Source organism: Copidosoma floridanum, unplaced genomic scaffold (assembly GCF_036245765.1).
Source record: "Copidosoma floridanum isolate Cflo_tuat_1 unplaced genomic scaffold, Cflo_Japanese_pri ptg000001l, whole genome shotgun sequence".
NCBI lineage: Eukaryota > Metazoa > Arthropoda > Insecta > Hymenoptera > Encyrtidae > Copidosoma > Copidosoma floridanum.
In genome coordinates, this window is record NW_028321878.1 from 16845700 (window position 1) to 16917788 (window position 72089).

Below are 72089 nucleotides of genomic sequence, written 5' to 3' on the forward strand. Positions count from 1 at the left end.
CGACCACCACCTCTCACCAATGATTTAAAAAAAAAGAAACAAAAAATTGATTCAAGAACAAGCTCAACTGAAACAGCAGCTCAATACAAAAGCTACACCAAACTTTTATATGCATCCGAAATCGAAATCCTTTACACGGCACTTGGCTCAAGCAATTATAGTTACAGCATCGAAAACTGAATACAGAGCCTCGGTGAACCTGGCACAGCATTTCCGCTGACAGATTTACAATGGCAGTACTTTTTTTATACGAAAACGAGAAAAATAAAGATAAAAAAAGACACAAATAAAAAAAGGCTAGCTGTGGATTGAATGGAAAAAAAAAGCTCAACCTGTTAAAATGAATCACCGTGCTTTTCACGTGTCAACACGTGAAAGTATGCACGCAATGGTGTTTGCTTGCGTGTTACGCATATACATAAATACGTATAAAACTTGAATCCATCGACGGTATGCACTCCACTACTACAATAACTCGAAACTGTTTTTCGCGGTAAAAGCTTTTGTGTTGAAGGCAACGGAAAAAGAGAAATGATAGGGTCACGACACGACGGCCTCGTCGTACAAAAGAAACGAGGGGTGCGAACGGGTGGTGAGGCAGAGCTTTTTTTCCCGTTTTCCCGGTGCTATTTTTTTCAATTTTAAAAGAATTGCCGTGACAGCTAGGATTGACAAGACCAATCAGTTGGCCGTGCTTCCGTGGCTCCCTGACCCCCCAGCCAGAGCGTGGATCGTGAATAATAGGCGCATTAAAATAATAATCAACGCTAACATTCTTTTGTCTCCAGTTTTATCTGCCATGCATATATTATTTGTGGCTGTTTGAAAAAATATTATTTTCTCTTTGCATCAGTTGACATGTCAATCGAATAAATTATAGGCAAAAAGTATACTCTTGTTCTGATCCTCGATGGACGTAAGGAACAAATTGGAGAAACCCGTTTAATTTTACAATATTATAAGACAATCAAAAATTTGAAGCGCTTGCTGAAAAAAATATTCACCATGACTGATATTCATTATTCTGCATTAAACTATTTTGAGTGCTTTCTGACAAAATTTTTTTTTTTTTAATGATTCCTTAAATGTGAATAAAGAAGTTTCTTTCTTTTTTTTTCTTTTTTATTGGAGACTTAAGTCTAGGAACCATATACCTCTATTAACGTTTGGAAAAATAAGTGCCACTATCAATACACTTTTAGTGGTACTTTTTTTAATATGTCAGACTTAGTAATAGAGTGTAGTATGTTCAGTATTAATTGCATCAATTGCAATTCAATGGATCCGAATTAGTGCATGTGTTCAGAGGTGTCGAATTAGTTTCCATATCATATCCATACAAATTAACATAGTCAAATCTCGAGTCAAATAAATGGTTATTAAAAATGGTTATCAAAAAGTATTTTTGAAATAGCAATCATGTTACCAGAAATCAATAAAATTATTGACCTTTTTATTTCAATAAGAATCTGATGGTTACATGAATAAGTAAGGTGATATTTTTTGTACACATATGTGTAACATTTTTTACATCCCACTTTATCCAGACATTGGACTAATAAATAATTAAATTCAGTCAAAACCTTATAAATGCATGGTAAATCATACAAATTGTGTGTATAAATATACCTTTTATACTATTTTTTCATAAAGATCCCAGTTCATCATCCAACCTAAGTCACATCCTTATGCGTAACTTATTAGACTAAGCCAAGTTAAATACGGTTGGTGTTCTATCACAAAGTAGAGTAGATTCCTGGTAGAGGGCGAAGTTTTTTTTTCTTTTACAAGTGGAACTCGCTCATAACTCAATAGTAACACTTGACTTTTTGAAATTTGTACCTCTCCACCTTAATGTTAACAAACTCGTAGCTCCTGCTACACGGAGTCTCTCTTGCATTGGGGCTTATGCCACTCCCAGCTCCACTTCCTCATAAAGAAAGAGCAAGGAACGGCAGCAGTACGCCCCTACACGAAAATCTCTTTAATTCGTTCGATTAACGGCAATTTATAGCGGCCATCCGTACCAAGAGCTGACCTACATACCAATACCGCTATACGACCAACCATCCCTTCCAACCGGTCCTCTTCCCTTCCTTCCCCTTCAGAGCTACCAGAACCAGAAGCAGGAAGCTATCTGACCTCTGCCCACAGCAGCGGACCTTTTTTTTATTTTGCGCGTGTTTTTTTTTCTCGCCTCCCTTGTGCTCTGCCCATTCGTCGATTTTCCATGCCCGATTATTTGTTTCTGATCCGTTTCTTTTCTTTCGTTTGCTCCACAGACTCTCCTTTTTCTCCTACGTTTCATCCTTCTCGTTATCTCAATTCTCTATTTCACTTCTACTACATGTCTTTGCGTACGTCTCTGCTGGCTAGGTGGTCTTCAGCATCCAAAAAAAAAAAAAAAAAAAAGAGGAAGAGAAAAAGAAACGGGCTGGGTAGTAGTTGGTTTCTTTTGTTATTTTCTTTTGTCAGACAACCAGTGATAAGGCTGACCATAGCACTACCACTGTTCTTTATCCGTTTACATCGATTCTTTTATATGTATTCAGCATAGAACCTTTTCAACCACAACTTTTAATCGACAATCCTGACATTTTTTTTTTTTTTGTTACCCTTGTCTTAATTTTATTTGACTAGTTTTATGAACTCTAGTTTCCCTATAACATACTTCACTGTCCTGATCAGGGATGTTATTATAAAGCAATGCTCTAGCTTTTATTAATTGATTTATACAAATATTCAACGTGGCAGAACAATAAACGATGTTTCGTTTTTTATCAATGAGATTATAACTGCAACAATAAAAAAAAGTAGAAATAATCGAAAATTTTCGTAGAAATGGTACTGAGATAAAGTTGAGGAAATACACAGCTGGACAACAAAGTGGAGGAGGAGAAGAAGACGAGGCATGTTTTAATGATTTTTGTGAGATGTGTAGCCCATAGTTTGGGGTGGTTGTTCAGGGATCTACTGATAAAAAGATTCATCTGCACCAGACAGAACTGTTTTGCGAAATGAGCTCTGCATCACATGTACAGTAGGAGTGGGAGAAAGAGAGAGAGGGAGGGTCATGTCAAAAGTGGTACGTGTCTGTCGAATAGTAGGCCAACTGCGCTTTCAAACGTAAATTACCGTCAAACACAGAGTTTGCCAGCCAATTTTTTTTTCCAGTTAAGCCTCTAACACGGGATAGTAAGAGTGATTAGAAAATTCTTTAAAAATTTAAATTTAAATTAAACTCAGAGAATGTTTGTGTCTCTCATCCTAGCGTAAAAGTTGGGAAATAATTTTTTCTTACCTTCAACTGCGAGAGTTATTCAGTGGTTAGTTCATATCAAGATACACTCTAGTTTTTATTATTAAACCATCATTGACATAAATAATCACTAAGATAATCATAACAAGAGTAAAAATAATCTATAATGTACCTTTCAGCTCACTTACTGTATAAATCAGTCCTACTTCAATTTCAGAGCCTCAGTTATTGCAGATTTGAAAATTTAATTTCTTAAAACTGGCTTGACATGATAAAAGGAACTTTTTGTGAAAACTCGTTTTCGACGAATTGTGCTCCGCATCAAATTCTTTGTAATATTACAAATGCCTTTTCACGTTCACATGATCATATCCCTGACTATATTTCTCAATGTATTTCATCAATTCCTACCACAAATAGTCGAATAGTATACATTCAAATAGACTCTATGTGTCTGAACAGACAAGTGCACATATTCAGAACACATTTATTTCAATATATGTCATACTCGTTTGTCTATAGTTATGCCAATATTTTAGAAAAAGTTGCCAATCTCAAAATTGCAGTTTGTAGAAAAAAACCGAAAAACTTCTTCTAAAATCCTGCAATAATTATTTCAGACCAACAAGCTACTGAATCAAAAACACCAGTGTGGATTTAAAGATAAGCTCTGAGCTAAGAGTTGTCTGTTAAGTACACGCGTTGTCTCTTCCACTCGCTCGTACACTTAGTTACAAGATCGCGATCGAAACAAATGCTATACGAAAAGTACCAAAGAGGGAGGTAGATCAGACAAAGCAAAGCCAACACAGAGAGTGCCTCTACGGAGCTTGGGTCTATTATACGCGCGAGCAGCTTGGCTTGTCAGGATAATAACTGCTACGTGACACGCGCGCAAAGGGATCCCTCCTTAGCTGCGACGCACCCCCCCTCGTACTTTTAACCAAACCTCCCTTCCTTTCTTGCGAGTACTCAAGCGCCTGCTGCCTTTCCCTTCATGCGCTGTCTCCCTTGTGGAAATCGCGAGACTTATTGTCTTCCTTGCGCGAGATAAACTCTGCTGATGTTGTGCGATTATGCGCCATCATGATGGTAAAGTAGATACTGTGCGTAAGGCCTTACGACTTATATTGTTACCCACATCACAGGTTTTTTTGCATGAAAAACATACATACGCCTGTATCTATAAATGTATACCTTCATCCTGTTCGTGAGGTTTATTGTGGCCAAGACAGAAGGTATTGCTTGAGAATATGCTCGTAGGTTACGGTATAAAGGATGAATGATTTTCTTTGTACAAGTTTCCAATAAGATCTTTTCATGCATAGCATATGTTACGTAAAATGTGCACCATTAACAACATGGCAACGTCACGTAGTGCTTGAAATCATATAGTGGAATACGTTTGAAATCCCTACTAATCGAATGGCCCTAGGTGTATTATTATAACAAAATTATTTTAAATCAATCTCATTACTCAGTATTAACTCCCAGTTTCCAAATTCGTTGATACAATGTATGTACATAACCATCCAGCTTTCCTACGCGTTGAAACTGTAATTATGCATTACGCAGGATACCTCGTTTGTGGTACTATAAAAGCCGTTTTTGTTTTTTTAACGGTTCTTTTTTCTTGTGATAGCACCAAAAGATCATTAAAATCTCCGGTCACTTGTTCCCAGGTAGGATGGATAGCATGAAACAACTTTGATGAAACCAGAGCTCTAAAAAAATAGCCCCACGTCAATCTTTTTTCCAGCAAACTGCTGTAAACAAAACAAAAAGCAAAAAAAAAAAAAAACGGTAGCAGCCACTGTTACGGAAGAATCTACGCCGTCAATCCAAACCCGGAAAATGAAAAGTTTGATGTCCAACCAGTATCTCTAAAGCTTACCACACCCCCATCCCCAGAAACGTAAACTAAGAGCGAGACACAAGCGGAAACACATACTTATGCCCCCACACCCACTACTCACAGGTTTATCGACGTGTGCGAGTCTACTCGGCAGTTTCGCTGTTTCGTTTATCGATTCACCAAGAGAAGCGCTTTCCCTACCCACTCCCACCTTTTGGCTCTTGCCTGTGCTTGCAAGCTCGCCCCCTCCCCTTATTGGTACACAGCTTTAGAAAACAATCATTCAACAGTTTATGAATCGATGATATGAGTGATGGCAGCGCCGATAAATCGATACCCGATATCCTCCGCCTCTTTCTTTATATTACCGCAGCTGAACTTTTTTGTAAGTATTAATGTAATCGTCTATATTTAAGTTCAAAGAGTAATTGGATTTCTTGCCCGATGTGTCATCGAGACGACACTGCTGGGGCTTGAAAAAAATTTGGCGTCAAATTGATTCACGGTTCTTTGATTGGGCATTGAGATATGCAAATTTTTTTAAATTTTCCTGTAAAAACAAACGAAACAAATTTTATGATTATTAGGAGGCCAAAGGATCTCATAGCAAGATCTTCTTTCCACAGTTTCACTGTAACCGCTCAGCCCCGGGGGTACAATAATTTTGATACCCAATGCGGAACAGCATGATATTTTCATGCCTAGCCCCATGAATCATCCTCGCACCAAACGTATTTCAGAAACGGAATCACACCGATGTAAAAAAGTTCATAAATGCTCTGGGAGAGACTCAGAGGACCATACTGTTCGTAAAGCGATAATTGAAAGTTGCAATTGTTTTTTCGCTCTTTTACTCAGTACGAACACTCGCATGGATGCTTGTATAAAAAAAAAAAAAAACGCATACCGGATACTGTCAGCCTTTCCTTCGAACGAAGACGAGAGCTGCGGACGGAGCCTCTGCCGTACGATGCTACTGCTCCAACTTCCCTCCGGCTAGTCCCTACAACTACCGGCCCATAAATCAACAGCCAGCATCATCCACGTGAAATTCGGCTGGCCGGCTCGTTTTCCATTCTCCGTGTCTTGCTCGGGAACTCGGGGTCATGTATGCAAATTTGAAAAATGTCACGCGTGACCTCGCCCAAGGCTCCTCCTCGTATGCGATCAAGTTTATAAGGAACAAAAGTAATGATGCATCAGTTGCTGTTACTCCTCTTGTTGTTTATACCTAGGTTGGGCCAAATGCGTTCGTTATCGGTACAGGCAAGCTCGTAAAAATGCTACGGGTGTGCTCTGCACAAGTCCATTAGTGCAGGCACGAGAGTATATTCCACCTTTGGGAAGCGAAAAATGTAAACACGGCTATTTTTCGGCATTACGATTCGTGTACGGCCAGCTATCAATGTCTCGTAAAATTCAATGCCGAAAACGTTTTTTTGGACTCGTTGATGTATGGCTCGCGTGTTAATGTTACGCCAACTACTTTAGGGTGGATACAGGCAAGTTTCGTGGGACGAGGGTTTCTACCCCTCATTAATTTTTTTCGTTGTGTGGTAACTTCCAGAAATCGCGGAAATAAGAGAGGATCGCATTGTAAGTGGTGAGAAATGAGTTGCAAATTTGAATAAATTTTTTTCGACAATCAGAATTAAAGAGTTGTCGGTATTCATCCTCCAAAGTGGGTTTTTGTTATGAATAAAATTTTTTTTTTTCATTTTTCTGTTTCCACGATTCAACTCTCGTTAATGAATAATTGATGGTATGACCATGATTCCATGAAATAAATAAAAAAAAAAAACAATTTCGTTGATAATCGAGTATTTTAACTTTTTTTTATTTAACGAATAACAAGTGAAATACGAAGAAAAAATACGGTAATATTTCTGATAAAATCTTGTTTTATTTTGCACTTTTAAAAACTAAGAGGAATTTCATCGGCTTCCAATGAACTAAAAAAAGTTTTCGTACAATAATAAACCGAAGCCCGAACCAGTGACCAGAAAATACCCTTACACGTCGCCATCTACTTGTTATCTTTGCATCTGTATATTCATGAATCCCCCACAGAACCTCGGCTATTCGCTCTGGCAAGCGATTTTCGTGTACGTGCGGTCTTTTGGTAACAGTTGGATTTAACTGAATTTAAAGGGAATAACCATATTTACCGACAACAGCTGTCGAACATGTAAAAACATTCATTCGATCGGGGAGGGTATATTTTACGGCCTACGCATCGTGAAAAAAAGCTTATAAACGAATGATGGACAATGCACGCACACCGAGACACAACAAATTTCAGTGCGATGGGTTTCTGACATCTCACGATTTCTGGCTTATCATTTTTTTTTCTTTTTGTTGTTGTGTGCAGCTTTTTGTATGCACATCTGAATGGGAGTGGTTTTCGTACCTAGAAATCGATCTCTTGTGAAAGTTTTGTTGTACAATACAGATAAAGAATGGAGGATGCAGCGCAAAAAAATTCTACGTACAACCATTTTACTTTTTTTTTCTATCAAAATATTGAATGGCAAAAGCTTATTTCTCGACTATTATAGCATGAACTAAAGTTAATTACGTAGTGCACGAGTTACAACTGTACCAATCTGGCAAATCCTTTTGATACTTTCTTCCTTTACCGTTTTTTCATTTATTGTTGAATTTGCTTGTTACGTAAGTCTTTTATTATTATGCCCACATGCGCGTTAGTTTACGTAACTCTCAACTGATTGGCTAAAAATCTAGCAACAACAAATATAAATCAATAATCAGTTTAGTATTTACATAAACCAATTACTTTTGTACGTGTTACTTATGTCCCATTACTTTTTACTGAATTAATTTTCATGTAATTATCCTTAAGCGAGGTAAGTGTAACAGAGGAAATAATATTAAGGTTACAAGCACAAAAAAAGATAAGGAATTGCTTTCAGCATGATAATTCAAATCGAAATTCATAATGTTGTACGATAAAAAAGTCGTTTTTTTGTTACTAAAAATATACTGACTATTAACGTTACAAATTTTGTAAGAAAATTATTCCTAAGAGATAAAAGAAAAACAATGAAAAGCAATGATACAACTCAGAAGATACTTTACATGTTTCAAATTATATCTCTTCTAAATTTACAATTGTTTATAACTCGTAGTTACCTACCTACCTACGTTAATTTAAGTACTGTCATTTGATTTTTTGGGCTGTAATTCGTAACCTTTTTTTAACCCACATATTTTTTGGCATGTACCCCAGTAAGTACTTTAAAAACCCTAAAAATTTAAAAGCTTGCCTATGTACACGCGAAAACTACGATCATGCGAGCAACCACGCACTAAGCGAATATCGCAATCACGCATTCTAACACTACAGCATGTGTTACCACAAATAACACACAACTTTCTTACGTCTATTTGCTGGAAGTCTCTTTGATAGTTAGTGTATATTCGTAAGCAGCTGACTCAAAGAAAGCCAAATACACAACGAAAATGTAGAGCTCTGTCGATGTAATTAGCGTACTCTCCCGTATGGATGCCTTTTTTTTAATGTGTGGGTGCAAAGATCTATTAACTTAATCCTGAGATGTTATAAGGCGCATTTAACGTTTCAGCAAATCAGGTACAATGGCTCTATGAACATAGATGACTAAAAAGTTCTCCTCATTAAGGTATACCTTGAGCCTTGCCAACGAAATCGTCGAAGCCAAAGTTATGTTGACTTGCCAAAGTTAACGCTCAAACATTAGAATCAATCATTATTATTTGCGGCCTTTTGAACAATTTACTCGTGCTTCTTCGAACTGCTGCTTATTGTATTGAAAATTTACCTTGGTTTGAGCCTTTAGTACATAAAGTTATACAGTCAGGGTTTATTTTAGTAAAATTCAATGTTTATTGATCATACACACATAGGTACACTACAATTAGAATTTTAAATGGTTACAAACTAGAAGTCATTATGCTCTGGGGGTAGGTTCGTATCTCTAGATGTTGTTTATTTTCTGACGATCCCGAAAGGTTTTGATTTTTTTAAAAAACATCGTGAAACTCTTATTTGTTCTTCGTCGCAAAGCTTTTTTCAAGAATTATTTACAAAGTCTGTTAGAAATTTATTATACATTGTTTATAGTTTTTATTTTTTGAACAGCATTTTAATCAGTATCAGTGAAATTCGTTACTTTAAATTGACTAGTGCCAGAAGAATACATTTTTTTTTTTTATATGAATTAATGCAATTTTATCCATATGTCACCTTTTTCCGATCAAAATAATTAAAAAAAGCTTTAGAAAATACTTTTTATCTTTACGTGGTGAATTTAGAAAGCCTTTTTCCAACTTTATTATAGAATTTGTATTACGCATCACCTTTTTGGATAAAATAACTATTTTTTTCTAGTAATCACTTAGATTTCTAAGAACTTTTGAAACAATTATTTCATCTTTCTGATCTCTGAATTTCAATTTTTAATTCGTTTTTAAGATCATCTAGTTCTCTCCTCAATTTCATCTCGATTGCGCGTGATGGATTACTTTGTTGAAAATTTTCGGTACACAAATTGATGGCATTACGTACTTTACCTAAATAAATTCTTTTCAAGAGTTTTAAGGGCTTTTTAAACAATGTATTGTTATGTATGATCGAAATATTTATTACATATGCTTTTATCCTTTCAAATCAAATTTTAAAAATCAACACATCATTTACGACATGTCTTTGAATGTTAACCAGTTCTTTTTTAAATATTTTGATTCTTCGATCAAGTAAACTATAAACTCGTATCACTATCAACGTGCATAATAAGTCAACGTTTAAAAATTGACTTGCCTCTCAGTACTTAAAAGTTTGTGTACAGTAAGCATCACACGGGTTAAAAGTAAATGAACGGCAATATTATAAACAAAATAACCTCATTAGTTAAATTTCGTAGGACATAATTTGTAACCTGATTTTACGCAGATGTGAGAGATTTTTTTTTTAACAAAATGCAGAAATAGTAATTTTTAATAAAATTTTGTTATAAAAGTAAATTTATAAGTAATTTGGGCTAAATCTCCGTCAAATTTTGCATTATTCACTAATAATTATATACAATTTCTTAGCTATATCATGAGCTTTCTACAGAACTGCTATGAACAATATTCACGCCCTATACTATCGATAAAAGAATCCCAAGGTTTCAAGAAATGCAGTGTTAACGAAAATTACGAAAACTCTTTTTTTTTTTCACTTTAATTTGCACAAATATGGTGGAAAATAGGACGTTACAAAAATTTGGATTGCACCATTGGAAAGATCAACCTCGAAAATGGTCTAAATGATGCTTTATCAATTTGTTGTACAAATACTTTAATGTTAATTAGTCCGGTTGGAAAGAATTCGTCAAATCTTAGGGAAAATCAATTTCAGCGGCTCAAAGACAAAAAGCTGCAAGAAACTCAAACCTGAAAATTTTTGTGTAGATGATAATACTATTTATTACTTAATATCTAAATACTAGCAATCATAGACTATAAGTCCACTCTTACATTACAGCCGAATTCAAGCTTAAATTTATTATTGTTGGGAATAAACTATTTGTTTTGAAATTAAAAACTATTATTTGTAGTAAATGATTTAACGTACTCTACGTGTATCAAAGTACAAAGGTATATTATAGTGGAAAAGGATAGTAGACATATATATTTTAAGTTAGTACATTTTAGTAAAAAAAAAAAAAAAGTATTGTACGTAAATTCGCAAGAGACGAACAAATTTTATGTATGAGTTAATGCTAATCTAAAACTATTTGTCTTGGCTAGCTCACGCAGGGACTATCATTTGGCTTTCATGAATATAGCATCGATACTTTTTTAAAATAGTGAATATATGTGTTGTTTATGTCAATTAATAGAAGTTAAGGTATTCGTATTAAGATGTAAGATTACGCAAACACAAAATTGTTTTGAACCATATACCTAGGCTTGGCAGAAAAGAATGACTTTTAAAGTTTGTATGATTAAAATAGAGGAGCTCCTAGTAGCGTATTACTACATCTTTCGTACTTTTTATGGCAGTCAAAAATCTTAAACTGATACTCTTTCTGGATTTCAGGCAAACGATTATTATCATTATTTTTAGCCGTACAATAAATGAGTTCTTTAGACAAAGAGACTTAATCAGAATATCAAAGACGAAAACTGTATACTTTGTATTTGTGTTTTAAATATAGTTTTCTCACATAAGTGTACAGATTTCACACTGTGAAACATAACTTTAAAAAAGTCTTGCATACATTCAAAAATTTGGAGGCTATCAAAGCCATCTTCATTTACAAAAGAGATAAGTTAAATTCATACATAACTATGTTTTCCTAACACTTGCTCCTTAGCCATCATAATTTATATAACAAAACAATACCAAAATTATTTTCTAATATTAATGTGCTTGTAAACAATGTAACTTATGTCAACAACATTGTGTCTCACGAAAATTTTTTAAGATTTTTAATAAATCTAAATAAATAGTTTTGCGGTAAAAAAAATTTTTTTAAATATTAATTAAACAATATAATAAAAGTTTTGTGTTGCTGTTCAACAGAAATTTTTAAAATAATAATTAAGATTAAATGCCTTTTTGTTCGTAAGTAGAGATGACTCTAAGAAATTTTTATGAAGCAAGAGGTTAGTGATGTTAAGTAAGAGGTAAAAAAGGCTCTTGCGATCTGTTTCTACCTACTCTAAAAACATTGGTCTAATTGGTTAAAATCATCAAGTAATAAATGGCACCCTACAAGACTATGTGAACTCTTCCGGGTAATTACTTGACACAAAAATCTCGATTTTTTCTACGATAACCTTTAATCTACAAAAAAAATTCTAATAGACAAGAAATTTAACTTAAAAATTTTTATAATTTCGCTAAAAGAAAAAAGTATACAGAAATAATTACTTTAAAGTTAAGGAAAACCTTAGACATTTTTAAGTAGCTGTTTTGCCCTTAAATACAAACTATTGATTAACGCTCATGTCCACAAAACCAGAGCGAGTACACAGACCCACTCTGAAAAGATAAACAAATATTTCTTATAAAGTAAACTCAGCAGCCTTGAAAAAAAAAATGATGCTTGCATCTTAAACACAATTTTACTTGAAACCCGGCTCCTTAAACAAGATTTTTTTACGTTGCGCCCAAGGAACAAAATCCCATTAAAATAGTAGGAATATATAATAAGAAAAAACTTGCCCTTGTTTTTCCACAGTAACTTTTAAAATTCTCATTTAAATATAAATCCTCTTTGTTTGCTACTAGAGGTAATTTCTAGAAATTTTTTTTTAAACAAAAGCGTATTGTAGTATTAGTAATAACAAAATAATTGTTCAGTTTAGCTTGAGCGTTGATTCGAAGACCCCACTATAGATACCATTTTCAAGAGTGGGAGGTGATACTCACCTGCAGCGTGTATAAAAGTGGCTCGCTCACTTTGGAAACTTCCTAATGCGTCGAGCAGTTACACTATAGTGTTTCAAAATACATCGTCCAGCGTTGATAGACAGTATTGTTTTAAGTTCCCTGCGATATAGTCTACGGCTAGGCCTAGAGCTCGCGACGGCCTGGAAAAAGGCAAGGAAGTAAGTCTAACTATTTGTACCTTAAAATTTTATCAACTTTTTTTCTTCATTTTTAACTTGAAAAATTATTTTAATCGCGAGCTCTAGGCCGGTTCAGTGGTGGGTGTCTTTAACGCCCAACGCTACTGTAAAAATACCCTTCTTTCCTAAAATCCTGTAGCTCTTAGTGCTAGATTTAAGTATGCAATAGACGCCCCTGAGAATAAAATTTACGTGAGCTGCGTTAACTCCACACGCATCCCTTTCATTTCATCCTAACATTTACGCCCAAATACTAACGCTCTCAACTAATTTTTTTAAGAATCTAACAGCTGCCAATTTATTATCCTAATCCTTTCCTGACAAAAGTATCTGCCACCTTCCCGTGGTTTTTGTTGAGTAGTGGACGTAAAATCCTTGTAATATTCAGTAATTTTTGATGCCATAATTTTCTACGTTTTTAATAATTCTAAAGATTCAAAGAAAAATTTTTTTAAGTTTTTTACGACCACTAGCCAAGAGCAGATGAAATCCTCTATTATTGACGAAATAGTATCAAGCTATTATGATTTATTTCATTTTTATTACTTTAAACTAATGGTATTGTTTTAAAAGAAAAAAAGATATGTACAAAGAGGAGAGCAGAAACAAGAAGAAAAATTCCTCGACCAGGAGCTGCATTATGAAATTGCTGGTTTGTATTTTACAGTCATTGCTGTAGCAGATCTTGTTTCTCTGTTTTTTATTTTTTTCTATTTTACTATCTGACGATTTTTTTTCTGTTGCCTTTTCACTTTGTCTATTTTTTCTCCTTTCTTTGTCTTTTCAATACACACGCATGCGTGCGTGCAATTGAAAAGAACATACATACACTTACGTACGTCTCTACTGATTAAAGTGTAAGTTAAGTTATCTTGTATCTGTTCACACAACAAACAAATTTTTAAAATGCAACTCCTTCATCATACTTTCTCTTTACCTGTTTAAGTATTATTTTCACTATAGATTTTGCAATAAGTAAGTTTATCGAGGTTAGTAGTAATGAGAAAAATTTTATTAGTTTTTAAACTCTAATGTACACTGATTATTTTGTCTTAAATTCTCAACTTTACCATTTCTATACTTCTTGGTATTTGTTTAATTAATTTATTGCTTAACGAATAGTAAGAACGTCATTGTTTTCATTCTATTACCAATATACGTGAAAGATATGTTGCCATGATTTTTCTAACTTCTTAATAATTTGAATATCTGAAAAAAAATTTGTAAAAGTTTTTTGCGACCACTAGCCACTAGATAAAAAACCTTACCTATGCGTTAATCCTTCTAAATCAAATTACAAAAATCGGCACATTATTAACGACATGTCTATGAATGTTTGCCAGTTATTTTTTAAATAACTTAATTTTACGATCAAGTATGAACTCGTATCACTATCGACGTGCATAATAATAAGTCAAATTTTAGTAATTGACTTGCCTTTCAGTACTTAAAAGTTTGTCCACAGTGAGCATCGCACGGGTTAAAAGTAAATAAACGGCTATATTATAAACAATATAACCTCATTAGTTAAATTCCGTAGGACAGAATTTGTAACCTAATTTTACGCAGATGTAAGAAATTTTTTTTTCATCGAAATGCAGAAATAGTAATTTTCAATAAAATTTTGTTTTACAAGTTAATTTATAAGTTATTTGGGCTGAAACCCCGTCAAATTTTGCATTATTCACTAATAATTATAAACAATTTCTTAGCTATATCATTAGCTTTCTACAGAACTGCTATGAACAAAATTTACGCACTATACTATTGGTAAAAGAATTCCAAGGTTTTAAGAAAGGCAGTGTTAACGAAAATTACGGAAACTCTTTTTTTTTTTACTTAAATTTGCACAAATATGGTGAATAATAGAACGTTACAAAAATTTTGATTGCACCATTGGAAAGATCTATCTTAAAAATGGTCTAAATGATGCTTTATCAATTTGTTGTACAAATATTTTTATGTTAATTAGTCCGGTTAGAAAGAATTCGTCAAATTTTAGAGACAATTAATTTCAGCGGCTCAAGAAAAAAAAGCTGCAAGAAACTCAAACCAGAAAATTTTTGTGTAAATGATAATACTATTTATGACTTGCGCCTCGTGTATTCTTCTTATTATATTTTTATCAACTACAAAAACTATTTCTTTGTTTTCGTTATCAATATTTCAAACCAATTAGCTTACATTTCGACAGAAAGCGACTGATATTTACGCACTTAACGTTTCAGTAATTCTCATGATACTGATATGTTCTACTACGTCATACTCTATTATTGTGTGTGTCGTATGAAATGGCTATTATCGAATTATCTGGTTTTAGATAATGACTCCTCCTCTACGAGAGAAAACATTTTTTTTAAATTCTTTGTCTATTTGAAAGACTCTTTTTAATTTCTTTAACTTTTAGCGCAAAGTGCAACTGTCGGTTTTCGTCCTCAGGCCACACTTTATGCCCTAATGACGTAGTTTACTCTGTCATTTGTTTTTTGCCTCTACCTTTTGGGAATTATTTACGAGTTCCATACCTTTTGTCTGTTTTTTTTTCAATCATGGCAACGTCTTCTTTCTTCCATTGTTTTCATAAGCTAAGAAACAGTTACAGAATTTTTAATTTGAACAAAAACTTTTACCGATTAAACGCTTGTTAATGTAAAAACCTAAAAGAAAAATATAAAACAAAAATAAAAAAATAATAATACAATGTTTTAATAAATAATCAGTAAACACAAATGGTTATACTGCTAACTTTTGTATATTATTGAACGACGTTTCGACCCGTACAGAAAAAAGATTCAAGGCCCTCATCAGGTTCAAATAAAATCTACACAAGAATTACAATTAACTATTAGTATTTATAAATTATACAATAAAATTTCACTTCGGCGCTAAATTTAAACTTACAATTGACCGCTCAAACGGGTCGCGTGAGGCAACGCGCTGGATGTTATTATTGCCAATACAAATATGTAAAATTTGCAAGCACTTATATAGCTTGAATTGTCTATGTATTAGAATGTAAATATACGTTGTAATAGTTAATACAAATGCTGTCCCTATCTATAAGTCAATAAGTGTGGCTACTAAGATTTCGAAATATTAAAAGCGAGAAGTACAAGCATAAGTCAATAATTTTTAATTATTGTCAAAGAACAGTTTACAACAATTTTTTAAATTATTAGTATCAAACATTCTATTAAAATTATTATCATTATTAATCTGTACGTGTAACATTTCTAAGAATAATCTTTTAATCTGTTATTCTCAACGTCCAAAATTTTAACATTATCAAAATAAAAGGATATGGATGTTTCTTTCATATATTCTACCAGTGTCGATTTGTCTCTTAGGTATTTGCAATCCCTTCTATGTTCATTAACTCTTAATTTGAGACATCTGAAAGACTTCCCCACATAACAAGCCTTACCGTTACTTGAATTTATTTTATATACAATATTACTTTTCTCGCTAAGATCAACTTGGTCCTTGCCTAATTTTATAAATTTTGAAAACTTATCTGTGCATTTAAAAATTACTGTGGTTTTATTTTTGTAGAAAATTTTTTTAAGTATTGGAAAAAATTTATTGTAAAAAGGAAGAACTATTAACTTGTTGTTATTAATATTTTCCCGATTTAAAACTATTTAATTCGTTAAATTTTTGATTTTAGCCAATCTTTAAATAAAGTATTTATTACTGAAATTGATAGGATTATCAATAGGATTATCGTTTGAAGGTTCCTTGAAAGCCACTAAGAAAACTGATTTTCTTTCTTAGCAGATAAAAAATAATATTGCATCAACCAATAAATTTTTGAATAATAATAGAAATCTGTAGGTCACAAAGGCTGACAAAGGTAATGCAACATTCATTTTGGAAAAACAATCTTACATTGATAGCGTTGAAAATGAATTAAATAATAACAAATATTATAAGTTGTTGCAAAAAAATCCACTCAATGAAGTTATCAAAGAAACTTTAAAAATAGTGGAACGTTGGCAGAATTAGGAAATATTCGAAGATTGCGTGTTTTATATGGATGTTTCAGAAATAAAAATTTTGTATCTACCAAGGTGTTACGGACTGATTGTGGTGGACAAGATAGGATTTCTCATCCGCAATATAGTTTCGGCTGTCAATTCCCCCACTTACACTTTTTGAAAATTTTTAACTTCATTCCTTAACAATAACATCCCCAAAACTAAATCATATATAAAAAATAGTTTAGAACTCGAAGAAAAAACAAATTCGTTTATTATGCCGTCTGGCTACACACTGATAAGTCTTGATCTTGTCAGTGTGTTTACCAATGCTAGTAAAAACATCATTCTAAAGGCTATTGAAGCCAACTGGAAATATCTACGCAATAAAATCAATCTTCCTCGTGCGGAGTTTTGTGGAGGTGTCTCGTTCGTGTTGGATTCGACATCTTTCTTATTTAATAATAAATATGATAACTAAACGTTTAACTCTGCTATGGGCAGCCCAAATAGTCCTGTCTTGTGCGACTTAGCCATAAGACGTTTGGAGGAGAGTTGCCTTGAAAAACTGAATTTTGCTGTACCATTATATGTTAGGTACGTCGATGATATCTTGGCTTGTGTTTCTACATCCTAAATTAATTAAGTATTACAAATATTCAATGGGTTTAATAAAGATTTACAATTTACATTAAAAATTACAAAATACAATGAAATTAATTTTCTCGATTTGCAACTAATAATTTAGAATAACAATTTAATTAATAATGAATTGGTATAGAAAACCTACACATTCAGGACGTTATTTAAATTATCATTCCCACCACCCCTCATCTCAAAAAAATTGCAATATTGTACACACTAGTTAAACATAGTATAAAACTGTCCAACTCTAAATTCCATCAACAAAATCTTAAAATCTCGAAAAAGTTTCTCCTAATAAATAATTACACTATGAATTTTATTCATAAATACTTTAATAAAAAATTGGCTAAAATGAAACATTCTACGAATAAAATAGTTTCAAATCGAGAAAATAATAATAACAACAAGTTAATAGTTCTTCCTTTTCACAATAAATTTTGTCCAATACTTGAAAAAATTTTTCACAAAAATAAAACTACAGTAATTTTTAAATGCACAGATGAGTTTTCAAAATTCAAAAAATTAGGCAAGGACCAAGTTGATGTTAGCGAAAAAAGTAGTATTGTATATAAAATAAATTCGAGTAATGATGAGGCTTGTTATGTGGGGCAGTCTACCAGACGTCTCAAATCAAGAGTTAATAAACATAAAAGGGATTGCAAATACCTAAGAGACAAAACGGCACTGGTATAATATATGAAAGAAACATCGATATCCTTTAATTTTGATAATGTTAAAATTTTGGACGTTAAGAATAACTGATTCAAAAGATTATTCTTAGAAATGTTTTACGTACAGATTAATAATGATAATAATTTTAATAGAATGTTTGATACTAATAATTAAAATAATTGTTATAAACTGTTCTTTGATAATAATTAAAAATTGTTAACTTATGCTTGTACTTCTCGCTTTTAGTATTTTAATATCTTAGTAGCCACACTTATTGACTTATAGATAGGGACAGCATTTGTATTAACTATTACAACGTATAATTACAGTCTAATACATAGACAATTTAAGCTATATAAGCGCTTGCAAATTTTACATATTTGTATTGGCAATAATAACATACAGCGCGTTGCCTGACGCGACCCGTTTGAGCGGACAATTGTAAGTTTTAATTTTAGCGTTGAAGTGAAATTTTATTGTATAATTTATTAATACTAATAGTTAATTGTAATTCTTGTGTAGATTTTATTTGAACCTGATGAGGGCCTTGAAACTTGTTTCTGTACGGGTCGAAACGTCGTTCAATAATATACAGAAGTTAGCAGTATAACCATTTGAGTTTACTGATTATTTATTAATCCATCCATTGTTATTAGAGTTTGCATAATGCTCAATACAATGTTTTATCTAAACTATCTAATAAAAAAAAAATACTAGAAATCATAGACTATGAGTCCACTTTTACATCACAGCTGAAGTCAAGCCTATATTTACTATTGTGGGAAATAAACTAATTATTTGAAATTAAAAATTATTAGTTGTAGTAAATGACTTGACGTACTCTACGTGTATTCAAGTACAAAGGTATATTATATGGGATGAGGATAGTAGGCATATATTTTTTCAATTATTACATTTTAGTAAAAAAAAAAGAAAAAATGTACTGTACGTAAATTCGCAAGAGACGAACAAATTATATGTATAAGTTTATGCCAATCTAAAACTATTTGTCTTGGCAAACTCACCTAAAGACTATTATTTAGCTTTGATGAATATAGCACTGATACTCTTTAAAAATAGTAAATAGATACTATTCAATGTCATCTGTTGTTTATGTCGAATAACAGAAGTTAAGGCATTCGTATAAATATTGAAGATGTAAGGTTACGCAAACACAAAATTGTTTTGTACCATTTACATTAACTCGATGGAATGGAATGACTTTATAAGTTTTTATAATTACAGATGAGGAGCTTCTAGTAGCTTATCCTTACATCTTCAGTACTTTCCATTGCAGTAAAAATTTTAACCTTATAATCTTTCTGGGTGTCAGGCAAATGATTATTATCATTATTTTTAACCGTACGATAAATTAGTATTTGAAACGAAGAGACTAAATCAGAAAATCAAAATCAAAAACTGTATACTTGGTATTTATATTTTGAATATTATCTCTTTGTCCAGTGCTTTGTTGGATGTCGTCACTTCTAAACGTTTGACTCTTTTATTAAGGTGGTTCTTCACGATGGTGCCGTATCAAAGCGACACGAGACCCTGTAGTTTTCTGACTTTCGATTAGCGTATTATTTGCAACATAAAATATGTTGTACTGGCTCTTGACTAAAATATCATTGCATTTACATACAAATAAACAAGCTAATAAAGTCAGAGTAAGAGTTATAAAAAAATTTTTTTTTGACGCAAGGTTCTGAAAATGGCATGTACGCTCCTACTCAAGCAGACTTTGCCGCCGATTTCTGCATGTACCTATATACATAAAATCGTCGAGCGTCATCTGCCGCACAAACGTAACCCCTTCGCTTTTGTTTCTAGTATCCGATGTATCTCTTATCAGTCAGAGAAATAGTTTCTTTAAAAAGAAATAGTACTACAAATGGCCATATTATTATATTAAATATTATGTTGCATGAGATTGCAATTATCTTATTTACATAATTACTTACTTTTATTATTTATGAGTTATCAATATATTCAGAACTAAATTTTGATGTGATTCTTGTTATGATTACCTTATGTACGTTTTTAGCACAAAAATAAACTCTCATTTTCATTTTCAACAAATATTAATCATAAAATAATTTGACTGATTGTCTTATTGACATATAAGTGAGCGAGTCATTTTAAATTTGCGCGCGCATTCCGAGCGTCTGCTCGTTTACACGGCAGACATTGCGCTCTCGCTGATCAATAACTAATTACGTTAACGATTAAATATCGTATACTATTTTCCTGATTAGCCCAAACTTTCATTATATTATTAGAAAGCTGAAAAGTTCTTCTTTCACTACAAACTTTTTCTATTACGATCTAAAGTCTACTTTACGAGATATTACATGATATCGTAGTATGGAAAAGTAACCTACATAAAAATACATGTTAAAAGTGCATTTTTTGACTGACTAGTTTTTAAAAATTTGCCTGATAAAGGAACTTAAAATTTTGAGAAAAGATGCTTTATAACTTTAATAACAATCCCTCCAAGTTTCCCTGTAAGTTTAAGTAAATGGGTTAGGTGAAGAACCACCTTCAATAATTTTTTTTCGACAAAATAAAAAGAGTTTTGGGTTGCTGTTCCACAGCAATTTTTTGAATACTAATTAAGATTAAATGCCTCTTTGTCGTTAGAAGAGATGACTCTGAGGAATTTTTATGAAGCAAGAGGTTAGTGATGTTGAGTACTAGGTGAAAAAGGCTCTTGCGATCTGTTTAAACCTACTCTAAAAACATCGGTCAAATTGGTTAAAATAATCAAGTAATAAATGGCACCCTATCAGACTATGTGAACTCTTCCGGGTAACTACTTGACACAAATGTCTCGATTTTTTCTACGATAACCTTAAATCTACGAAAAAAATTCTAATGGATAAAAAATTTTACTTCAAAATTTTTATAATTTTGCTAAGAGAAAAAGTCTACAGAAATAATTACTTTCTAGTTAAGGAAAACCTTAGATATTTTTGAGTGGCTGTTGTGCCCTCAGAAGACGAAATATTGTTTATCGCTCATGTCCACCGAACCAGAGCGAGTACACACACCCACTCTGAAAAGATGAACAAATATTTCTTATAAAGTAAACTCAGCAGCCTTGAAAAAGAATACCGTGCTTGCATCTAAGGCACAATTATACTTAAAATCCGGCTCCTTTAACAAGATTTTTTTACGTTGCACCCAAGGATCAAAATCCCATTAAAATAGTAGAAATATATAATAAGAAGAAACTTGCCCTTGTTTTTCCACAGTAACTTTTAAAATTCTCATTCAAATATAAATCCTCTTTGTTTGCTACTAGAGGTAATTTCTAGAAATTTTTTTTTAAAAAAAGCGTATTGCAGTATTAGTAGTAACGAAATAAGTGTTCAGTTTAGCTTGAGCGTTGATTCGAAGACCCCACTATAGATACCATTTTCGGGAGTGGGAGGAGATACTCACCTGCAGCGTGTATAAAAGTGGCTCGCTCACTTTGAAAACTTCCTAATACGTCGAGCGGTTACACTATAGTGTTTCAAAATACATCGTCCAGCGTTGATAGACAGTATTGTTTTAAGTTCCCTGCGATATAGTCTACGGCAAGGCCTAGAGCTCGCGACGGCCTGGAAAAAGGCAAGGAAGTAAGTCTAACTATTTGTACCTTAAAATTTTATCAACTTTTTTTCTTCATTTTTAACTTGACAAATTATTTTAATCGCGAGCTCTAGGCCGGTTCAGTGGTGGGTGTCTTTAACGCCCAACGCTACTGTAAAAATACCCTTCTTTCCTAAAATCCTGTAGCTCTTAGTGCTAGATTTAAGTATGCAATAGACGCCCCTGAGAATAAAATTTACGTGAGCTGCGTTAACTCTACACGCATCCCTTTCATTTCATCCTAACATTTACGCCCAAATACTAACACTCTCAACTAATTTTTTTAAGAATCTAACAGCTGCCAATTTATTATCCTGATCCTTTCCTGACAAAAGTATCTGCCACCTTCCCGTGGTTTTTGTTGAGTAGTGGACGTAAATTTTTTGTAATATTTAGTAATTTTTGATGCCATAATTTTTCTACGTTTTTAATAATTCTAAAGATTCAAAGAAAAATTTTTCTAAGTTTTTTACGACCACTAGCCAAGAGCAGATAAAATCCTCTATTTCTGACGAAATAGTATCAATCTATTATGATTTAGTTCATTTTTATCACTTCAAACTAATGGTATTGTTCTATAAGAAAAAAAGATATGTACAAATAGGAGAGCAGAAAGAAGAAGAAAAATTCCTCGACCAGGAGCTGCATTATGAAATTGCTGGTTTGTATTTCACAGTCGTTGCTGTAGCAGATCTTGTTTCTCTGTTTTTTATTTTTTTCTATTTTACTATCTGACGATTTTTTTTCTGTTGCCTTTCCACTTTGTCTATTTTTTTTCCTTTCTTTGTCTTTTCAATACACACGCATGCGTGCGTGCAATTAAAAAGAACATACATGCACTCACGTTTGTCTTTACTGATTAGAGTGTAAGTTAAGTTATAACTTTATTGTACACTAATTATTCTGTCTGGAATTTTCAATTTTGCCATTTCTATATTTCTTGGTATTTGTTTAATCGCTTCTTGCTTAATAAAGAGTAAGGCCGTCATTAATACCATTATATCACCGATACATGTTAAAGATGTGTTTCCATGATTTTTCTAACTTTTTAAGAATTTAATTATTTAAAAAAAAAATCCGTAAAAGTTTTTTATGACCACTAGCCAAGAGCAAAAGAAATTTCGCTTTAAATATGTTTTTAAGCCATTTAATATCGTCTGTGCTATTACAAAATTGATATTAAACAAGAAGATTATCAAATCTTATTTTACGTGCTGCATTAATATTGATTTTACTGATCTTATCAGCATAAAATTAAGCTTGAAATTCGAGTATTTTTTAAGTTTTTCTTTAACTTTGAACTACGTGCTCGTAGTTACCAGAAAAAAGTTCTTAAGCTTGTAATATTTTTAAGAAAAATCTAAATATACCGGAAAACATTGAAACAACTGGAAGAGCTCCTTATCACTATTTATCTTGTGTATAGATGATTCAATACAATTTTATTTATTTTGAGATGAACACTATTGACAAGATAGCATTGAATTTTTTCTAAGTTACGTCTGGTAATTCATCAATCTATGCACAAAATCGTTCATTTTTCATGAGGAGTAAGTTTTTTGTCCAACACTTTTATTTTTGGTATCTGTTTTTATTTTATAGAAGAGTAACACAAAATTACGGTCTAGATGGCTTATCTCTAGCTGTAAATTAGAAAACTATTAAATTCAAGTTTAAAATTTTTACAATACAGCTCTGGCCGTTAATAAAAAAAATAAAGGGTAAGCTGTAATTAAATAATAAAAAAGTACTTTTATTTTATTACAACTATAATTATATGCTGTACACAGTATAAAAACAAGTCCATATTATCAGCTAAGGTAAATCATTTTACGCTTCACTTTTTTCATTAGGAACATCAAAGCTTGATCAATTGAAATTTATTCTAGGAGTTTAGTCGTTATCTAAAACCAATACATTAATTGCCATCGCTGGACAAAAGTAATGAAAATTAGTTTGAAAGTGATTGAAATAAATGAGATATGAAGTGATTAAAATAAAACTTAGTTCTTTGTCTTTTATCTTGTCATTTATTTTAATTACTTCAAACCAATTGTTTTTTTTTTTGGTCCAGTGGCAGTAACTATAGTATTGGTTTCAGATAATGACTGGATTCCTTTGGTGAAAAACGTTATCTCCTTTTTTTTCTCATTTGAACGACTGTTTGAAACGACAAAAATATAAGTAAGAATGTATGTCTTGTAAAATTATTATTGCGAGAAACCAAAAACGCTAGAACAGTTCATGATTATGCATTAGTTGGAGTATTTTGTGGCTTACTCAGATAGAGCTTTTATTATGTTCTTAATGGAACAGGTGATGCATAAAATAATTTATCGAAGATGATTTAATGGACTTGTTTATATGTTGTACACAGCATATAAATATAGTTATAATAAAATGAAATATACATGTTTTATTATTTAATTATGTCATGTTTTTTATTTTCTTCATTTACAACCATGCCAATATTGTAAAAGACGTAAGCTGAAATTTAATTGTTTGCTGGTAGGAAGCTAGAATTTTGTCATGTTGTCATTTGGTGATACTGTTTTATTAGGAAGAAAGAGATATACCAAGTGGAAGGCAGAAAGAAGAAGAAAAATTTCTTTACCAGGAGCTACATTATCATATAGTTGGTTTGTATTTAAAAGTAACTGCTATGGTAGGTCCCTTTTTCACATTACTTTTCTTTTTCTATCTTTTATTCTTTAAAAATTTTTCTCTCTTTATGTCCCTCTCTTGCTCTCTCTCTCTCTTTCTCTTTCACTTTGTCTCTCTTTCACGTTCATCAGATTCAAGTATAAGTTAAGTCAACTTTTATTATATTTTTTATTAAAAAGAAGCATAATTGTTTTTAGTTTATATGCTTAACTTTTCTTCTATACATAAATTTTCATTATTTTTCAAAGCCTAGTTTTATAATACTCAAAAGTAATATTTAAACAATTCTGATCATACGATGTTGTTATCTTCAACATTACAGAGGAATAGAAAAAGAAAGAGAAAGAGGAGAGAAAGATAAGTAAAACGAGGTAGTTGGGTAATTACGTGTTGTTACCTTTATAACCTGTTGTTCGACTGTATAACTTTGACACAATGCAAATCTTTTTGTTATCAATAGCATTGCTCACGATCAGCAATAGTTCAGTGCTGGAAACTCTATTTTTATGTTCCCGTAGACTTGGAGGAAAAAAGGTGCAACGCGATTTATTTCATCTGAGGTTGAGAAACGTATGGTTGTCTTGTCTTATTTTTGCAAGTTTGCCGATAAACTGGATGATATTCAAATGTTTATAAAGTTTTTATCCTCATACACTGATTTTGTGGATAAATCAAAGCCATAAATACCTTTAGCAAGGCTGTTTCTATACTAAATGTCACATTTCGTGTTATTGTACAAAAAAATGGACCAACGAGGATTTCAGCGAAAAACTTAGAAAACTAGCTAGAATAGCTACAGAGGGATTTTTACGCTTGAATTAACTGCAATCACATCGAACAAAAGCTCTATTGCGTATAGTCACTTGCATGTACCATAATACATCCTCTCACACACGTGCGAGTGAGGATTGTGGTATCCGCATTATACGAGTCAAGTGGAGTTCGTGCACATTCAAATGTAGCGGTTCGCGGGCATAAGAGAAAAGCGAACCGCTTTTGGTGAACGGTGGGGGAGGAAAGGTAGTAGGTATAGAGGGCCGCTGAGTTAAAGCTGCTTAGGGTAAGTGGCATTGCGAGGGTATTTCGCACGTTAACTTGCATGACTTTTCAGCTAGGTGTTGCAAAGTTTTAAAGCAAAGTTCGCCCTGGGGGTGCACTTGGGTGGCAGGGCTACAGGCGGCAAGTGTCGCTCTTGCACTGTATAAAGAGTGACTTACAACGAAGCTAGTAAACATACCTATATGCATGGTCCAACTCCACTGGCTTGCTTACTCTTTGCCTTGCTACTTTGCACTTTCTTCTATTCAGGGGAGATAAAACGGTATATGCTTGGGGGACGAAGTTCAAAAAGAAGTAATGCGTTATGAAACTCCTTTGACATTGTATCAATTATTTTTTTTAACAATTTCGACTGTAGGAATTGAAAAACAAAACTTGGTGGTCCAAAAGTTCTATATTTTCTTTATTTTCATAAGATCTGTAGTTCGATTGAACTACGAATACACAAACAGTATGTGAGCTACAAAGGTTACATTGAAAAATACTCATATTGTCAATAAAATCTCCGTTTTATAATAACTTTTTTTCGTGAAATAAATTTTGACAAGATTTAAAATACTTTAAATTGTACGCATGCCTCTGGTATAAGTATTATAAATAAGGTTAATTTTAACCAAAATTATTAGACCTCAGAGTGGAAAAGTATTATTTTTTAAATAATTTTTTTGCTTGGAATACATTCGTGAATTGAACGCTGAAAACTTTTTTCCATGGATGTAACTTCTTTAACTATGAACAATAACGTTCTTACATTAAAACGAAAGTATCTACTGAGTTAAAGTCAAACCAAATTTAAGCTACTAGAATAGTCTTGAAAATTAAACAAGCATCCTACTCATGTTAAGTACTTATATATAGGTTGTGTTGCGCCAAAACAAAGCAGCCGAAACGTAGATACTTATATATGTACATATACATACGTAGCTTCACTGTCATTTCTTCGGCGGCGTCGGCTATGCAAAGAGCTGTGAGAGGAGAGGTGTGATCGCATGGTGGGGGTAATTCTCTATCTGCTGCTGCTTTGCTACTTAAAATTGTAAGTTTTTAATATTTTTTTCGTGATCAGCGTGATCGGTAACATAAAACATTAAGTTTTCACCTAACCCGGATGAATGTAAGTTGAAAGCTACGTTTCTTGGACTATGAGGAAAAGTATGTAAGGAACTGTAGGTAAGGGGGACGGGGTAAGGGGGGAAACTTGAAAGGAAGAGACTTTCAGTAAGCTACTTCTGTTTCATAAATTCTGTCGGTTTTAAAATTTCAGCCCCCCGAGTACGCGACATAAAGAACTTCGTTCTAATAAGACTCCATCATTGCACTTCAAGGGTCGTCCAAACGTTACAGATCCACAGAACCTTCCAAATAGAGACAAAAAAATCTCGATCAAGATTTTGTACAAAGAACTGATGCACACAGGTATTCGGAAACTTGAGTGTACACATATGCACGACCCAAAAAGAGTCCAGCAGTAATAATACATAGTGACCCATAATCCGTCAAGTGCAGCACACTTTGTTTACCCACAAGAAGGTACAAACACATACTGCACCTACTCGGATACATTATAGTTTTCCTGCACCACTGCCTTTCCTATGTACCTACCCCGTGTAAACACCATCTCCAAGGTCTCCAAGTTATTCCATTGCAAGCGTATTCTTTCATACACACGAACCAGTGCACACACCCGCACGCGTGTCTGCATGCACATATTAAGTATAAGTTTGCATCAACTCCTCGCAGATGTACGACTGTTTGAACAGCACAACTAATTTAATGTATGGTAGTGGTGTGCACCCATACAAAACAGGGTAACTACAGCGGCAACTATAACGAATTTTGCGTTCGTGTCCACATACATCCGTATTCGAGTTTTCAGTGTTATCTTTTTTTTTTTTTTTTTTTTTTATCACTTTTTTCGCTATTATGTCAATGCAGGCAATGTTTAAGATGCGAGCGGTGAGCGAAACGATCCATCGGACTTTTGTGAAAGAAAGGCCTGCTCCGTTATGGCTTGGCTTACCGGTATATACATATATCTGCAGTACTCATACGAGCACTTATAGCATTAAATTTAGTGAAATTTTGAACAATGGCGAGTTTTCAATTTTCGGCATAACACAGGCTCTATTTATGCCTCAGGCTTGACCAGTATCAATGATCTTGTTGGATAGAGAGGTGATGAACTACCGATGATGACAAGGAGTTTTACTGTAGCACTACATGTAGCTGACAAAATCAGTAAGTATTGCGTCGAAAGAAGTGCAAAACATTGAAAGAAATTAAACTTAGATGCTTATTTTTATCAAGTTAGTTCAGTTTTCGTTAACTGACTCGTCATTTGCCAATTGTTTTTTTACATTAAGATGGCTATCCCTTAGTTTGCTATACGTACAAGCTTAAAATTAATACGGATTTTTTAAATAAAAGTAAAGAAGTAGTGTAGCTCCAATAAGACTAGAATCTCGAAGCAGCTTAAAAAGATTTTGGTTTTTCAAATTTCGATGCATCTTCGTACAAAAAAAACTCTTTTTTAGTATTTGTAGTATGCAAGTACGTTAAATTTTTTACTGGAATTCATTATCAATGGGATGTAAAGAAAAAAAAACAAACAAGTTTTTTGGAGAGTTAAAAGAAATATATTTAATATTTGATCGCATGCTCTAAAGAGAAAAGTATTTTTCAACGTATGTTGCTCTTTTTTTGCTCTCATAGTATTTCTTTTGAGTATTGTTTCACATGTATAGTAAATACATCAGAAAACAAAATGCAATAATCGTCCTACTATCTTCTCATCCTCCTCCTTTTATTTCATTTGATAAAATTCATTCACCTCAACATCCAAAGTTTCTCACACATACAAAAAAAATTAAGGTTAATTCCACATGTATTGTCCATTTGTCTGACGTCTCCCTGGGGACGAGTGGTAACATAAAAATAAAAAATAAATTTCTGACACGACCGCAATTACTTTCCCTCTGGATCTCCATCTCGAATTTTTTCCGCAACTATATTCGCATCTTTACGCGCTAGCGCCAAAGGCAAAGCGGTCAGTGGCTGCTTACCAACAGCAGGCGCACGCCGTAAAATGTACCCACCTCCCAAGCGATCCCTCGTATATCCGCGGCTGCAACGCGTCCCTACCTTACCGACCGCCTGCAACGTGCGATTTCTCAAACGATGAAAGTTGTCTGAAACACCGCTGCCACTTACCAACTTTTAATAAGCCCAGCAACTGATGGCTACAAGCGATGGATCTCATCAGGATGATGCGTGTTCTTTTTTTTTGTGCGCGTTAAGGTAGGACCTTCGCCTAGATCTGTGGTACAAGACTTATGTAATTAAATAGATAAAGACCCGCTGAATCAAATGGTACCTTCAGGTATGCCCGATGACGGACAAAATCTCAAGATATTAAAGCTCAAAGTTTGAATGTTTTATACAGGCACATACAAAAAAAAAAGAAAAAAGTGACGTAATCACGTATTACGAATAAAAAACAAAAATCTAAGTAAAGTGAGTACATAGAACTTGTAGAGAAAATCCTCTTCTTTCGGATCGTGTTGAGCACAATATGGGTTGATGGCCAATTTCTCGAGATATTTAACGAAAATGAACGTAAATACTGGTTTTGTGATTACAAAAAAAAGTCGGGGAAGCTGCCATACTGGTATATGTTAGCGCGCGGTTTTTAAAAAGTGAGAAGTAACGAAAATGCTTGTGGTGTCAATTTTTTTTTTTTTTTTTAATCTTCATTCATTATTTTAAAAATACTTTATTGACAAAAATAACGAGCAGTTGAATTACTACTAAAAAATAACTACTCCGTCACATTAGCAGACGTACGTGTTTACGCACTGATGCGGGTACACACGTCGTCTGCATTATCGACACTGCTGCCGAAGTCAATCTCGAACTCGCGCAGTAATTAGACTAGTACGGTACTTGGAGGTCCTAAGGTTAATGAAAACCGTGGAGTGAATAAAGTATCAATTTTTCCCAATGAATTTCATTGCGATGAATCATTCCATTGTGTGCTTATATCGTATACGTGTCGATACGTGTATACTTTTGACGCAATTTTCATTATTCTTCGTAAAAATCGTGCACGAAGGACAGCGTTTGCCCGTAGCTTTTATCAAGAAATATATATGTGTGTGCACATATAAAACCGATACGCGCGTGTATACGCGTACATAGATGCGTGGCAAAAAAAAAGATTGATTGCCTATCATTAGAAAGTCATTACTCGCGCGGTGTTTTTCTTTCCCATGCTACCTACACCTGTGATTTTAAATACCTTAGAAACGTTATCGGGGACGCGAGGGCTCATATAATCGACTGGCTAATTTTCACTGTGAAAAAGTAGACGAATATTTGGTTGGTCCAAAATTTTTGCCCTACACTTTGTTAGATCAAATGTTTGGAAATGGGAAGTCAAGTAGAGGAGATGAGCTCAACAAGCTTGTACGTGCGTAAAACAAGATGTACTTGAGCTTTATATTTTTCGTGTAGGGAAAACTGCGAGGGTGGGGATATAAATTTGTGAAATCATGTTATGTCAAATTGAAACACCAATAAGAACGATTTTTAGAGCTAGATATTTAATAATGCATTGTTAGGTTTGCTATCAAACTTAATTATAATAAGTCTCGTTGAAATTAATAATATTTATAACATAAACATATAGTTCGGAAATAAAAGTGTTAGGATTCTATGGATTTTTCATCCTGATTCAATAGTACAGAGCTCGAGGATTCGGGGGTCGGGTTCTTGATTTTGGGGTGATGTAGGTTTAAGTTATTTGTTTGGGGAAAAACATACTTAATTAAAAATACTTCATATCCTGCGGCGCGTTAAAATTGGTAGTGAGAAATTTGCCAGGTCTTCAAATTTTTCGATATGAAAAATATTTAAGGAACCCAAATAATCCTTGGATTTATTCTACTCCTTTGCTTAAACTGAGTTTCAGGATAAAGCTAAAAATATCATGCATCAAAGGGCTGTTAGTAACGTGTATATAAATTTAGAGGTACATCTATGACGTTACTCATATGTTTTAAACTACGTCCCCCTCCACCCTCTTTTCACTAATGAGGTCATACGGTTTTCATATAATTAAGAATCAAATTGAAAAGGACCTCAAGAAAAATTTGATTGACGATGACTGTTTACTAAAAATCGTGCTAAAATAGCGAATAAATAGAAATGCTATTTTTAAAGGATATTACTATGGTACTAAGAATCGATAGGCATAAGAAGGCTGAAGGATTTTAACCAACTATATTACAGATTTAACTTGAGAGCAAATATATTTCGCAAATAACAAAAATATTTTTATCTTTCAGTTGTTTTGTATTAATTTTATAGTTTAAAATAGTAAGGTTCAAGAAAGTTGCCAAATTATTCATAGTATTTTATCATTATTTATTTTTTACAAAATATTTATTAGTTGCTGTGATTTATTTTAAATGCGTGATACGTGTCACGGTATATTTTTATACTTTCTATTAAATTGTATCACTTTCAAGCTAATACTTTTTTAATAAAATAATATAAATTTAGATTATGGCTTCGCTGATAGTAATTTAACTTTGGCGTGTTAACACTTATCATACTAAATATGTTACATATACCATAAAGAACGCATCTACTACAAAAAAATTTTGAGCTTTTAATATTTTACTGAAAAAAGAAAAAAAAATTTTTTAGTTCTTGTATCCAATAAAATTATCGAAAAACCCATAAATCAAAAGAAACTGAGAAAAAAATCTGGCAACTATTTCATACTAAGAAAAAAATAAAGAAGCCTAGCTAACAGGCACAAATTGAGGCTAATCCTGTATGTATAAGCCTGAGAAAAGAAGGTGGGCAGTGAGAAAAAAAAGAGGAGGAGCCTAAGCAACGGATAACGTCTGTACGCGACTACTTAAAATTTAATTTCCGTACTTTATATAACGGAGCACAGCCTAGATAAGCCCAAGAATCCAGAAAAAAGTATTCTTTTCCTCTTTTTCTTCATTCTTTTTTTTTTTTTTTTTTTACTTTTTAGTGTACACGTTCTCCGTATTTGTTAAAGTACAATACTCGCGTTTGGCACGTACTCGTGCTCCGTTATCCAGTGGCAAATCTTTTGCTGCTATTGCCTCGTGAGTCCATATGCATATAACGTTTAATATGCGTATACTGCATTTTTTTCTTTGAAGAAAAGAAAGCAAAACTTCCTAGCTAGTAAACGGAATTGCAGGAGCTTACAACTTTTCATATCGAAAGTAGATAAAAAGTATAAGATAATCTGCGATCATCTTTGCCGATATCCGCAAGAAATTCAACTGTACCATGGAAGTTTTTATTGTTGACAAATTTAGATATATGGTATTTTTTCTAATTTTTAGATGAATGGATTTGACCAAAGGAAAGGTAAGAAACACTTTTTTATAAATGCGTTTTCGAAATTTCGTCGTAGCCAGGACGATTTTAATGATATAAGCTACTAGGATGTTGTTAATGACTACCTGGTAATAATTTCAAGGCAGTACTAGTGTTTTGTCCATTAAGTTTGGGATTAAATATTATCCTATACTGCTACTCTCATTAACATTGTTTTGATGATGATGAATAACCATGAATAACTTCAAAATAAAAAGTAAATAATGATACGAACAAATTGAGCCACTTATTTAAAAGCCTTACGATTTTTATTTTACAAATGTTTCACAGTTTCCATATTTTATCAAAAACGCAGTTCGTTATAACTTATAATGACCATTACGAGGCAGGCAGAAGTTTGTGTCCCCAACGCGAATGTCCGCTATTATGAATTTTACTAATGTTCTGTATTTTCAAAAAACTTTTGCAGATAATTTGAAAAAGAACTATTTTATAGAAATTTTTTAAGGTCCATGAATAAATAGTATGCTAGAGATTTGAGTTTATTATAAAAATTTTATTACATTTATGATACCACCATAACAGAAAAAATTTTTTAACTAGAATAATTGAGGATTACGTCTGTAACTATTATTAAGTCCTTTTATAGTATGCTGTATTAAGGTGGTAGTCGAGCACTTTACAGTGCGTGCCATAATGCGCTGTAGCGTATGCGTATACTATATATATCGCTTTGACAACTATCTTGAAAAATGACAACGTTGTCGGAGCGAATTTCACTGAATTTATCAACTTTGCAAAGCTCGAACATCAAAACTATACCGCTGCGCCCTTTTAAATTGGAACCACAGTTGCTTTATAATATAAATTATATCATACTATTTTTTACGAAACATTGTAAGAAGCGTTTTAGAGATATAAGCAATTTCGTTTACAAATCGACCCCCACTCCGGCGCTTTCCTATACCTCCTGTGTTAAAAGTTCAACATCAAAACTTTAATATCTCCAAAACTATACCACTTAGCCTCTTCAAATTTTGGCTCATGATAAATCATGGCAATCTCAAGGCACACACAAAATTTTAGAAAAATCGTAAGAAAAGTGTTTTTGATCGACTACCACCTTAATACACTAGGGAGCAAATAATCTAAATTTTTACTTTCCTGCTTAGCTAGTCATTTAAATAAAGTGAAAATTTTTTATAATATACAGACTGTGTTATTTTAATATTTAATGATGTTACAAAAAAAGTAATGGCTTTAATAATTTGAGCCCCTTCAATAAAGAATTTCTTTTTTCCAATGATGTAATATAAATCATAAAAACCATACTGGTCTTAAAATAAAATAAACTTTAATATAACTTTAAATTATTCCATGTTTTTATTCTATAATTCTTTTTTTTTCATAGCTTCTTGATTTCATTAAGATTCACTAATTTACTAATGATACAAATTTTGTCTTCATCCATACTTGTATGTACATATGTACAAACTCTTTTTAACTTAAGAATTTTCAAAAGTTAAAACTAATTTTCATCATTTTATTTATAGCAGTTTCCTACTAAAAGTTATTTAAATATTATAAAGTCCAAACATTTACTGTTATAGTATTTGTAAGTAATAATTAAAAAAAGAAATATTACTTCTGTCAGTCTTTCTGACTTCTGAATAACTGAATGACAACCGCCTTAATAAATGAATGTATCAAAATTAACTAAAACCCCAAAAAATAAAAATTTTCTAATGGACAAAAGTTACAAGTTACCAATTCGTCAGAAAATCATCTTCTACTACGATTGACAATAATAAAATGCAAAATAGCAACTAATAAACGCGAGCAACAGAACTGTTGGCATGAAACGTTGCACAATCGTCAAATTTTTTTCACCAACGAGGTACTTCCGTGTCGCTGCAGCTGCACACAGGATGTAAGTTTACAGATCTATCAGTTTGGAATACAGTGGAAACATCTCCAGTTCCTCTGGACTTAAATGTTTCAGGGCCAACTCGTTAATCCTGTGACGCTCCACTTGGACAGTTCTGTAGGTCACTGATTCATAATCTTTCAGAAGACCACGTACTCGGTTGTGCTATTGGAGCATTCTGAAAAATACATACATTAAGATTACTAAGCTACAACCTGCTAAGTAACTAGTTCAGGGTATTGGTTACCTCGAGTAATTTTAACCTTTTTTTGCAAGACAATAAAGCTGACAATTTACAATAACTGCAGTTATGCAACACCGATTGCTTAAAAATCACATCAAAACTATATCTGTACTTATTTTATCTTACAAGATCTATACATTATTTTGTCAAAAATCTTATATGGTTCCCTCATAAATCACCTATCAGAGGACATGATACAATAAAAATTTCACCCGTGACGTATGCACTTTCAAGGATAGCAAAAGTATCCCTTTTTAATTTTTTTTATACTCATGTATGGCGCTACTTTCATTGCGTTAATTTTTTCCAAGTATGCCTTTCTGCACTTATCTACTTAACGCCAAGATGGTTTGTCAAGATAATTATTTGAGTACAAAATAGGGATAAAAAGTGTAACTTCTTTTCAAAACTTTGAGGTGTCCTGATAAATAATAGATTTAAATTTTTATGGAATAAATAACTATAGGGTGTATTATGAATTAAATGTCAAAATGAAATAGGAAAAATCAGTGAAATAGTAGTAGTAGTAGTAAGTTTTTACCAAATCGAAGAGCATGTATAAGATAGCAATTGAGTGTATCTTGGTTAAATAGTAATGTATAAGTATCAAAGATTTTAATGGCACCATAATCTTGGTAGTTATCAAAATTATATTCTTATTTTCTGTATTACACGCGACTTCAAAAACAATACTCATTGTTTCACCAATACTAATTTTTTCACCGAAGATGTATACGTATTATTCAATCATACAAATAGTAATTTCTCACTTAACTAGTTTTTTTTTTTAAGTTGGCAATATTCCCTTTAATACATTAGTTTTTCATCCCATACCCTCTTATAACCACACCCAAAATGTAAAGGAAAATACAAATTTTATTTATAATTACATACTTGCAGCTCTTAATTAATCGCCTTATCAACCCTTTTAAACCTTTTTCTAGTACTCACTCGCTCACAGTTCTTTTTTCAAAATTTTATTATTTATTTTGTAAAATTTCTTTTAATGGAATATTTAATACTTACGATTTTTGTCGAATAAACAACCAAAATATTACATTGATTATCAAACATGGCAGCCACTCAAAGACCGTAACAATGAGCCAATGCAAAATAATAGACGAAGAGATGCCTTGCAGCTCAAAACTTGGATATCTGTATTTGTTGCATCCTCGTTTTCCGTTGTGAACAATGTCTCCCCAAGTACACTCGATCGTTGATGCATTGTAATAAAGAGGCTCGGAAATCGTTTTCCTAAAGAAAATAAAAAAATGTGATTTTTATTAAATCATTTTATAAACTTAAATGAATTTGTGAATAACTTGATACTAGGTCTTTTTCATTAAATCACTGGTAAATTGATTTTGCGATCGAAAATATCAAAGCAAAAAACCCAATTACTCTTTCTTGCGCATCGAGAAATTTTTTAAATTTTAATTAATATTCGTATCATGCATGAAGGGTAGTTTTATTGGAGTACCTGTGAATAATTACAGCAGCAGTGTTTTGATGCAGTTGCCTCGAAGATCGATATTCGATCTTGAGACCAACAAAGTAAAAGTTTACTCTTCAACAAAAAAAAAAAAAACTCCGTCGTGTTACCAACCACATCAAACATATTTTTTTTCTTCAGTTTTTCATTTTTAATATATTCTGTACATAAAAACGTATACAATTGAGGATATCACAGAAAGCAATACTAATAATTCGCTGGATTGCTATTAATAAACTGTTTCAATTAATTCAAGCAAAAAAAATTACTTCCATTTGGGTTTCAACAGCAATTCGCGGAAGCATGAGCGACAAGCCACGTCCGCACGTATCGGTCAAGATGTCGAAAACAATGCTAAAAAGAAATTTCACGGCTCGCGATAAATCCATCCTGTCATAATAACTCCTCGTTAATGGACAAAAATCGCTTGGCCGCGCGTAGATTCGAAAGTGCCCCGGCACTGCCTGCACATGGCCAAGTTTTTTCTCGGTATGGTTTTCTACCCACACGGGAGGGGCAAAAAATCATCGGGAGCCATTTCTAAAGACAAAAATTCACGCAACGCTTCAGCCTCCCGGAAATAACTTAATTTATAGGAAAATTCTCGTACGGATAGTCTTGAGCCTAACATGCGTTATGTTAGTTGTGAATAAAAAAAAAATACTAGATAACTTAAATTACACTTAATACAGTAGAGACGTACGCTAGTGTATGTATCAAATTTTAAGTGCACGCACGCGTGCGTATGTGTTACAAAGCCAAAGAAAAAAATAAAAAGACACAGAGAAAAAGCAATACAAAAAAGAATCATCTAATAATAAAATAAAGAAAGAAACTGATTAATAGAGAAAAAAAAACCTGCTACAGCAATGATTGTGAAATACAAACCAGCAATACCATAATGCAGCTCCTGGTCGAGGAATTTTTTTTCTTGTTCCTGCCCTCCTCTTTGTACATCTATTTTCTTTTAGTGGAACAACAAAATTAATTTAAAGTTATTTAAATAAACAAAATTATAATAGCTTAACACTATTTTTTCAATGTTAATTTCATCTGCTCTTGGCTAGTGGTCGTAAAAAACTTAGGAAAATTTTTTTTTGAATCTTTAAAATTATTGAAAACTTGAAAGAATCATGGCATCAAAAATTACTAAATACTGAAAGAATTGTACGTCCACTACTCAACAAAAACCACGGGAAGGTGGCAGATACTTTTGTCAGGAAAGGATCAGGATAACAAATCGGCAGCTGTTAGATTCTAAAAGAAATTAGTTAAGAGTGTTAGTATTTGGGCGTAAATGTTAAGATGAAATGAACGGGATGCGCGTGGAGTTAACGCATCTCAGGTAAATGATATTCTCAGGGGGTTCTTGCGCATACTTAAATCTAGCACGAGGAACTACAGGATTTTAGGAAAAAAGGGGATTTCTACAGTAGCGTTGGGCGTCAAAGACACCCACCACTAAACCGGCCTAGAGCTCGCGATTGAGATAAGTTGTTGAGTTAAAAAAGACGAAGAAAAGTTAATAAAACTTTAAGGTAAAAATAGTTAGACTTACTTCCTTGCCTTTTTCCAGGCCGTCGCGAGCTCTAGGCCTAGCCGTAGACTATATCGCAGGAGACTTAAAACAATACTGTCTAACAACGCTGGACGATGTATTTTGGAACACTATAGTGTAACTGCTCGACGTATTAAGAAATTTGCAAAGTGAGCGAGCCACTTTTATACACGATGCAGGTAAGCATTACCTCCCACTACTAAAAATGGTATCTATAGTGGGGTCTTCGAATAAGCGCTCAAGCTAAACCTAACACTTATTTCGTTACCATTAATGCTGCTATAATAGGCTGTTGTTTCAAAACAAATTTCTAAAAATTACCTCTAGTAGCAAACAAAGAGACATTAAATATAAATTAAAGTTTCATAAGCTGCTGCCAATTAACAAGTAAAAAAATACTCAATATAAGAAACTTAATAAACCCATAACGGAACGTGAGAGAGATAATGCAGTTAACTTGATATTTTTTACGTGTGACTGCAATTTCTGCGGATGACATAATTAACGCCATTATCAACATAAAGAAATATGGAAAAAACGAATGGTTTTTTGGTCATGAAGTAGGTTGTCACGAGGTTAATGAGAAATATGAGTTCTTGTATTGCGAAGCTGGGCTAAATAGTACTTTTCCTACTTTGGACGTTTTGTAAGGGTCCGGTATGCGCTCGGCAAAGGGAACAGGAATTGCACGTGGTGCGCTTCTAAATAGGGCAAGTTTAAGGAGTCCAAGACCTGGTGCTTGCCATTGCAAGATGCTCCGCTAGATACGAAAACTAATATCTTTATCAACTTCCTCTAAGCCTCACGTATTACAAATCAAGATAAAGAATAATACAACCTCCTCTTCACCCATTTACGGGTTTTTCTACACATTGTTTCGTAAATATTACCATCAATTTTTTTTATACCACGTGTCTTTATCTTGTGGCATTTATATCGACTGCAAAGGCTATTTGTTTATCGTTTTAACTAAAAGCATCGGTTAGTAACGTATCTATCGACTTGATATTGCCTATACGTTTTACTGCATCACGCCATACTATCGTATAACATGTTAAACAGCTGTTATAAAGTTATCTTATACAAGATAGTGACACCTTATTTATATCGAGGAACATTTTTTAGAAATTTTTTTTATTCAAAAGACCGCTTTTAATTTTGACTACCTCAAGTACTAAGTGCAACTCCCCTTTTTTACCCTTGGTTCACACTTTACGCTTCAGGATCATAATTCGCTTAGTAATTTCTTTTCTAATTTAATATTTTGGAAATTATTCAAAACCTTTATAACATTTTTTTTTTTTTTTTTTTTTCCTAAGCCTGGCAATTTTTTTTTTATCATCTCTTTGTTAAGGAAATAAGCCACGTACATTTTTTCATACAATCAATAGTTTTCCCTGTTTAATTGTTTGTTCACATGAAAACCAATACAAAAAAATAGAAAGGAATGTTTGAGCAATTAAATATGTTGGGGAACTGACGGAAGTATCTTATCTTTTACGACAGCTGATATGCTGTGGAATATTACTGTCATACAGTTAACTAAATAAAAAACTTATTTTAGAAGGATAATGAATAATTAAATTTAAATAAAAAATATCTCAATTTTACAGACAAATAGAAAAATTAATAAATCCTTCTTAACAAAATTTTTCTCGACGTTTTAACTTTTACTGCAGCCTCAACAAGAAAAAGAGTGTTTGCCACGTACGTGTCATTCAACCTGGACTATATTACGGTCTTAAAATAGACCCGGTGGTCATGGTACTAATGTGATAAAAAAGTATGTTAAAAAATGCGTTTTTTAAAAACAATAAAATCGGAATGAATAATTGACCAACTAGTAAGTTTTTTTTTAGCGTTGGTGGGCGTCAAGAAAGAAAAATAAAGATAAATATATATATCTATATACATATATGTCAAAATCGATCGATACTTTACAAAGATTGAGACACTGAAATGAGAATATTAGAGAACTGAAATTAAAAACTGTCGATTCAGACATAATATGTGCTTTAAATTACACTTTGTCTCTTTCTTTCTCATGTATCGGTAACAGAATGGTATTAATGTGATCTTTACTCTTTTTTAGGCAATAAGTTGATTTAACAAATACCAAAAATTATAATAATGCCAAAGTTAAAAATTTCTGACCAAATAATTGGTGTACAGGAGAGTTTGAAAAACGAATGAAGTTTTTTTAGTTACTACTAAACACGATAAACTTACTTATTTAGCGCAGAAAAAATTAACCCAATTTTTTTTTTTTTGTTAGAAAAAAATCTGATTTTTCCCAGAAAATTTCAAGTTTTCCTAATATTATAAATTATATAAAGTGTTTTGCATGAAATTAAATCATATTGTATTATCTTTTATAGAACAATGTATTGTATTTATTTTTTTGGCAAAGACCTATCCGACCACCACCTCTCACCAATGATTTAAAAAAAAAGAAACAAAACATTGATTCAAGAACAAGCTCAACTGAAACAGCAGCTCAATACAAGAGCTACACCAAACTTTTATATGCATCCGAAATCGAAATCCTTTACACGGCACTTGGCTCAAGCAATTATAGTTACAGCATCGAAAACTGAATACAGAGCCTCGGTGAACCTGGCACAGCATTTCCGCTGACAGATTTACAATGGCAGTACTTTTTTTATACGAAAACGAGAAAAATAAAGATAAAAAAAGACACAAATAAAAAAAGGCTAGCTGTGGATCAAATGGAAAAAAAAGAAGCTCAACCTGTTAAAATGAATCACCGTGCTTTTCACGTGTCAACCCGTGAAAGTATGCACGCAATGGTGTTTGCTTGCGTGTTACGCATATACATATATACGTATAAAACTTGAATCCATCGACGGTATGCACTCCACTACTACAATAACTCGGAACTGTTTTTCGCGGTAAAAGCTTTTGTGTTGAAGGCAACGGAAAAGAGAAATGATAGGGTCACGACACGACGGCCTCGTCGTACAAAAGAAACGAGGGGCGCGAACGGGTGGTGAGGCAGAGCTTTTTTTCCCGTTTTCCCGGTGCTATTTTTTTTAATTTTAAAAGAATTGCCGTGACAGCTAGGATTGACAAGACTAATCAGTTGGCCGTGCTTCCGTGGCTCCCTGACTCCCCAGCCTGAGCGTGGATCGTGAATAATAGGCGCATTAAAATAATAATCAACGCTAACATTCTTTTGTCTCCAGTTTTATCTGCCATGCATATATTATTTGTGGCTGTTTGAAAAAATATTATTTTCTCTTTGCATCAGTTGACATGTCAATCGAATAAATTATGGGCAAAACGTATACTTTTGTTCTGATCCTCGATGGACGTAAGGAACAAATTGGAGAAACCCGTTTAATTTTACAATATTATAAGACAATCAAAAATTTGAAGCGCTTGCTGAAAAAAATATTCACCATGACTGATATTAATTATTCTGCATTAAACTATTTTGAGTGCTTTCTGACAAAATTTTTTTTTTTTTAATGATTCCTTAAATGTGAATAAAGAAGTTTCTTTCTTTTTTTTTCTTTTTTATTGGAGACTTAAGTCTAGGAACCATATACCTCTATTAACGTTTGGAAAAATAAGTGCCACTATCAATACACTTTAAGTGGTACTTTTTTTAATATGTCAGACTTAGTAATAAAGTGTAGTATGTTCAGTATTAATTGCATCAATTGCAATTCAATGGACCCGAATTAGTGCATATGTTTAGAGGTGTCGAATTAGTTTCCATATCATATCCATACAAATTAACATAGTCAAATCTTGAGTCAAATAAATGGTTATTAAAAATGGTTATCAAAAAGTATTTTGGAAATAGCAATCATGTTACCAGAAATCAATAAAATTATTGACCTTTTTATCTCAATAAGAATCTGATGTATACATGAATAAGTAAGGTGATATTTTTTGTACACATATGTGTAACATTTTTTACATCACACGTTATCCAGACATCGGACTAATAAATAATTAAATTCAGTCAAAACCTTATAAATGCATGGTAAATTATACAAATTGTGTGTATAAATATACCTTTTATACTATTTTTTCATAAAGATCCCAGTTCATCATCCAACCCAAGTCACATCCTTATGCGTAACTTATTAGACTAAGCCAAGTTAAATACGGTTGGTGTTCTATCACAAAGTAGAGTAGATTCCTGGTAGAGGGCGAAGTTTTTTTTTCTTTTACAAGTGGAACTCGCTCATAACTCAATAGTAACACTTGACTTTTTGAAATTTGTACCTCTCCACCTTAATGTTAACAAACTCGTAGCTCCTGCTACACGGAGTCTCTCTTGCATTGGGGCTTATGCCACTCCCAGCTCCACTTCCTCATAAAGAAAGAGCAAGGAACGGCAGCAGTACGCCCCTACACGAAAATCTCTTTAATTCGTTCGATTAACGGCAATTTATAGCGGCCATCCGTACCAAGAGCTGACCTACATACCAATACCGCTATACGACCAACCATCCCTTCCAACCGGTCCTCTTCCCTTCCTTCCCCTTCAGAGCTACCAGAACCAGAAGCAGGAAGCTATCTTACCTCTGCCCACAGCAGCGGACCTTTTTTTTATTTTGCACGTGTTTTTTTTTTCTCGCCTCCCTTGTGCTCTGCCCATTCGTCGATTTTCCATGCCCGATTATTTGTTTCTGATCCGTTTCTTTTCTTTCGTTTGTTCCCCAGACTCTCCTTTTTCTCCTACGTTCCATCCTTCTTGTTATCTCAATTCTCTATTTCACTTCTACTACATGTCTTCGCGTACGTCCCTGCTGGCTAGGTGGTCTTCAGCATCCAAAAAAAAGAAAACAAAAAGAGGAAGAGAAAAAGAAACGGGCTGGGTAGTAGTTGGTTTCTTTTGTTATTTTCTTTTGTCAGACAACCAGTGATAAGGCTGACCATAGCACTACCACTGTTCTTTATTCGTTTACATCGATTCTTTTATATGTATTCAGCATAGAACCTTTTCAACCACAACTTTGAATCGACAATCCTGACATTATTTTTTTTTTGTTACCCTTGTCTTTAATTTTATTTGACTAGTTTTATGAACTCTAGTTTCTCTATAACATACTTCACTGTCCTGATCAGGGATGTTATTATAAAGCAATGCTCTAGCTTTTAATAATTGATTTATACAAATATTCAACGTGGCAGAACAATAAACGATGTCTCGTTTTTTATCAATGAGATTATAACTGCAACAATAAAAAAAAGTAGAAATAATCGAAAATTTTCGTAGAAATGGTACTGAGAAAAAGTTGAGGAAATACACAGCTGGACAACAAAGTGGAGGAGGAGAAGAAGACGAGGCATGTTTTAATGATTTTTGTGAGATGTGTAGCCCATAGTTTGGGGTGGTTGTTCAGGGATCTACTGATAAAAAGATTTATCTGCACCAGAGAGAACTGTTTTGCGAAATGAGCTCCGCATCGCATGTACAGTAGGAGTGGGAGAAAGAGAGAGAGGGAGGGTCATGTAAAAAGTGGTACGTGTCTGTCGAATAGTAGGCCAACTGCGCTTTCAAACTTAAATTACCGTCAAACACGGAGTTTGCCAGCCAATTTTTTTTTCCAGTCAAGCCTCTAACACGGGATAGTAAGAGTAATTAGAAAATTCTTTAAAAATTTAAATTTAAATTAAACTCAGAGAATGTTTGTGTCTCTTATCCTAGCGTAAAAGGTGGGAGATAATTTTTTCTTACCTTCAACTGCGAGAGTTATTCAGTGGTTAGTTCATATCAAGATGCACTCTAGTTTTTATTATTAAACCATCATTGACATAAATAATCACTAAGATAATCATAACAAGAGTAAAAATAATCTATAATGTACCTTTCAGCTCACTTACTGTATAAATCAGTCCTACTTCAATTTCAGAGCCTCAGTTATTGCAGATTTGAAAATTTAATTTCTGAAAACTGGCTTGACATGATAAAAGGAACTTTTTGTGAAAACTCGTTTTCGATGAATCGTGCTCCACATCAAATTCTTTGTAATATTGCAAATGCCTTTTCACGTTCACATGATCATCTCCCTGACTATATTTCTCAATGTATTTCATCAATTCCTACCACAAATAGTCGAATAGTATCAATTCAAATAAACTCTATGTGTCTGAACAGACAAGTGCACATATTCAGAACACATTTATTTCAATATATGTTATACTCGTTTGTCTATAGTTATGCCAATATTTTAGAATAAGTTGCCAATCTCAAAATTGCAGTTTGTAGAAAAAAACCGAAAAACTTCTTCTAAAATCCTGCAATAATTATTTCAGACCAACAAGCTACTGAATCAAAAACACCAGTGTGGATTTAAAGATAAGCTCTGAGCTAAGAGTTGTCTGTTAAGTACACGCGTTGTCTCTTCCACTCGCTCGTACACTTAGTTACAAGATCGCGATCGAAACAAATGCTATACGAAAAGTACCAAAGAGGGAGGTAGATCAGACAAAGCAAAGCCAACACAGAGAGTGCCTCTACGGAGCTTGGGTCTATTATACGCGCGAGCAGCTTGGCTTGTCAGGATAATAACTGCTACGTGACACGCGCGCAAAGGGATCCCTCCTTAGCTGCGACGCACCCCCCCTCGTACTTTTAACCAAACCTCCCTTCCTTTCTTGCGAGTACTCAAGCGCCTGCTGCCTTTCCCTTCATGCGCTGTCTCCCTTGTGGAAATCGCGAGACTTATTGTCTTCCTTGCGCGAGATAAACTCTGCTGATGTTGTGCGATTATGCGCCATCATGATGGTAAAGTAGATACTGTGCGTAAGGCCTTACGACTTATATTGTTACCCACATCACAGGTTTTTTTGCATGAAAAACATACATACGCCTGTATCTATAAATGTATACCTTCATCCTGTTCGTGAGGTTTATTGTGGCCAAGACAGAAGGTATTGCTTGAGAATATGCTCGTAGGTTACGGTATAAAGGATGAATGATTTTCTTTGTACAAGTTTCCAATAAGATCTTTTCATGCATAGCATATGTTACGTAAAATGTGCACCATTAACAACATGGCAACGTCACGTAGTGCTTGAAATCATATAGTGGAATACGTTTGAAATCCCTACTAATCGAATGGCCCTAGGTGTATTATTATAACAAAATTATTTTAAATCAATCTCATTACTCAGTATTAACTCCCAGTTTCCAAATTCGTTGATACAATGTATGTACATAACCATCCAGCTTTCCTACGCGTTGAAACTGTAATTATGCATTACGCAGGATACCTCGTTTGTGGTACTATAAAAGCCGTTTTTGTTTTTTTAACGGTTCTTTTTTCTTGTGATAGCACCAAAAGATCATTAAAATCTCCGGTCACTTGTTCCCAGGTAGGATGGATAGCATGAAACAACTTTGATGAAACCAGAGCTCTAAAAAAATAGCCCCACGTCAATCTTTTTTCCAGCAAACTGCTGTAAACAAAACAAAAAGCAAAAAAAAAAAAAAACGGTAGCAGCCACTGTTACGGAAGAATCTACGCCGTCAATCCAAACCCGGAAAATGAAAAGTTTGATGTCCAACCAGTATCTCTAAAGCTTACCACACCCCCATCCCCAGAAACGTAAACTAAGAGCGAGACACAAGCGGAAACACATACTTATGCCCCCACACCCACTACTCACAGGTTTATCGACGTGTGCGAGTCTACTCGGCAGTTTCGCTGTTTCGTTTATCGATTCACCAAGAGAAGCGCTTTCCCTACCCACTCCCACCTTTTGGCTCTTGCCTGTGCTTGCAAGCTCGCCCCCTCCCCTTATTGGTACACAGCTTTAGAAAACAATCATTCAACAGTTTATGAATCGATGATATGAGTGATGGCAGCGCCGATAAATCGATACCCGATATCCTCCGCCTCTTTCTTTATATTACCGCAGCTGAACTTTTTTGTAAGTATTAATGTAATCGTCTATATTTAAGTTCAAAGAGTAATTGGATTTCTTGCCCGATGTGTCATCGAGACGACACTGCTGGGGCTTGAAAAAAATTTGGCGTCAAATTGATTCACGGTTCTTTGATTGGGCATTGAGATATGCAAATTTTTTTAAATTTTCCTGTAAAAACAAACGAAACAAATTTTATGATTATTAGGAGGCCAAAGGATCTCATAGCAAGATCTTCTTTCCACAGTTTTACTGTAACCGCTCAGCCCCGGGGGTACAATAATTTTGATACCCAATGCGGAACAGCATGATATTTTCATGCCTAGCCCCATGAATCATCCTCGCACCAAACGTATTTCAGAAACGGAATCACACCGATGTAAAAAAGTTCATAAATGCTCTGGGAGAGACTCAGAGGACCATACTGTTCGTAAAGCGATAATTGAAAGTTGCAATTGTTTTTTCGCTCTTTTACTCAGTACGAACACTCGCATGGATGCTTGTATAAAAAAAAAAAAAAAACGCATACCGGATACTGTCAGCCTTTCCTTCGAACGAAGACGAGAGCTGCGGACGGAGCCTCTGCCGTACGATGCTACTGCTCCAACTTCCCTCCGGCTAGTCCCTACAACTACCGGCCCATAAATCAACAGCCAGCATCATCCACGTGAAATTCGGCTGGCCGGCTCGTTTTCCATTCTCCGTGTCTTGCTCGGGAACTCGGGGTCATGTATGCAAATTTGAAAAATGTCACGCGTGACCTCGCCCAAGGCTCCTCCTCGTATGCAATCAAGTTTATAAGGAACGAAAGTAATGATGCATCAGTTGCTGTTACTCCTCTTGTTGTTTATACCTAGGTTGGGCCAAATGCGTTCGTTATCGGTACAGGCAAGCTCGTAAAAATGCTACGGGTGTGCTCTGCACAAGTCCATTAGTGCAGGCACGAGAGTATATTCCACCTTTGGGAAGCGAAAAATGTAAACACGGCTATTTTTCGGCATTACGATTCGTGTACGGCCAGCTATCAATGTCTCGTAAAATTCAATGCCGAAAACGTTTTTTTGGACTCGTTGATGTATGGCTCGCGTGTTAATGTTACGCCAACTACTTTAGGGTGGATACAGGCAAGTTTCGTGGGACGAGGGTTTCTACCCCTCATTAATTTTTTTCGTTGTGTGGTAACTTCCAGAAATCGCGGAAATAAGAGAGGATCGCATTGTAAGTGGTGAGAAATGAGTTGCAAATTTGAATAAATTTTTTTCGACAATCAGAATTAAAGAGTTGTCGGTATTCATCCTCCAAAGTGGGTTTTTGTTATGAATAAAATTTTTTTTTTTCATTTTTCTGTTTCCACGATTCAACTCTCGTTAATGAATAATTGATGGTATGACCATGATTCCATGAAATAAATAAAAAAAAAAAACAATTTCGTTGATAATCGAGTATTTTAACTTTTTTTCATTTAACGAATAACAAGTGAAATACGAAGAAAAAATACGGTAATATTTCTGATAAAATCTTGTTTTATTTTGCACTTTTAAAAACTAAGAGGAATTTCATCGGCTTCCAATGAACTAAAAAAAGTTTTCGTACAATAATAAACCGAAGCCCGAACCAGTGACCAGAAAATACCCTTACACGTCGCCATCTACTTGTTATCTTTGCATCTGTATATTCATGAATCCCCCACAGAACCTCGGCTATTCGCTCTGGCAAGCGATTTTCGTGTACGTGCGGTCTTTTGGTAACAGTTGGATTCAACTGAATTTAAAGGGAATAACCATATTTACCGACAACAGCTGTCGAACATGTAAAAACATTCATTCGATCGGGGAGGGTATATTTTACGGCCTACGCATCGTGAAAAAAAGCTTATAAACGAATGATGGACAATGCACGCACACCGAGACACAACAAATTTCAGTGCGATGGGTTTCTGACATCTCACGATTTCTAGCTTATCATTTTTTTTTCTTTTTGTTGTTGTGTGCAGCTTTTTGTATGCACATCTGAATGGGAGTGGTTTTCGTACCTAGAAATCGATCTCTTGTGAAAGTTTTGTTGTACAATACAGATAAAGAATGGAGGATGCAGCGCAAAAAAATTCTACGTACAACCATTTTACTTTTTTTTTCTATCAAAATATTGAATGGCAAAAGCTTATTTCTCGACTATTATAGCATGAACTAAAGTTAATTACGTAGTGCACGAGTTACAACTGTACCAATCTGGCAAATCCTTTTGATACTTTCTTCCTTTACCGTTTTTTCATTTATTGTTGAATTTGCTTGTTACGTAAGTCTTTTATTATTATGCCCACATGCGCGTTAGTTTACGTAACTCTCAACTGATTGGCTAAAAATCTAGCAACAACAAATATAAATCAATAATCAGTTTAGTATTTACATAAACCAATTACTTTTGTACGTGTTACTTATGTCCCATTACTTTTTACTGAATTAATTTTCATGTAATTATCCTTAAGCGAGGTAAGTGTAACAGAGGAAATAATATTAAGGTTACAAGCACAAAAAAAGATAAGGAATTGCTTTCAGCATGATAATTCAAATCGAAATTCATAATGTTGTACGATAAAAAAGTCGTTTTTTTGTTACTAAAAATATACTGACTATTAACGTTACAAATTTTGTAAGAAAATTATTCCTAAGAGATAAAAGAAAAACAATGAAAAGCAATGATACAACTCAGAAGATACTTTACATGTTTCAAATTATATCTCTTCTAAATTTACAATTGTTTATAACTCGTAGTTACCTACCTACCTACGTTAATTTAAGTACTGTCATTTGATTTTTTGGGCTGTAATTCGTAACCTTTTTTTAACCCACATATTTTTTGGCATGTACCCCAGTAAGTACTTTAAAAACCCTAAAAATTTAAAAGCTTGCCTATGTACACGCGAAAACTACGATCATGCGAGCAACCACGCACTAAGCGAATATCGCAATCACGCATTCTAACACTACAGCATGTGTTACCACAAATAACACACAACTTTCTTACGTCTATTTGCTGGAAGTCTCTTTGATAGTTAGTGTATATTTGTAAGCAGCTGACTCAAAGAAAGCCAAATACACAACGAAAATGTAGAGCTCTGTCGATGTAATTAGCGTACTCTCCCGTATGGATGCCTTTTTTTTAATGTGTGGGTGCGAAGATCTATTAACTTAATCCTGAGATGTTATAAGGCGCATTTAACGTTTCAGCAAATCAGGTACGATGGCTCTATGAACATAGATGACTAAACAGTTCTCCTCATTAAGGTATATCTTGAGCCTTGCCAACGAAATCATCGAAGCCAAAGTTATGTTGACTTGCCAAAGTAAACGCTCAAACATAAGAATCAAACATTATTATTTGCGGCCTTTTGGACAATTTACTCGTGCTTCTTCGAACTGCTGCTTATTGTATTGAAAATTTACCTTGGTTTGAGCCTTTAGTACGTAAAGTTATACAGTCAGGGTTTATTTTAGTAAAATTCAATGTTTATTAATCATACACACATAGGTACACTACAATTAGAATTTTAAATGGTTACAAACTAGAAGTCATTATGCTCTGGGGGTAGGTTCGTATCTCTAGATGTTGTTTATTTTCTGACGATCCCGAAAGGTTTTGATTTTTTTAAAAAACATCGTAAAACTCTTATTTGTTCTTCGTCGCAAAGCTTTTTTCAAGAATTATTTACAAAGTCTGTTAGAAATTTATTATACATTGTTTATAATTTCTATTTTTTGAACAGCATTTAAATCAGTATCAGTTAAATTCGTTACTTTAAATTGACTAGTGCCAGAAGAATACATTTTTTTTTTTTTATATGAATTAATGCAATTTTATCCATATGTCACCTTTTTCCGATCAAAATAATTAGAAAAAGCTTTAGAAAATACTTTTTATCTTTACGTGGTGAATTTAAAAAGCCTTTTTCCAACTTTATTATAGAATTTGTATTACGCATCACCTTTCTGGATAAAATAATTATTTTTTTCTAGTAATCACTTAGATTTCTAAGAACTTTTAAAACAATTATTTCATCTTTCTGATCTCTGAATTTCAATTTTTAATTCGTTTTTAAGATCATCTAGTTCTCTCCTCAATTTCATCTCAATTGCGCGTGATGGTTTACTTTGTTGAAAATTTTCGGTACACAAATTGATGGCATTACGTACTTTACCTAAATAAATTCTTTTCAAGAGTTTTAAGGGCTTTTTAAACAATGTATTGTTATGTATGATCGAAATATTTATTACCTATGCTTTTATCCTTTCAAATCAAATTTTAAAAATCAACACATCATTTACGACATGTCTTTGAATGTTAACCAGTTCTTTTTTAAATATTTTAATTCTTCGATCAAGTAAACTATAAACTCGTATCACTATCAACGTGCATAATAAGTCAACTTTTAAAAATTGACTTGCCTCTCAGTACTTGAAAGTTTGTGTACAGTAAGCATCACACGGGTTAAAAGTAAATGAACGGCAATATTATAAACAAAATAACATCATTAGTTAAATTTTGTAGGACATAATTTGTAACCTGATTTTACGCAGATGTGAGAGATTTTTTTTTTAACAAAATGCAGAAATAGTAATTTTTAATAAAATTTTGTTATAAAAGTTAATTTATAAGTAATTTGGGCTAAATCTCCGTCAAATTTTGCATTATTTACTAATAATTATATACAATTTCTTAGCTATATCATGAGCTTCCTACAGAACTGCTATGAACAATATTCACGCACTATACTATCGGTAAAAGAATCCCAAGGTTTCAAGAAATGCAGTGTTAACGAAAATTGCGAAAACTCTTTTTTTTTTTCACTTTGATTTGCACAAATATGGTGGAAAATAGGACGTTACAAAAATTTAGATTGCACCATTGGAAAGATCAACCTTGAAAATGGTCTAAATGATGCTTTATCAATTTGTTGTACAAATACTTTAATGTTAATTAGTCCGGTTGGAAAGAATTCGTCAAATCTTAGAGAAAATCAATTTCAGCGGCTCAAAGACAAAAAGCTGCAAGAAACTCAAACCTGAAAATTTTTGTGTAGATGATAATACTATTTATTACTTAATATCTAAATACTAGCAATCATAAACTATAAGTCCACTCTTACATCACAGCCAAAGTCAAGCTTAAATTTATTATTGTTGGGAATAAACTATTTGTTTTGAAATTAAAAACTATTATTTGTAGTAAATGATTTAACGTACTCTACGTGTATCAAAGTACAAAGGTATATTATAGTGGAAAAGGATAGTAGACATATATATTTTAAGTTAGTACATTTTAGTAAAAAAAAAAAAAAAGTATTGTACGTAAATTCGCAAGAGACGAACAAATTTTATGTATGAGTTAATGCTTATCTAAAACTATTTGTCTTGGCAAGCTCACCCAGGGACTATCATTTGGCTTTCATGAATATAGCATCGATACTTTTTCAAAATAGTAAATAGATGTGTTGTTTATGTCAATTTATAAAAGTTAAGGTATTCGTATTAAGATGTAAGATTACGCAAATACAAAATTGTTTTGAACCATGTACCTAGGCTTGACGGAAAAGAATGACTTTTAAAAGTTGTATGATTACAATAGAAGAGCTCCTAGTAGCGTATTACTACATTTTTCGTACTTTTCATGGCAGTCAAAAATCTTAAACTGATACTCTTTCTGGATTTCAGGCAAACGATTATTATCATTATTCTTAGCCGTACAATAAATGAGTTCTTTAGACGAAGAGACTTAATCAGAATATCAAAGACGAAAACTGTATACTTCGTATTTGTGTTTTAAATATAGTTTTCTCATAAGTGTACAGATTTCACACTGTGAAACATAACCTCAAAAAAGTCTTGCATACATTCAAAAATTTGGAGGCTATCAAAGCCATCTTCATTTACAAAAGAGATAAGTTAAATTCATACATAACTATGTTTTCCTATCACTTGCTCCTTAGCCATCATAATTTATGTAACAAAACAATACCAAAATTATTTTCTAATATTAATGTGCTTGTAAACAATGTAACTTATGTCAACAACATTGTGTCTCACAAAAATTTTTTAAGATTTTTAATAAATCTAAATAAATAATTTTGCGGTAAAAAAAAATTTTTTCAAATATCAATTAAACAAAATAAAAAAAGTTTAGTGTTGCTGTTCAACAGAAATTTTTAAAATAATAATTAAGATTAAATGCCTTTTCGTTCGTAAGTAGAGATGACTCTGAGAAATTTTTATGAAGCAAGAGGTTAGTGATGTTAAGTAAGAGGTAAAAAAGGCTCTTGCGATCTGTTTATACCTTCTCTAAAAACATTGGTCTAATTGGTTAAAATCATCAAGTAATAAATGCCACCCTATAAGACTATGTGAACTCTTCCGGGTAATTACTTGACACAAATATCTCGATTTTTTCTACGATAACCTTTAATCTACAAAAAAAATTTTAATAGACAAGAAATTTAACTTAAAAATTTTTATAATTTCGCTAAGAGAAAAAAGTATACAGAAATAATTACTTTTAAGTTAAGGAAAACCTTAGACATTTTTAAGTAGCTGTTGTGCCCTTAAATACAAACTATTGATTATCGCTCATGTCCACAAAACCAGAGCGAGTACACAGACCCACTCTGAAAAGATAAACAAATATTTCTTATAAAGTAAACTCAGCAGCCTTGAAAAAAAAAACGATGCTTGCATCTTAAACACAATTTTACTTGAAACCCGGCTCCTTAAACAAGATTTTTTTACGTTGCACCCAAGGAACAAAATCCCATTAAAATAGTAGGAATATATAATAAGAAAAAACTTGCCCTTGTTTTTCCACAGTAACTTTTAAAATTCTCATTTAAATATTAATCCTCTTTGTTTGCTACTAGAGGTAATTTCTAGAAATTTTTTTTTAAACAAAAGCGTATTGTAGTATTAGTAATAACAAAATAATTGTTCAGTTTAGCTTGAGCGTTGATTCGAAGACCCCACTATAGATACCATTTTTAAGAGTGGGAGGTGATACTCGCCTGCAGCGTGTATAAAAGTGGCTCGCTCACTTTGGAAACTTCCTAATACGTCGAGCAGTTACACTATAGTGTTTCGAAAGACATCGTCCAGCGTTGATAGACAGTATTGTTTTAAGTTCCCTGCGATATAGTCTACGGCTAGGCCTAGAGCTCGCGACGGCCTGGAAAAAGGCAAGAAAGTAAGTCTAACTATTTGTACCTTAAAATTTTATCAACTTTTTTTCTTCATTTTTAACTTGACAAATTATTTTAATCGCGAGCTCTAGGCCGGTTCAGTGGTGGGTGTCTTTAACGCCCAACGCTACTGTAGAAAGACCCTTCTTTCCTAAAATCCTGTAGCTCTTAGTGCTAGATTTAAGTATGCAATAGACGCCCCTGAGAATAAAATTTACGTGAGCTGCGTTAACTCCACACGCATCCTTTTCATTTCATCCTAACATTTACGCCCAAATACTAACACTCTCAACTAATTTTTTTAAGAATCTAACAGCTGCCAATTTATTATCCTGATCCTTTCCTGACAAAAGTATCTGCCACCTTCCCGTGGTTTTTGTTGAGTAGTGGACGTAAATTTCTTGTAATATTCAGTAATTTTTGATGCCATAATTTTTCTACGTTTTTAATAATTCTAAAGATTCAAAGAAAAATTTTTCTAAGTTTTTTACGACCACTAGCCAAGAGCAGATGAAATCCTCTATTATTGACGAAATAGTATTAATCTATTATGATTTAGTTCATTTTTATCACTTCAAACTAATGGTATTGTTCTATAAGAAAAAAAGATATGTACAAATAGGAGAGCAGAAAGAAGAAGAAAAATTCCTCGACCAGGAGCTGCATTATGAAATTGCTGGTTTGTATTTTACAGTCGTTGCTGTAGCAGATCTTGTTTCTCTGTTTTTTATTTTTTTCTATTTTACTATCTGACGATTTTTTTTCTGTTGCCTTTTCACTTTGTCTATTTTTTCTCCTTTCTTTGTCTTTTCAATACACACGCATGCGTGCGTGCAATTAAAAAGAACATACATACACTTACATACGTCTCTACTGATTAAAGTGTAAGTTAAGTTATCTTGTATTTGTTCACACAACAAACAAATTTTTAAAATGCAACTCCTACATAATACATTCTCTTTACCTGTTTAAGTATTATTTTCACTATAGATTTTGCAATGAGTAAGTTTATCGAGGTTAGTAGTAATAAAAAAATTTTATTAGTTTTTAAACTCTAATGTACACTGATTATTTTGTCTGAAATTCTCAACTTTGCCATTTCTATACTTCTTGGTATTTGTTTAACCAATTTATTGCTTAATGAATAGTAAGAACGTCATTGTTTTCATTCTATCACCAATACACGTGAAAAATATGTTGCCATGATTTTTCTAACTTCTTAATAATTTGATTATCTAAAAAAAAAATTTGTAAAAGTTATTTGCGACCACTAGCCACTAGATAAAAAACCTTACCTATGCTTTAATCCTTCTAAATCAAATTTCAAAAATTGACACATTATTAACGACATGTCTTTAAATGTTGGCCAGTTATTTTTTAAATAACTTAAATTTACGATCAAGTATGAACTCGTATCACTATCGACGTGCATAATAATAAGTCAACTTTTAGTAATCGACTTGCCTTTCAGTACTTAAAAGTTTGTCCACAGTGAGCATCGCACGGGTTAAAAGTCAATAAACGGCTATAGTATAAACAATATAACCTCATTAGTTAAATTCCGTACGACAGAATTTGTTACCTAATTTTACGCAGATGTAAGAAATTTTTTTTTATCGAAATGCAGAAATAGTAATTTTCAATAAAATTTTGTTTTACAAGTTAATTTATAAGTTATTTGGGCTAAATCCCCGTCAAATTTTGCATTATTCACTAATAATTGTAAACAATTTCTTAGCTATATCATAAGCTTCCTACAGAACTGCTATGAACAAAATTTACGCACTATACTATTGGTAAAAGAATTCTAAGGTTTTGAGAAAGGCAGTGTTAACGAAAATTACGAAAACTCTTTTTTTTTTTCACTTAAATTTGCACAAATATGGTGAAAAATAGGACGTTACAAAAATTTGGATTGCACCATTGGAAAGATCCATCTTAAAAATGGTCTAAATGATGCTTTATCAATTTGTTGTACAAATATTTTTATGTTAATTATTCCGGTTAGAAAGAATTCGTCAAATTTTGGAGACAATTAATTTCAGCGGCTCAAGGAAAAAAAGCTGCAAGAAACTCAAACCAGAAAATTTTTGTGTAAATGATAATACTATTTATGACTTGCGCCTCGTGTATTCTCCTTATTATATTTTTATTAACTACAAAAACTATTTCTTTGTTTTCGTTATCAATATTTCAAACCAATTAGCTTACATTTCGACAGAAAGCGACTGATATTTACGCACTTAACGTTTCAGTAATTCTCATGATACTGATATGTTCTGCTACGTCATACTCTATTATTGTGTGTGTCGTATGAAATGGCTATTATCGAATTATCTGGTTTTAGATAATGACTCCTCCTCTACGAGAAAAAACATTTTTTTTATATTCTTCGTCTATTTGAAAGACTCTTTTCAATTTCTTTAACTTTTGGCGCAAAGTGCATTTGTCGGTTTTCGTCCTCAGGCCACACTTTATGCCCTAATGACGTAGTTTACTCTGTCATTTGTTTTTTGCCTCTACCTTTTGGGAATTATTTACGAGTTCCATACCTTTTGTCTGTTTTTTTTTCAATCATGACAACGTCTTTTTTCTTCCATTGTTTTCATAAGCTAAGAAACAGTTACAGAATTTTTAATTTGAACAAAAACTTTTACCAATTAAACGCTTGTTAATGTGAAAACCTAAAAGAAAAATATAAAACAAAAATAAAAAAATAATAATACAATGTTTTAATAAATAATCAGTGAACACAAATGGTTATACTGCTAACTTCTGTATATTATTGAACGACGTTTCGACCCGTACAGAAACAAGTTTCAAGGCCCTCATCAGGTTCAAATAAAATCTACACAAGAATTACAATTAACTATTAGTATTAATAAATTATACAAAAAAATTTCACTTCGGTAATAAATTTAAACTTACAATTGACCGCTGAAACGGGTCGCGTCAGGCAACGCGCTGGATGTTATTATTGCCAATACAAATGTGTAAAATTTGCAAGCGCTTATATAGCTTAAATTGTCTATGTATTAGAATGTAAATATACGTTGTAATAGTTAATACAAATGCTGTCCCTATCTATAAGTCAATAAGTGTGGCTACTAAGATTTCGAAATACTAAAAGCGAGAAGTACAAGCATAAGTCAATAATTTTTAATTATTGTCAAAGAACAGTTTATAACAATATTTTAAATTATTAGTATCGAACATTCTATTGAAATTTTTATCATTATTAATCTGTACGTGTAAAATTTCTAAGAATAATCTTCTAATCTGTTATTCTCGACGTCCAAAATTTTAACATTATCAAAATCAAAGGATATCGATGTTTCTTTCATATATTCTACCAGTGCCGATTTGTCTCTTAGGTATTTGCAATCTCTTCTATGTTCATTAACTCTTAATTTGAGACGTCTGGAAGACTGCCCCACATAACAAGCCTTACCGTTACTTGAATTTATTTTATATACAATATCACTTTTCTCGCTAACATCAACTTGGTCCTTGCCTAATTTTATAAATTTTGAAAACTTATCTGTGCATTTAAAAATCACTGTGGTTTTATTTTTGTAGAAAATTTTTTTAAGTATTGGAAAAAATTTATTGTAAAAAGGAAGAACTATTAACTTGTTGTTATTAATATTTTCCCGATTTAAAACTATTTAATTCGTTAAATTTTTGATTTTAGCCAATCTTTAAATAAAGTATTTATTACTGAAATTGATAGGATTATCAATAGGATTATCGTTTGAAGGTTCCTTGAAAGCCACTAAGAAAACTGATTTTCTTTCTTAGCAGATAAAAAATAATATTGCATCAACCAATAAATTTTTGAATAATAATAGAAATCTGTAGGTCACAAAGGCTGACTAAGGTAATGCAACATTCATTTTGGAAAAACAATCTTACATTGATAGCGTTGAAAATGAATTAAATAATAACAAATATTATAAGTTGTTGCAAAAAAATCCACTCAATGAAGTTATCAAAGAAACTTTAAAAATAGTGGAACGTTGGCAGAATTAGGAAATATTCGAAGATTGCGTGTTTTATATGGATGTTTCAGAAATAAAAATTTTGTATCTACCAAGGTGTTACGGACTGATTGTGGTGGACAAGATAGGATTTCTCATCCGCAATATAGTTTCGGCTGTCAATTCCCCCACTTACACTTTTTGAAAATTTTTAACTTCATTCCTTAACAATAACATCCCCAAAACTAAATCATATATAAAAAATAGTTTAGAACTCGAAGAAAAAACAAATTCGTTTATTATGCCGTCTGGCTACACACTGATAAGTCTTGATCTTGTCAGTGTGTTTACCAATGCTAGTGAAAACATCATTCTAAAGGCTATTGAAGCCAACTGGAAATATCTACGCAATAAAATCAATCTTCCTCGTGCGGAGTTTTGTGGAGGTGTCTCGTTCGTGTTGGATTCGACATCTTTCTTATTTAATAATAAATATGATAACTAAACGTTTAACTCTGCTATGGGCAGCCCAAATAGTCCTGTCTTGTGCGACTTAGCCATAAGACGTTTGGAGGAGAGTTGCCTTGAAAAACTGAATTTTGCTGTACCATTATATGTTAGGTACGTCGATGATATCTTGGCTTGTGTTTCTACATCCTAAATTAATTAAGTATTACAAATATTCAATGGGTTTAATAAAGATTTACAATTTACATTAAAAATTACAAAATAAAATGAAATTAATTTTCTCGATTTGCAACTAATAATTTAGAATAACAATTTAATTAATAATGAATTGGTATAGAAAACCTACACATTCAGGACGTTATTTAAATTATCATTCCCACCACCCCTCATCTCAAAAAAATTGCAATATTGTACACACTAGTTAAACATAGTATAAAACTGTCCAACTCTAAATTCCATCAACAAAATCTTAAAATCTCGAAAAAGTTTCTCCTAATAAATAATTACACTATGAATTTTATTCATAAATACTTTAATAAAAAATTGGCTAAAATGAAACATTCTACGAATAAAATAGTTTCAAATCGAGAAAATAATAATAACAACAAGTTAATAGTTCTTCCTTTTCACAATAAATTTTGTCCAATACTTGAAAAAATTTTTCACAAAAATAAAACTACAGTAATTTTTAAATGCACAGATGAGTTTTCAAAATTCAAAAAATTAGGCAAGGACCAAGTTGATGTTAGCGAAAAAAGTAGTATTGTATATAAAATAAATCCGAGTAATGATGAGGCTTGTTATGTGGGGCAGTCTACCAGACGTCTCAAATCAAGAGTTAATAAACATAAAAGGGATTGCAAATACCTAAGAGACAAAACGGCACTGGTATAATATATGAAAGAAACATCGATATCCTTTAATTTTGATAATGTTAAAATTTTGGACGTTAAGAATAACTGATTCAAAAGATTATTCTTAGAAATGTTTTACGTACAGATTAATAATGATAATAATTTTAATAGAATGTTTGATACTAATAATTGAAATAATTGTTATAAACTGTTCTTTGATAATAATTAAAAATTGTTGACTTATGCTTGTACTTCTCGCTTTTAGTATTTTAATATCTTAGTAGCCACACTTATTGACTTATAGATAGGGACAGCATTTGTATTAACTATTACAACGTATAATTACAGTCTAATACATAGACAATTTAAGCTATATAAGCGCTTGCAAATTTTACATATTTGTATTGGCAATAATAACATACAGCGCGTTGCCTGACGCGACCCGTTTGAGCGGACAATTGTAAGTTTTAATTTTAGCGTTGAAGTGAAATTTTATTGTATAATTTATTAATACTAATAGTTAATTGTAATTCTTGTGTAGATTTTATTTGAACCTGATGAGGGCCTTGAAACTTGTTTCTGTACGGGTCGAAACGTCGTTCAATAATATACAGAAGTTAGCAGTATAACCATTTGAGTTTACTGATTATTTATTAATCCATCCATTGTTATTAGAGTTTGCATAATGCTCAATACAATGTTTTATCTAAACTATCTAATAAAAAAAAAATACTAGAAATCATAGACTATGAGTCCACTTTTACATCACAGCTGAAGTCAAGCCTATATTTACTATTGTGGGAAATAAACTAATTATTTGAAATTAAAAATTATTAGTTGTAGTAAATGACTTGACGTACTCTACGTGTATTCAAGTACAAAGGTATATTATATGGGATGAGGATAGTAGGCATATATTTTTTCAATTATTACATTTTAGTAAAAAAAAAGAAAAAATGTACTGTACGTAAATTCGCAAGAGACAAACAAATTATATGTATAAGTTTATGCCAATCTAAAACTATTTGTCTTGGCAAACTCACCTAAAGACTATTATTTAGCTTTGATGAATATAGCACTGATACTCTTTAAAAATAGTAAATAGATACTATTCAATGTCATCTGTTGTTTATGTCGAATAACAGAAGTTAAGGCATTCGTATAAATATTGAAGATGTAAGGTTACGCAAACACAAAATTGTTTTGTACCATTTACATTAACTCGATGGAATGGAATGACTTTATAAGTTTTTATAATTACAGATGAGGAGCTTCTAGTAGCTTATCCTTACATCTTCAGTACTTTCCATTGCAGTTAAAATTTTAACCTTATAATCTTTCTGGGTGTCAGGCAAATGATTATTATCATTATTTTTAACCGTACGATAAATTAGTATTTGAAACGAAGAGACTAAATCAGAAAATCAAAATCAAAAACTGTATACTTGGTATTTATATTTTGAATATTATCTCTTTGTCCAGTGCTTTGTTGGATGTCGTCACTTCTAAACGTTTGACTCTTTTATTAAGGTGGTTCTTCACGATGGTGCCGTATCAAAGCGACACGAGACCCTGTGGTTTTCTGACTTTCGATTAGCGTATTATTTGCAACATAAAATATGTTGTACTGGCTCTTGACTAAAATATCATTGCATTTACATACAAATAAACAAGCTAATAAAGTCAGAGTAAGAGTTATAAAAAAATTTTTTTTTGACGCAAGGTTCTGAAAATGGCATGTACGCTCCTACTTAAGCAGACTTTGCCGCCGATTTCTGCATGTACCTATATACATAAAATCGTCGAGCGTCATCTGCCGCACAAACGTAACCCCTTCGCTTTTGTTTCTAGTATCCGATGTATCTCTTATCAGTCAGAGAAATAGTTTCTTTAAAAAGAAATAGTACTACAAATGGCCATATTATTAAATTAAATATTATGTTGCATGAGATTGCAATTATCTTATTTACATAATTACTTACTTTTATTATTTATGAGTTATCAATATATTCAGAACTAAATTTTGATGTGATTCTTGTTATGATTACCTTATGTACGTTTTTAGCACAAAAATAAACTCTCATTTTCATTTTCAACAAATATTAATCATAAAATAATTTGACTGATTGTCTTATTGACATATAAGTGAGCGAGTCATTTTAAATTTGCGCGCGCATTCCGAGCGTCTGCTCGTTTACACGGCAGACATTGCGCTCTCGCTGATCAATAACTAATTACGTTAACGATTAAATATCGTATACTATTTTCCTGATTAGCCCAAACTTTCATTATATTATTAGAAAGCTGAAAAGTTCTTCTTTCACTACAAACTTTTTCTATTACGATCTAAAGTCTACTTTACGAGATATTACATGATATCGTAGTATGGAAAAGTAACCTACATAAGAATACATGTTAAAAGTGCATTTTTTGACTGACTAGTTTTTAAAAATTTGCCTGATAAAGGAACTTAAAATTTTGAGAAAAGATGCTTTATAACTTTAATAACAATCCCTCCAAGTTTCCCTGTAAGTTTAAGTAAATGGGTTAGGTGAAGAACCACCTTCAATAATTTTTTTTCGACAAAATAAAAAGAGTTTTGGGTTGCTGTTCCACAGCAATTTTTTGAATACTAATTAAGATTAAATGCCTCTTTGTCGTTAGAAGAGATGACTCTGAGGAATTTTTATGAAGCAAGAGGTTAGTGATGTTGAGTACTAGGTGAAAAAGGCTCTTGCGATCTGTTTAAACCTACTCTAAAAACATCGGTCAAATTGGTTAAAATAATCAAGTAATAAATGGCACCCTATCAGACTATGTGAACTCTTCCGGGTAACTACTTGACACAAATGTCTCGATTTTTTCTACGATAACCTTAAATCTACGAAAAAAATTCTAATGGATAAAAAATTTTACTTCAAAATTTTTATAATTTTGCTAAGAGAAAAAGTCTACAGAAATAATTACTTTCTAGTTAAGGAAAACCTTAGATATTTTTAAGTGGCTGTTGTGCCCTCAGAAGACGAAATATTGTTTATCGCTCATGTCCACCGAACCAGAGCGAGTACACACACCCACTCTGAAAAGATGAACAAATATTTCTTATAAAGTAAACTCAGCAGCCTTGAAAAAGAATACCGTGCTTGCATCTAAGGCACAATTATACTTAAAATCCGGCTCCTTTAACAAGATTTTTTTACGTTGCACCCAAGGATCAAAATCCCATTAAAATAGTAGAAATATATAATAAGAAGAAACTTGCCCTTGTTTTTCCACAGTAACTTTTAAAATTCTCATTCAAATATAAATCCTCTTTGTTTGCTACTAGAGGTAATTTCTAGAAATTTTTTTTTAAAAAAAGCGTATTGCAGTATTAGTAGTAACGAAATAAGTGTTCAGTTTAGCTTGAGCGTTGATTCGAAGACCCCACTATAGAAACCATTTTCGGGAGTGGGAGGAGATACTCACCTGCAGCGTGTATAAAAGTGGCTCGCTCACTTTGAAAACTTCCTAATACGTCGAGCGGTTACACTATAGTGTTTCAAAATACATCGTCCAGCGTTGATAGACAGTATTGTTTTAAGTTCCCTGCGATATAGTCTACGGCAAGGCCTAGAGCTCGCGACGGCCTGGAAAAAGGCAAGGAAGTAAGTCTAACTATTTGTACCTTAAAATTTTATCAACTTTTTTTCTTCATTTTTAACTTGACAAATTATTTTAATCGCGAGCTCTAGGCCGGTTCAGTGGTGGGTGTCTTTAACGCCCAACGCTACTGTAAAAATACCCTTCTTTCCTAAAATCCTGTAGCTCTTAGTGCTAGATTTAAGTATGCAATAGACGCCCCTGAGAATAAAATTTACGTGAGCTGCGTTAACTCTACACGCATCCCTTTCATTTCATCCTAACATTTACGCCCAAATACTAACACTCTCAACTAATTTTTTTAAGAATCTAACAGCTGCCAATTTATTATCCTGATCCTTTCCTGACAAAAGTATCTGCCACCTTCCCGTGGTTTTTGTTGAGTAGTGGACGTAAATTTTTTGTAATATTTAGTAATTTTTGATGCCATAATTTTTCTACGTTTTTAATAATTCTAAAGATTCAAAGAAAAATTTTTCTAAGTTTTTTACGACCACTAGCCAAGAGCAGATAAAATTCTCTATTTCTGACGAAATAGTATCAATCTATTATGATTTAGTTCATTTTTATCACTTCAAACTAATGGTATTGTTCTATAAGAAAAAAAGATATGTACAAATAGGAGAGCAGAAAGAAGAAGAAAAATTCCTCGACCAGGAGCTGCATTATGAAATTGCTGGTTTGTATTTTACAGTCGTTGCTGTAGCAGATCTTGTTTCTCTGTTTTTTATTTTTTTCTATTTTACTATCTGACGATTTTTTTTCTGTTGCCTTTCCACTTTGTCTATTTTTTTTCCTTTCTTTGTCTTTTCAATACACACGCATGCGTGCGTGCAATTAAAAAGAACATACATGCACTCACGTTTGTCTTTACTGATTAGAGTGTAAGTTAAGTTATAACTTTATTGTACACTAATTATTCTGTCTGGAATTTTCAATTTTGCCATTTCTATATTTCTTGGTATTTGTTTAATCGCTTCTTGCTTAATAAAGAGTAAAGCCGTCATTAATACCATTATATCACCGATACATGTTAAAGATGTGTTTCCATGATTTTTCTAACTTTTTAAGAATTTAATTATTTAAAAAAAAAATCCGTAAAAGTTTTTTATGACCACTAGCCAAGAGCAAAAGAAATTTCGCTTTAAATATGTTTTTAAGCCATTTAATATCGTCTGTGCTATTACAAAATTGATATTAAACAAGAAGATTATCAAATCTTATTTTACGTGCTGCATTAATATTGATTTTACTGATCTTATCAGCATAAAATTAAGCTTGAAATTCGAGTATTTTTTAAGTTTTTCTTTAACTTTGAACTACGTGCTCGTAGTTACCAAAAAAAAGTTCTTAAGCTTGTAATATTTTTAAGAAAAATCTAAATATACCGGAAAACATTGAAACAACTGGAAGAGCTCCTTATCACTATTTATCTTGTGTATAGATGATTCAATACAATTTTATTTATTTTGAGATGAACACTATTGACAAGTTAGCATTGAATTTTTTCTAAGTTACGTCTGGTAATTCATCAATCTATGCACAAAATCGTTCATTTTTCATGAGGAGTAAGTTTTTTGTCCAACACTTTTATTTTTGGTATCTGTTTTTATTTTATAGAAGAGTAACACAAAATTACGGTCTAGATGGCTTATCTCTAGCTGTAAATTAGAAAACTATTAAATTCAAGTTTAAAATTTTTACAATACAGCTCTGGCCGTTAATAAAAAAAATAAAGGGTAAGCTGTAATTAAATAATAAAAAAGTACTTTTATTTTATTACAACTATAATTATATGCTGTACACAGTATAAAAACAAGTCCATATTATCAGCTAAGGTAAATCATTTTACGCTTCACTTTTTTCATTAGGAACATCAAAGCTTGATCAATTGAAATTTATTCTAGGAGTTTAGTCGTTATTTAAAACCAATACATTAATTGCCATCGCTGGACAAAAGTAATGAAAATTAGTTTGAAAGTGATTGAAATAAATGAGATATGAAGTGATTAAAATAAAACTTAGTTCTTTGTCTTTTATCTTGTCATTTATTTTAATGACTTCAAACCAATTGTTATTTTTTTTGGTCCAGTGGCAGTAACTATAGTATTGGTTTCAGATAATGACTGGATTCCTTTGGTGAAAAACGTTATCTCCTTTTTTTTCTCATTTGAACGACTGTTTGAAACGACAAAAATATAAGTAAGAATGTATGTCTTGTAAAATTATTATTGCGAGAAACCAAAAACGCTAGAACAGTTCATGATTATGCATTAGTTGGAGTATTTTGTGGCTTACTCAGATAGAGCTTTTATTATGTTCTTAATGGAACAGGTGATGCATAAAATAATTTATCGAAGATGATTTAATGGACTTGTTTATATGTTGTACACAGCATATAAATATAGTTATAATAAAATGAAATATACATGTTTTATTATTTAATTATGTCATGTTTTTTATTTTCTTCATTTACAACCATGCCAATATTGTAAAAGACGTAAGCTGAAATTTAATTGTTTGCTGGTAGGAAGCTAGAATTTTGTCATGTTGTCATTTGGTGATACTGTTTTATTAGGAAGAAAGAGATATACCAAGTGGAAGGCAGAAAGAAGAAGAAAAATTTCTTTACCAGGAGCTACATTATCATATAGTTGGTTTGTATTTAAAAGTAACTGCTATGGTAGGTCCCTTTTTCACATTACTTTTCTTTTTCTATCTTTTATTCTTTAAAAATTTTTCTCTCTTTATGTCCCTCTCTTGCTCTCTCTCTCTCTTTCTCTTTCACTTTGTCTCTCTTTTACGTTCATCAGATTCAAGTATAAGTTAAGTCAACTTTTATTATATTTTTTATTAAAAAGAAGCATAATTGTTTTTAGTTTATATGCTTAACTTTTCTTCTATACATAAATTTTCATTATTTTTCAAAGCCTAGTTTTATAATACTCAAAAGTAATATTTAAACAATTCTGATCATACGATGTTGTTATCTTCAACATTACAGAGGAATAGAAAAAGAAAGAGAAAGAGGAGAGAAAGATAAGTAAAACGAGGTAGTTGGGTAATTACGTGTTGTTACCTTTATAACCTGTTGTTCGACTGTATAACTTTGACACAATGCAAATCTTTTTGTTATCAATAGCATTGCTCACGATCAGCAATAGTTCAGTGCTGGAAACTCTATTTTTATGTTCCCGTAGACTTGGAGGAAAAAAGGTGCAACGCGATTTATTTCATCTGAGGTTGAGAAACGTATGGTTGTCTTGTCTTATTTTTGCAAGTTTGCCGATAAACTGGATGATATTCAAATGTTTATAAAGTTTTTATCCTCATACACTGATTTTGTGGATAAATCAAAGCCATAAATACCTTTAGCAAGGCTGTTTCTATACTAAATGTCACATTTCGTGTTATTGTACAAAAAAATGGACCAACGAGGATTTCAGCGAAAAACTTAGAAAACTAGCTAGAATAGCTACAGAGGGATTTTTACGCTTGAATTAACTGCAATCACATCGAACAAAAGCTCTATTGCGTATAGTCACTTGCATGTACCATAATACATCCTCTCACACACGTGCGAGTGAGGATTGTGGTATCCGCATTATACGAGTCAAGTGGAGTTCGTGCACATTCAAATGTAGCGGTTCGCGGGCATAAGAGAAAAGCGAACCGCTTTTGGTGAACGGTGGGGGAGGAAAGGTAGTAGGTATAGAGGGCCGCTGAGTTAAAGCTGCTTAGGGTAAGTGGCATTGCGAGGGTATTTCGCACGTTAACTTGCATGACTTTTCAGCTAGGTGTTGCAAAGTTTTAAAGCAAAGTTCGCCCTGGGGGTGCACTAGGGTGGCAGGGCTACAGGCGGCAAGTGTCGCTCTTGCACTGTATAAAGAGTGACTTACAACGAAGCTAGTAAACATACCTATATGCATGGTCCAACTCCACTGGCCTGCTTACTCTTTGCCTCGCTACTTTGCACTTTCTTCTATTCAGGGGAGATAAAACGGTATATGCTTGGGGGACGAAGTTCAAAAAGAAGTAATGCGTTATGAAACTCCTTTGACATTGTATCAATTATTTTTTTTAACAATTTCGACTGTAGGAATTGAAAAACAAAACTTGGTGGTCCAAAAGTTCTATATTTTCTTTATTTTCATAAGATCTGTAGTTCGATTGAACTACGAATACACAAACAGTATGTGAGCTACAAAGGTTACATTGAAAAATACTCATATTGTCAATAAAATCTCCGTTTTATGATAACTTTTTTTCGTGAAATAAATTTTGACAAGATTTAAAATACTTTAAATTGTACGCATGCCTCTGGTATAAGTATTATAAATAAGGTTAATTTTAACCAAAATTATTAGACCTCAGAGTGGAAAAGTATTATTTTTTAAATAATTTTTTTGCTTGGAATACATTCGTGAATTGAACGCTGAAAACTTTTTTCCATGGATGTAACTTCTTTAACTATGAACAATAACGTTCTTACATTAAAACGAAAGTATCTACTGAGTTAAAGTCAAACCAAATTTAAGCTTCTAGAATAGTCTTGAAAATTAAACAAGCATCCTACTCATGTTAAGTACTTATATATAGGTTGTGTTGCGCCAAAACAAAGCAGCCGAAACGTAGATACTTATATATGTACATATACATACGTAGTTTCACTGTCATTTCTCCGGCGGCGTCGGCTATGCAAAGAGCTGTGAGAGGAGAGGTGTGATCGCATGGTGGGGGTAATTCTCTATCTGCTGCTGCTTTGCTACTTAAAATTGTAAGTTTTTAATATTTTTTTCGTGATCAGCGTGATCGGTAACATAAAACATTAAGTTTTCACCTAACCCGGATGAATGTAAGTTGAAAGCTACGTTTCTTGGACTATGAGGAAAAGTATGTAAGGAACTGTAGGTAAGGGGGACGGGGTAAGGGGGGAAACTTGAGAGGAGGAGACTTTCAGTAAGCTACTTCTGTTTCATAAATTCTGTCGGTTTTAAAATTTCAGCCCCCCGAGTACGCGACATAAAGAACTTCGTTCTAATAAGACTCCATCATTGCACTTCAAGGGTCGTCCAAACGTTACAGATCCACAGAACCTTCCAAATAGAGACAAAAAAATCTCGATCAAGATTTTGTACAAAGAACTGATGCACACAGGTATTCGGAAACTTGAGTGTACACATATGCACGACCCAAAAAGAGTCCAGCAGTAATAATACATAGTGACCCATAATCCGTCAAGTGCAGCACACTTTGTTTACCCACAAGAAGGTACAAACACATACTGCACCTACTCGGATACATTATAGTTTTCCTGCACCACTGCCTTTCCTATGTACCTACCCCGTGTAAACACCATCTCCAAGGTCTCCAAGTTATTCCATTGCAAGCGTATTCTTTCATACACACGAACCAGTGCACACACCCGCACGCGTGTCTGCATGCACATATTAAGTATAAGTTTGCATCAACTCCTCGCAGATGTACGACTGTTTGAACAGCACAACTAATTTAATGTATGGTAGTGGTGTGCACCCATACAAAACAGGGTAACTACAGCGGCAACTATAACGAATTTTGCGTTCGTGTCCACATACATCCGTATTCGAGTTTTCAGTGTTATCTTTTTTTTTTTTTTTTTTTATCACTTTTTTCGCTATTATGTCAATGCAGGCAATGTTTAAGATGCGAGCGGTGAGCGAAACGATCCATCGGACTTTTGTGAAAGAAAGGCCTGCTCCGTTATGGCTTGGCTTACCGGTATATACATATATCTGCAGTACTCATACGAGCACTTATAGCATTAAATTTAGTGAAATTTTGAACAATGGCGAGTTTTCAATTTTCGGAATAACACAGGCTCTATTTATGCCTCAGGCTTGACCAGTATCAATGATCTTGTTGGATAGAGAGGTGATGAACTACCGATGATGACAAGGAGTTTTACTGTAGCACTACATGTAGCTGACAAAATCAGTAAGTATTGCGTCGAAAGAAGTGCAAAACATTGAAAGAAATTAAACTTAGATGCTTATTTTTATCAAGTTAGTTCAGTTTTCGTTAACTGACTCGTCATTTGCCAATTGTTTTTTTACATTAAGATGGCTATCCCTTAGTTTGCTATACGTACAAGCTTAAAATTAATACGGATTTTTTAAATAAAAGTAATGAAGTAGTGTAGCTCCAATAAGACTAGAATCTCGAAGCAGCTTAAAAAGATTTTGGTTTTTCAAATTTCGATGCATCTTCGTACAAAAAAAACTCTTTTTTAGTATTTGTAGTATGCAAGTACGTTAAATTTTTTACTGGAATTCATTAACAATGGGATGTAAAGAAAAAAAAACAAACAAGTTTTTTGGAGAGTTAAAAGAAATATATTTAATATTTGATCGCATGCTCTAAAGAGAAAAGTATTTTTCAACGTATGTTGCTCTTTCTTTGCTCTTATAGTATTTCTTTTGAGTATTGTTTCACATGTATAGTAAATACATCAGAAAACAAAATGCAATAATCGTCCTACTATCTTCTCATCCTCCTCCTTTTATTTCATTTGATAAAATTCATTCACCTCAACATCCAAAGTTTCTCACACATACAAAAAAAATTAAGGTTAATTCCACATGCATTGTCCATTTGTCTGACGTCTCCCTGGGGACGAGTGGTAACATAAAAATAAAAAATAAATTTCTGACACGACCGCAATTACTTTCCCTCTGGATCTCCATCTCGAATTTTTTCCGCAACTATATTCGCATCTTTACGCGCTAGCGCCAAAGGCAAAGCGGTCAGTGGCTGCTTACCAACAGCAGGCGCACGCCGTAAAATGTACCCACCTCCCAAGCGATCCCTCGTACATCCGCGGCTGCAACGCGTCCCTACCTTACCGACCGCCTGCAACGTGCGATTTCTCAAACGATGAAAGTTGTCTGAAACACCGCTGCCACTTACCAACTTTTAATAAGCCCAGCAACTGATGGCTACAAGCGATGGATCTCATCAGGATGATGCGTGTTCTTTTTTTTTGTGCGCGTTAAGGTAGGACCTTCGCCTAGATCTGTGGTACAAGACTTATGTAATTAAATAGATAAAGACCCGCTGAATCAAATGGTACCTTCAGGTATGCCCGATGACGGACAAAATCTCAAGATATTAAAGCTCAAAGTTTGAATGTTTTATACAGGCACATACAAAAAAAAAAGAAAAAAGTGACGTAATCACGTATTACGAATAAAAAACAAAAATCTAAGTAAAGTGAGTACATAGAACTTGTAGAGAAAATCCTCTTCTTTCGGATCGTGTTGAGCACAATATGGGTTGATGGCCAATTTCTCGAGATATTTAACGAAAATGAACGTAAATACTGGTTTTGTGATTACAAAAAAAAGTCGGGGAAGCTGCCATACTGGTATATGTTAGCGCGCGGTTTTTAAAAAGTGAGAAGTAACGAAAATGCTTGTGGTGTCAATTTTTTTTTTGTTTTTTAATCTTCATTCATTATTTTAAAAATACTTTATTGACAAAAATAACGAGCAGTTGAATTACTACTAAAAAATAACTACTCCGTCACATTAGCAGACGTACGTGTTTACGCACTGATGCGGGTACACACGTCGTCTGCATTATCGACACTGCTGCTGAAGTCAATCTCGAACTCGCGCAGTAATTTGACTAGTACGGTACTTGGAGGTCCTAAGGTTAATGAAAACCGTGGAGTGAATAAAGTATCAATTTTTCCTAATGAATTTCATTGCGATGAATCATTCCATTGTGTGCTTATATCGTATACGTGTCGATACGTGTATACTTTTGACGCAATTTTCATTATTCTTCGTAAAAATCGTGCACGAAGGACAGCGTTTGCCCGTAGCTTTTATCAAGAAATATATATGTGTGTGCACATATAAAACCGATACGCGCGTGTATACGCGTACATAGATGCGTGGCAAAAAAAAAGATTGATTGCCTATCATTAGAAAGTCATTACTCGCGCGGTGTTTTTCTTTCCCATGCTACCTACACCTGTGATTTTAAATACCTTAGAAACGTTATCGGGGACGCGAGGGCTCATATAATCGACTGGCTAATTTTCACTGTGAAAAAGTAGACGAATATTTGGTTGGTCCAAAATTTTTGCCCTACACTTTGTTAGATCAAATGTTTGGAAATGGGAAGTCAAGTAGAGGAGATGAGCTCAACAAGCTTGTACGTGCGTAAAACAAGATGTACTTGAGCTTTATATTTTTCGTGTAGGGAAAACTGCGAGGGTGGGGATATAAATTTGTGAAATCATGTTGTGTCAAATTGAAACACCAATAAGAACGATTTTTAGAGCTAGATATTTAATAATGCATTGTTAGGTTTGCTATCAAACTTAATTATAATAAGTCTCGTTGAAATTAATAATATTTATAACATAAACATATAGTTCGGAAATAAAAGTGTTAGGATTCTATGGATTTTTCATCCTGATTCAATAGTACAGAGCTCGAGGATTCGGGGGTCGGGTTCTTGATTTTGGGGTGATGTAGGTTTAAGTTATTTGTTTGGGGAAAAACATACTTAATTAAAAATACTTCATATCCTGCGGCGCGTTAAAATTGGTAGTGAGAAATTTGCCAGGTCTTCAAATTTTTCGATATGAAAAATATTTAAGGAACCCAAATAATCCTTGGATTTATTCTACTCCTTTGCTTAAACTGAGTTTCAGGATAAAGCTAAAAATATCATGCATCAAAGGGCTGTTAGTAACGTGTATATAAATTTAGAGGTACATCTATGACGTTACTCATATGTTTTAAACTACGTCCCCCTCCACCCTCTTTTCACTAATGAGGTCATACGGTTTTCATATAATTAAGAATCAAATTGAAAAGGACCTCAAGAAAAATTTGATTGACGATGACTGTTTACTAAAAATCGTGCTAAAATAGCGAATAAATAGAAATGCTATTTTTAAAGGATATTACTATGGTACTAAGAATCGATAGGCATAAGAAGGCTGAAGGATTTTAACCAACTATATTACAGATTTAACTTGAGAGCAAATATATTTCGCAAATAACAAAAATATTTTTATCTTTCAGTTGTTTTGTATTAATTTTATAGTTTAAAATAGTAAGGTTCAAGAAAGTTGCCAAATTATTCATAGTATTTTATCATTATTTATTTTTTACAAAATATTTATTAGTTGCTGTGATTTATTTTAAATGCGTGATACGTGTCACGGTATATTTTTATACTTTCTATTAAATTGTATCACTTTCAAGCTAATACTTTTTTAATAAAATAATATAAATTTAGATTATGGCTTCGCTGATAGTAATTTAACTTTGGCGTGTTAACACTTATCATACTAAATATGTTACATATACCATAAAGAACGCATCTACTACAAAAAAATTTTGAGCTTTTAATATTTTACTGAAAAAAGAAAAAAAAATTTTTTAGTTCTTGTATCCAATAAAATTATCGAAAAACCCATAAATCAAAAGAAACTGAGAAAAAAATCTGGCAACTATTTCATACTAAGAAAAAAATAAAGAAGCCTAGCTAACAGGCACAAATTGAGGCTAATCCTGTATGTATAAGCCTGAGAAAAGAAGGTGGGCAGTGAGAAAAAAAAGAGGAGGAGCCTAAGCAACGGATAACGTCTGTACGCGACTACTTAAAATTTAATTTCCGTACTTTATATAACGGAGCACAGCCTAGATAAGCCCAAGAATCCAGAAAAAAGTATTCTTTTCCTCTTTTTCTTCATTCTTTTTTTTTTTTTTTTTTTTACTTTTTAGTGTACACGTTCTCCGTAATTGTTAAAGTACAATACTCGCGTTTGGCACGTACTCGTGCTCCGTTATCCAGTGGCAAATCTTTTGCTGCTATTGCCTCGTGAGTCCATATGCATATAACGTTTAATATGCGTATACTGCATTTTTTTCTTTGAAGAAAAGAAAGCAAAACTTCCTAGCTAGTAAACGGAATTGCAGGAGCTTACAACTTTTCATATCGAAAGTAGATAAAAAGTATAAGATAATCTGCGATCATCTTTGCCGATATCCGCAAGAAATTCAACTGTACCATGGAAGTTTTTATTGTTGACAAATTTAGATATATGGTATTTTTTCTAATTTTTAGATGAATGGATTTGACCAAAGGAAAGGTAAGAAACACTTTTTTATAAATGCGTTTTCGAAATTTCGTCGTAGCCAGGACGATTTTAATGATATAAGCTACTAGGATGTTGTTAATGACTACCTGGTAATAATTTCAAGGCAGTACTAGTGTTTTGTCCATTAAGTTTGGGATTAAATATTATCCTATACTGCTACTCTCATTAACATTGTTTTGATGATGATGAATAACCATGAATAACTTCAAAATAAAAAGTAAATAATGATACGAACAAATTGAGCCACTTATTTAAAAGCCTTACGATTTTTATTTTACAAATGTTTCACAGTTTCCATATTTTATCAAAAACGCAGTTCGTTATAACTTATAATGACCATTACGAGGCAGGCAGAAGTTTGTGTCCCCAACGCGAATGTCCGCTATTATGAATTTTACTAATGTTCTGTATTTTCAAAAAACTTTTGCAGATAATTTGAAAAAGAACTATTTTATAGAAATTTTTTAAGGTCCATGAATAAATAGTATGCTAGAGATTTGAGTTTATTATAAAAATTTTATTACATTTATGATACCACCATAACAGAAAAAATTTTTTAACTAGAATAATTGAGGATTACGTCTGTAACTATTATTAAGTCCTTTTATAGTATGCTGTATTAAGGTGGTAGTCGAGCACTTTACAGTGCGTGCCATAATGCGCTGTAGCGTATGCGTATACTATATATATCGCTTTGACAACTATCTTGAAAAATGACAACGTTGTCGGAGCGAATTTCACTGAATTTATCAACTTTGCAAAGCTCGAACATCAAAACTATACCGCTGCGCCCTTTTAAATTGGAACCACAGTTGCTTTATAATATAAATTATATCATACTATTTT